The sequence below is a fragment of the Tenrec ecaudatus genome, chromosome 9, assembly GCF_050624435.1.
Source record: "Tenrec ecaudatus isolate mTenEca1 chromosome 9, mTenEca1.hap1, whole genome shotgun sequence".
Taxonomy (NCBI): Eukaryota; Metazoa; Chordata; class Mammalia; order Afrosoricida; family Tenrecidae; genus Tenrec; species Tenrec ecaudatus.
In genome coordinates, this window is record NC_134538.1 from 53,149,292 (window position 1) to 53,212,436 (window position 63,145).

Sequence of the window (63,145 nt, forward strand, 5' to 3'; positions counted from 1 at the left end):
CCTTTTTAATTTCCTCTTGTCCCACTGTCATGTTCAGCCTTCATTTGGGTTTCAGGAATTCCTCTTGGTTACATTGCCCTTGATCACTCCCTACCAGGCCTCCCACCCACTCCTTGCCACTAGTTTTGAATCACTCGTTGTTCCCTTGTCCCTGGGTTGGTTTTTACCACTTCCTTTGCCCTACTTCCCTTTCTCCTATGTCTCCCCAGAACCATCAGTCCTGTTGTTTTCTTCTCCACATTGTTTATCCAGCCTATCTTATCTAGATAGACCTGCAGAGATAACAATATGCACCTAAAAACAAGACAGTGCCAAACAAAGTGACAGAAAAACGAAACAACAGTGACAGAAAAGTGACAGAAAAACAAAACAACAAAAGCTAATGACATACAAAATCAAAAATAAAAAGCAAGCAAGCAAGAAAAACCTTTAAATAGTTCAAGGTCTGTTTGTTGACCTTTAGGAATGTTTTCCGGTCGAGTCTGATGGGGTGCCATGCCCTGGCTCCAAAGTCTATTTTTGGTACTCCCTCGGGACTTCTTGTTCTGCTCTCCTTGCTGTTCTGTTGCACGCCCTTAGTGTTTTGCCTCGGTGTGATGGGGTTAACGCGGTCACACATCCCACACCATGTCTCCAGTGTTGTCCCATGTAGGGCCATGGGTCAGGGTGGGTTGTCGTGTCTTATAGTGGGGCCGGTCATATGCTCTTCTCTGTTCCTTGGTTGCTCTGAACAGGGCTATTGTCCTCAGGGCTTGGTGGGCCAGGGTGTGCTCCACTCCCTTCCTCCCCTTTCATTTGCTTCAACTTCCATCTGGGTGTGGTAGGTCGGTTCCTTCCCCCTACCAGAAGCTCTATTGTTATTCTCTGTGGCACACACTTCCATGGTTGGGTCAGGTTGGTTCTGGTTGGGGCCAGCCTATAGTGCAGTCTTTTTATGGATTCCCCCATGTGTTATGTTGCCCTTCTGGTTTGCCGCATCATGGTGGGGTCTGTATGCTCATTCCAATTCTGTGAGGACACAACCAATACTCTCCCCCTGGTACACTACACATAATTTTACCAGTCAATGACTTGCATATCACATTTCTGGGAGACCTTTCCTCCGGAATGATTACTTGGTTGTTTCGCCACTTATTAAATAAATCATCCTCTCCCTGAGCTGAAATCTCTGCTTTGTATTCATCGTTACTATGGTTTTTGTAGTCATTCTGTCCATTCCTTCATGTCGTGATAAAGTGATGTCCTGTGCTTCCGGTGAAGTGGTCCTATAGAAAATTTAACCTCCAAGGATAGGAGACCTTTGTCTCGTTTTCTCACACCTGACAGCAGTTTTGGCTCCTCTGCTTGAGTACATATGGGACAAGAGCAATTCCGGGAACTGTTAAAACTCATTTCCAAAGCTTCTTGTTTGGCAGTCAATCTTTGTCAGTGGAAAATTTCCCCATATCAAGAAACTCTCTATTCTCCACGCTTAAACTCCCCCTTGATTCAGGATCACCAAGATTTGCTTCTAAACACACTGCAGCCCCCTACTTACACACATCAGCTAGCTCTTGCACCGTCTTCTGTTGAGTCCCCCCGCCTTTCCCATAACCAGCACTTCCCCGGGTGAAGTCTGTTGATAGTTGACATGTGCGGGCCACTCTCTAAGGACTCTGCACCAGGACTGATGGCAGGTGAGGGAAGAGGACACTCAGAGACAAAGTATGAACAATCCAGGGCCTAGAGTGAATGATGGTCCAAATCCCATAACTGCACACAAATTGTGAATGGACATAGTTCCAAGAAAAGTCCCCTCTCGGTACATTTGAAAACCTACAGGAAATGGACAAGTTTCTAGAAAAAGTCTAACTGCCTAAATGAACACCGACTAAGTAAAAGTAATCTGATAGTCTTGCAACAAAAGAAGATATTGACCAGGTCATTAAAAATCTCCAATATCAAGAAAAATACCCAGACAACTTCACTGGTGAACCAAACATTCAAAGAGGACTAACAGTGAGCCTACTGGAAGTGTTCAGTAGGGTAGAAAAGTATGGGATTTTTTCCTAATTTATTTTATGCTACTAGTCCTTAGTTTTAGCACAATAAAGTAAATTCAGTAATATGAATAGTATACATTTTTTGGCATAAGCTATATAGCACATTTTATAATTAATATTACATATACTATATGTAATACATCATATAATTAGTTTATATAATTAAAATGATATATAACACATTATACATGATGTATAATATAAAATTTATTATATACTGTATTGATTATACATTTATTATATAAATTTTATTACATATAATTTCGTACTCCAAAAGTATAGAAATGAGCAAGAACAATTCATCCTGACCAAGTGGGATCATACCACATACATACAGAGGGTTCATTAGAAACACAAACAATGTAATTCACAGCATAAACCAAACTATAAAAAAAGAACCACATGGTCGTACTACTAGACACAGGAAAAGTATTTGAAAAATTCCAACACACATTTATGATCAAGATGCTCAATATAGGCAGTCCCAGCCGCATCCCCGAGACATGATGGTGAAGATCGGAGTGAACGGATTCGGCCGCATTGGGCGCCTGGTCACCAGGGCTGCTTTCAATTCTGGCAAAGTGGACATTGTTGCCATCAATGACCCCTTCATTGATCTGAACTACATGGTCTACATGTTCCAGTATGATTCCACCCACGGCAAGTTCAAGGGCACCGTCAAGGCTGAGAATGGGAAGCTTGTTGTCAATGGGAAGGCCATCTCCATCTTCCAGGAGCGAGATCCCGCCAACATCAAGTGGGGCGAGGCCGGTGCCGAGTATGTCGTGGAGTCCACCGGTGTCTTCACCACCATGGAGAAGGCCGGGGCTCACCTGAAGGGCGGTGCCAAAAGGGTGATCATCTCTGCCCCTTCTGCCGATGCCCCCATGTTTGTGATGGGCGTGAACCACGAGAAGTATGACAACTCCCTCAAGATTGTCAGCAGTGCCTCCTGCACCACCAACTGCTTAGCCCCCCTGGCCAAGGTCATCCATGACAATTTTGGCATCGTGGAAGGACTCATGACCACAGTCCACGCCATCACTGCCACCGAAAAGACTGTGGATGGCCCCTCTGGGAAACTCTGGCGCGATGGCCGTGGGGCTGCCCAGAACATCATCCCTGCATCTACTGGCGCTGCCAAGGCTGTGGGCAAGGTTATCCCGGAGCTGAATGGGAAACTGACTGGCATGGCCTTCCATGTCCCCACCCCCAATGTGTCCGTCGTGGATCTCACCTGCCGTCTGGAGAAAGCTGCCAAGTACGATGACATCAAGAAGGTGGTGAAGCAGGCATCCGATGGTCCCCTAAAGGGCATCCTGGGCTACACCGAGGACCAGGTGGTCTCCTGTGACTTCAACAGTGACACCCACTCTTCCACCTTTGATGCTGGGGCTGGCATTGCCCTCAACGACCACTTTGTCAAGCTCATTTCCTGGTATGACAATGAATTTGGCTACAGCAACAGGGTGGTGGACCTCATGGTCCACATGGCCTCCAAGGAGTAAGAGCCCCCCTGGACCAGCAGCCCCAGCAACAGCACTAGAGGAAGAGAGGCTCTCAGTTGTTGGGGAGTCTTTGTCCCTAATTCAGTCCCTTAACATACTGAGAATATAACATCGGAACCCCCTGAAGGAAGGGGAGGGGCTTAGAGAGCACGACCTTGTTATGCACCATCAATACAGTACACTGTACCTAAAAAAAAAAAGGTGCTCAATATAATAATATTCTATAAACTACTAAACACACTTAAATATATATATATGTACATATATATGTATGTGTATATATATATATGTACATATATATGTATGTGTATATATATATATATATATATATATATATATATATATATATATATAAAATCTCCAATGGGCAACATTACCCTCAAGGGAGAGAAAGTAAAAGCATTCCTTGCAATGGGACCCAGAGAAGAATGTCCTTGAACATACTCCTATTCAGGCTGGTCTCAAGGGTGGCCAGTAAGCAGGAAGATGAAATCAGAGAGAACCAGAGAGAAATTGTCCTCCACCTCCAAGTGAGGCCATCGGCTGTGACCTGATTGACAAGCTAAACTCCACCCCTACAATCTCATATATCTTAAATTGACATGAATTATCTAGCTACCCCAGACTTGCCACCACACCCTGCCCCTTTGTCCACTCGATACCTTTATACAACTATTTAACCATACATAATTTTTATTTATTCTATTGTATTATTTTTAAAAATAATTTTATTAGGGGCTTATACAGCTCTTATCACAATCCATATATACATCCATAGTATCAAGCACATTTGTATGTATGTTGCCATCATTATTTTCAAACATTTCTTTGTACTTCAGCCCTTGATGTCAACTCCTCATTTTTCCCCTCCCTCCCCCACTCTCTCTCCCTCATAAACCATTGATAATTTATAAATTTTTTTCATATCTTCCACTGACTGATGTCTCCTTTCACCCACTTTTCTGTTGTCTGTCCCCCTTGGAAGGGGTTATATCTAGATCATTGTGGTTGGTTCCCTCTTTCTCTCCCCACCTTCCACTTACCCTCCTGGTATTGCTACTCTTATTATTGGTCCTGAGGGGCTTATCAGTCCTGGATTCTCTGTGTTTCCAGCTCTTATCTGTATCAGTGTACATGCTATTGTCTAGCCAGATTTGTAAGACAGAATTGGGGACATGATAGTGGTGGGGGTGGGGAGGAAGGAAGCATTAAAGAACTAGAGGAAAGTTGTATGTTTCATTGGTTCTATACTGCACCCTGTCTCATCTATTCCTTGTGAACCTTCTGTAAGGTGCTATCCAGTTGTTTCAGTAATTCCTCTGGGTTACATTGTCCTTGATCAAGCCCTACCAGGCCTCTTACACCCTCCTCGCCACCAAATTTGGATCACTTGTTGTTCCCTTGTCCCTGGGTTTGTTAACGCCCAATTCCTTTCCCCTGCTTCCCCCTCTCCCATATCCTCCTGGAACTGTGGGTCCCATTGTTTTCTCCTCCAGATTGTTTATCCAGCCTATCTCATCTAGATAGACCTGCAGAGGTAATAATATGCACAAAAAACAAGACAGCAAAACAAAACAAGAACAAACCCAATGACTCAAAGCAGAAAAGCCTGTAAATAGTTCAAGGTCTGTTTTTGACCTTTAGGGGTGTTTTCCGGTTGAGTCTGATGGGGTGTCATGCCTTAACCCCAAAATCTATTTTTGGTATTCCCTGGGGACTTCGTTGTTCTGCTCCCCTTGCTGTTCTGTTGCACACCCTTAGTGTTTTGCCTCGGTGTGGTGGGGTCAGATCAGGCGCAATTCCCACACTGTATCTCCAGTGTTGTCCCCTGCAGGGCTATGGGTCAGTGAGGCACATCATGTCTCATAGTGGGGCCGGCCTTATGGTCTTTTCTGTGGATTGGCTGCTCTGAGCAGGGATATCTTACTCAAGGCTTGGTGGGCCAGGATGTGTTCCACTCTCTCTTCCTCCCTCTTCATTTGCTCTCTGAGCTCAGATTATAAATGTCCCTCTCCCGGAGCTATAGCTTCAGTGCTATCCTCTGAAGTGAATTCTTCTGGGGGGTAGAGGCGGCTGACTACGTAGTTGGGGTTGGGGCCGGGCCCTCAGCCCTCCCAGAGACTGTTTTAGGCACAGAATTTGAAGAGGAGGAATTTCAAACTCTTCAGTCATTTCAACACACTCTTGAATGCAGAGGGCCAGGGCCCCAAACGGGGAGCCTGGAGCTCGGTGTAATCACCATGTCTGACTAACTAACCCCAGCCCACCCCAGCTCTTTGAGCTCTATGTCCACAGATATCCTGAGGACATAACCCTGAGCTGCGTGGCTCTCTTGCAGCAGCCTTCACAGCTGTTACCACCCCCCACCCCCACCCCTAGCCCAGCACCAGGGCTCTGTTGACGATCCGGTCCAGCAACGTGGAGGGGTGTCCAGGGCCCGTCCACGTGGCCCCGCCCCTTCTTAGTGACCCAGCCCCTCCAAGGACCCAGGAAGGAGTTTGCCCGGTGGCCTGCACCTCACCACTGCCCTCACTACGTGGACCATGCTGCAGGCCATCCCGCAGGTGCTGGTGTGGTCCAGGGACACCAGGCCGGCAGGTGTGGAGTCCTGTCCAGGCTGGGCACTGGCAGCTGCAGCAGAGTCAGCGCCAGGGAGGCACAGTTGAGTCTGGGCCAGCATCCAGGGGGGCTGTGGGCAGAGACACGGCCACCCTGACCTTTTAAAAGTGGAGCAGTTGAATACTATTCAAGCAGAAACGAAGGGAGAAACCTGAGTCCCTAGACTGGAGCGTGGGCTGAGTGAGAAGGGCACCCATAGGCCGTGTTAGGCACAAGAGCCAATCTGAGCTCTTGGGACACATTCTTCAAAAATATTCGCTTCCAAACCTCTCTTAGCCACGAGAAAACTTGCTGCTCCCAAAGCTTCCTTCCACCTGAATCCAGACATTAGATCCATTTTCCTTAAAGTTAGGGGAAAGACCAGCAGTCTGGCCACCACCACTGGTATTACACCTGAGTGGGAAACAGAACGATAAAGTCATTGTATGTCAAAACACGGGAGGTTTGTCTCTGTCAAGTAAAGAGGCAAACGCAGGAGAAGGCGGTGACTACTTGCAGTCAGTGCGACCCGTCTGTCTGGAAAACCCAGTGGATCATTTGAAATCCCCCTTCCACCCCCAAACACACACACTCTGCACATTGGCAGGTTACTAGGTGCTTTACGCTGGGTAGAGAAACAAATTCAGTGACATAAGTATAGAAAAGAGCTTTTTATTAAGAAGTATGAGTTAGTTAAAGTTTATTGTGCCAACCTGGCCTATAAACACATGTGGGGTTAATTGAAGGGTGGAAAGATAAATGGCTGAGTGAGCCTTTCCTTTCTGGTTCTCTGGTCTCTTGCAATGTAATCTGATGGTCAGATTAGTGTGCAGCTGCCTTAGCCAGTTCCCTGCTTCAGCTGACAAGGTTCACTTCCTGCAAGACATCCCTGAGGAGAAGCCATATGGACCTACCCCGATGCAAACCTGAGTGCTGGAGCAGCCGTGTGGTGACCCCTGCCAGTGCTGAGATGCTTACACATTCACTGACTCAGTTTTCCTCCTGCTGTCGGCATCATAGTGTGTGTGTAAGATGGAGGAGGACTTTCTGGATTGATGTTGGACAGATGGGCTTGTAGGAGGCGGGTCGGCTGGTCCAGGTGTTTCTTGGTGGGTGACCAATTAGTCCCCTGTGCCTCTGTGTCTTTGCAGACAAAAGCATTGCAAAATAACTCAGTTATTTATAACCTTTCAGCTAAAAACATTTCGAGATAACTCAGTTATTTATGACCTCTTTAAGATTCTTTTGAACCTTGCATATCCTTTTGCTTATCTTAGAATATAGTGCTTTTATTATTCAGATGTTAAGAAAGTGTGACTAGTTAAGTAACATTTGCATAGATAAGGTGTTAGGAATATTTTTTAAAAGCAAGTTCTTTGATGTTTGTTTTATAACCATTCCCTTGTAAGAAGAGTATAAAAACCAAGCTTTGAATATAGTCTGTACTTCAGTCCATCAGACTGTTGTCCTCCCAATCCCATGCTTTGTACATGTCTCTTTTTTTTCCTTTCATCCGCACGCCTCATTTTAGATGCAGCTCGATGTGGGATAGCTGGTCTCATCACCCGCATGGACTAATATTGGACTTATGGGCTTGGGCAGCACTAGGTTGGGATGTTTTCTTGATGTGCACTTACCCTTTATATAAAACTCTCTTATACAGATGAGTTTCTGTAGATTTGTTTCTCTAATGTACCCAGACTAACACAAAGTAATTTTATATTAAGAAAACACGCCAGCCCAGTCCAGATCGAGTCAATACAGCCGATATTACTTCATAAGTCTGATACCAGGAGTCCATCAAACCCTCTTCAGACTCACCCAGCCACACGCAATGCTACGGAATGCAGGCTGGTCAGAGATCACGGTTGCAAAGCCTTGGGGATCCAGTGGCCGTGGAAGCATCCCAGGGCTCTGACAGGTCTCTAGTGTAGCTCTGTGGTTCTCCAAGTGCCTCCATAGCAGGAAGGTGAAATCCAGAGAGGGAGGAAGTTCCTAGGATCCTCGTTATGAGAAGACCATGCCCACCAGGAGATACCATCAGGCTGTGACCTAATTGACAGGCTAGACTACTATGAGTGCCATGTTGTCACCCAACTACCACACCAGGTAAGCCTACCACTACAGAAGTGCTCTTGCTAACTGGTTAGAAAGCAGAATGAAAAACTCCACACTCACTGTGAACAGAATCAAAGATAGACCAGGCTGTGAAACCATAGACAGGATAGAAACTTATCAGGGAAATGTGTTCTACTATTTGGGGGATAAATTTCTTCCCTTTAATGGGAGATTGGAATCTCTTCAGTCACAAGCCTTACTCTTAGGCAAGGCGACGTCACCATCGTAACCCCCGCTCATCGGTCAGTTCAGTGTCATGTCCATCAAATCCGTGGCAGGACTTTCCCTTTAATTTGACCTCAGGATTCTAAGTCTCATTTAGAAGTATAAAGACCCATCAGCCGAGAAAATGTTGATAAAAAAGGTATATACGTACCTGCTGGATATAAAAATTAATATATATATATATACAGACATAAATATGTTGGCTGAGTGCTTACTATTGAAAAAAGTGCTTCACCTGTGTCCATGCCTTCAATGCATCTCACACAGGTGTCTGGTAACCAGGGTGGCTCAGTCCTCCCCTGGTTCCACACACCCTCCCAGTGATCAAACGTGTGGCCAGTCCTCACTCTCACTCACCTGGCAGCTGGCCACACCCCCTCTGCACAGGCACTGCTCTACCTGAGGTTGGAGGCATGCCCTCTTGAATTCGGACCGGTGTGCACACTGTCCCCACCTCTGGAGGCTTGGGCACGCTGCCCCTCTGACTAGCCAGATAGGGAGTTGTCCCTCTCTGTGCCAAGGCGCCCCGTAAAGGAGGTTGCTGCAGAGAATGAGGTGAGCCAAACCAGCCATAAGGTGGAAGGGCATGCACAAATGCAGGCCTTTGAGACAGGAAGCCAGTACACTTGGGAGGGCCCCCCTCTAGGCCAGGTGGGCTTAATTCAGCCAATGGGGTCAGTCAGTACCGTTGACCATGCCTCCCAGTGGAGGACCCTGAAGAGCCAGAGTTGGGAGCTCACCTCCCTTTTTTCCAGCTGTTCCTTGGCTGTGCTGCGGTTTCCCTGACCGCTGGTCTCCACGTGTGGGTGTGCAGTGCCCTGAGGGTGCCATGTTCTTAACTGTAAAACCTGAAACTTCTTCTAACCTTTATAGAAACTCACTTGGATCACAAACCAGGCTCCTGTGTGAATTCTTTCTCTTGCTAAGCCAGGGAATGCGGTATTTCTCACCGGAGGAATCTAACATGACCAGCAGAAAGCCCTGCCATTGGAATATGCCTCACGTTTCATTTCTCTCCAAGACACTTCCGTTCGCTGCAGTCTGTCCGCCACTGTGGCTATATCCAGGAAGGATGGCTTAGGTTTTGATATTTTAATTTAGAAGTTTCTATGATTTTAACCCAAACTCTGAAGGACACAGTTGACCCCGAAAGCGTGTGGCCATGCTCAGCACCCACTGCAGCCTCTGCTGTCAGCAGCTGCTGCTTCCACCCGGTGCTGGCCTGCCAGGGTGGTGTGCTCACACTACGGAACCTGGCAGAAGGCTTCCCTGTGGGGTCGTTGCTCTTCCTGAGGGCTTTCTCTGCCAGAGCATTCACTTCCGGCACTACGTCATGGTTAGTGAACAGCAGAACACGTACCTTAATGGGTCAGTGAAATCCCAAATGAAATGTTTGGTGCTGGGCACCAGGCTCCACATGGTGACACCCACGGGGACCCAAAGACCCGTTATTGATGTGCTTATTGAGAGAGCTTGAGGTGCCATGGAGACCTGCTTCACCACGCTTCCTGAGGATCCCTCGGACTCCTCATCCTCCTGCGGGTGCTGCCCACACTGCCTGTCTTGCCGGAGGGCAGACTCCATCGTTTGTTTCTTTGACCTTGGACCAGCTGCCATGTGAATCGAAGGAACTTCAGAATATTAGCTGCTCCATGAAAGTGGGTTGAACTGAGCCCTCTGTACTGCTGTGTGGACTAATTAGCTGTTAAATTCCTTCTCGCTGTATAAACCTCTCCATTTTGAGAAGCTGATGCCAGGGGCTTAAATGGAAAGCAAATGTTTTGAGAATGATGAGGGCAATGAATGTACAGATGTGCTTTACACAATTGATGTATGTATGGATTATGATAAGACTTGTATGAGCCCCTAATAAAATGATTAAAAAAAGAATTAGCAAATGGATTGAGAAAAGTGACAAGATACACATGCAATAAAACACTGAAGGATGTCTCTTATTTAACCTCCCCCCAAAACCTATCCATTTATATATGTGTATAAAAAAGAAAGAAACAATGATGAATAATAATCCTGGAACCTTGAACTTCAGAGAACAAGATAGAGAAGTGGATTGAATACCAAATAGCAGAAGAAGCTGAACGAAGGAAATGAGAGGAGATGGGTACAGTGTAGGCTCGTCTGATGCAGTATGGCCACCTTGAACTTTGCAAGCAGCATTCCGTCCAGAGAGCTGCCGACCACACTGTAGGACGACAATGAGAAAGGTTGGAGCCTCCCTTTTTCACACCCTCCTAATGACCACAGGTGCAGCCAATCCTGACCTTCACCCACCCAGCGGCTAGTGACGCACCTCACCTGTCCTCACCTGTCCCCTCTCTGCCTAAAGTTGGAGCTGCACCTTCTTGGATCAGGCACCGAGTGCATCACCAAGTCTGGAAGTAAGTGGACTGCCCCTCATCAGACCAGCAGAACACACAGTGCTGAGCCCCTGGTCACCCCTAGACAGGCGGAACTCCTATAACTCATGAGCCTGCCCCAGCTGTGCTCTAGACCTGAGAGAATTTATTTTGGGAATATTACCTTGACCCTGAGACTGCATGATCTACTTCCAGATCAGGTGCCCTGACCCCCAGAAACATGTGAGCCAACAGGAACTTTATCTAGGACCAATTTTCTGCTCTGTTTCATCTCAATTTATTGACTTTTTGTTTGTTAAGATAATTTTATTGTTATAATTCGTATATCCATTGTATCAGACATATTTGTACATATATTACCATAGTTTTTTTCTAGACATTTACTTTCTATTAAGCCCTTGGGATCAGCTCCTCTTTTTTCCTTCCCTCCCTTCCCACTACCCTTGTGGCCCCTTGATAGATTATAGATTGTTATTATTTTCATATCTTACACCAACTACTGTCTCCCTTCCCCTTTAGTTTCTATATTCTTCCTCCTAGAGGGGGATGTGTGGTTATGTGCCATTCATCACTATTGGTACCCCCTTCCTTCCTCTCCCCACCATTCCCCTTACCCTTTTAGTATCACTATTCCCATTCCTGTTCCTGGGTTCTGTGTGTTCTGAGCTTTATTTCTTGTCCATACCTATGTACATGTTCTGCTCCAGTCCAAACTGGGAAGCAGCACTGGGGTCATGATAGTAGGGGTGAGGAAACCTCAAAAAACCAAAGGTATATTGTGTGATCCATTAGTGCTCTACTGCACCCTGATTGACTCATCCCTTCTCTGTGACCCCTCTATGGGGGGATGTTTCATTGTCTACTAATGGGCTTGGGGTCTCCACTACGATCTCCCTCATCCTCACCAACGTGTTTATGTTTGTTTGTTTGTTGTTATGAATTTTCTGATGCCAGTTACATGGTCCTGATGACACCTCGTGATCGCACTGGCTGGTGTGCTTCTTCCATGTAGACTTGTTGCTTCACTGTTGGATAGCTACTTGTTTAACTTTAAACATTTAAGACCCCAGATGCTATATCTTTTAATAGCCAGGCACCATCCACTGTCTTCACCACATCTGCTTATGTACCCATTTTGTCTTCAGTTATCGTGTCAGGGTGGGGGTGGGGAGAGTATAAAAAATGCCATTTTGTTAGGACAAAGTGTTCTTGTATTGAGGGAGGGTATGAGCTGAGACCCAAGGCCCTCCGCAGCTTCAGTGTATTGCCTTATAAATATAGGTACATAGGGCAATACCACTATTTTTGTGGATTAATGTATTTACGTAAGTACACACCTCTGTTAATACCTCCATCTATAGCTTTGCTTCCTAGAGATTTCTTCTGTTTCCTTTTGCCTCCTCCTGTCCCACCACCATACTCCCCCTTCTTCCATCTTAGTACTTCCTCTCAGCTAGATTGGTGTTGCTGTAATAACCACAGGATCTCTACAACCTCCTAGATCAGTGGTTCTCAACCTTCCTAATGCTGTGACCCTTTAATACAGTTCCTCATGTTGTGGTGACCACCAACCATACAATTATTTCCATTGCTACTTCATCACTGTAATTTTACTACTGTTATGAATCAAGATGTAAATATCTGATATGTAGGATATGTATTCATTGTGATTAATCACAAAACATATATAATTATATATTGTCAAATATTTATATCTAATTACAAATAAATGAATTTTTGTCTTGAAGCATGGTGTAGCATGGGTAACAGTCTTAATTTAACAACAGTAAACTACATTGCTACATTTTGCGACAGTATGCGTAAAAAGTCAATGTCAGTGCAAAGGTTGAGATAGCTTCTTTCTAACCAGATCAGAAATTCTCTGGGCAGTCTTTGCAAGAGCACAATGAAGATCATTTTCCACAAGAAGTCTACTTCTGTATTTAGATTTGATAACCAACAAGCTGGAAAACCCTGTTTCACAAAGATGTGTTGTTGGAAATGTAAGAAGAAGGTTTAACACTGTCTCAGATAGAACAGGGTATGACTGCAAACACTTGATCCAGAATTTTGTAATTGACATTGTAGAGAAATCCGTTTTCACTGCATTGCTGTGAATAAGTTCAATGAACTCAAGGGCAGGGGGTGCATAAAAAATAAGTTCAGTGAACTCTCCTTGTGCTGTTTTAGGAAAATCTTCAACTTTGAGTGTGAACGGGCTTCTGGCAAGTGCAAATGGGGTGTCAGGTAGATTTGGAAAGTATGATAAAATTTCATCTGCAATCATGTGCAAGTGTTCTTTCACAGAAATTATAATCATAATCCTTTTGTCTGGTTCAATGTCATGTTCCTCAATGAAAGCAGAAAAGGTAGGCAACATGTAAATTTTATTTTCATCCTTTTTTTTTTTTTTGGTCAAAGTTGAAGTTCCATTTGGAATGATCAGATCTTTTCAGATAAAATCGAGGCATGTTGCATTTGGTCCTTGCTGTGACATATTTAACTCGTTCAAGACGGCAAAGATGTCAACCAAGTAAGCTATTTTCTGCAGTTCACTTTTATCACTGAAAAGTGCTTCGAACTGCGGTCTTGCTTTCTGATTAAAAAACATGTTGAGTTCACCACGAAGCTCAAAAACACGTTTTAAAACTTTCCTCTTGACGACCATCTCACTTCAGGCTTATCCCACTCGTTGCACAGTTGCGAAAACAGTCGACTGTTTAAAGTGCTCGTCTTCATAAAGTTTTCAGAATTTATGATGCTTTTTATTATCTCTTGTGGCAGCGTCTTCATTGCTAATATTTGCCGATGAATCATACAGTGAGTTCTGATGCCTTTTGGTGACTCATTCAATACCAAGCATTGAAATCCAGATCGACATCCTAGCATAACTGGAGCACCATCTGTGTACACACCATGAACCTTTTCCCCAGAGTTCTTATGCTCTCCAGAAATGAACCAACTGTGTCAAATATATCACGTGCAGTAATTGTCGTTTCAAGAGGTTTGCAAAAAAGAAACTCATCTTCAAAGTCGCCATCATTAACATACATCACGTAAACCAGTGACTGACCAGTTTGCAATGTCTGTAGATTCATCAAGCTGGATGCTGAATATTGGAAGTGGAGCAGATTTAATTTCCTGGATTGCCTGGTCAAGAATGTCAGCAGACATGTCATCTATTCCTCTGCAGACAGTTTCCTTAGATAAGGAAATTGCACTCAATTTCATAACAAATTCGTCTCTGATCCTAACTCAACAATGTCTTTGGCCACTGGCAAGAGTAAAATCCTCAGCAATGGTGTGAGGTTTCATAGCTCTGGCGATTTTGATTGTCACCAAATATGAAGCTTCAATGGCTGCAATGCTTTGCTTGTGGTACTTGCCACCAATGTAAAGTCTGGCTTTCTTGTGTCCATCAGCTTTGCTCTAAAACATCCTTGCCAGCAAAGCTCGGATGCTTGTTATCAAAAGGGAATTTTAGTTTGTTTGGCTTCATAGATTCGGCTGATAGAACTTCACAACAAATAACACATTGCGGTTTCTCATTCCTGCTGTAATTATTGAGGTAAACCCATCCTGTAAAAACTCCTCACTACATATTTTTTTCTTAACATTCTTTTCTATACGATCCATTGTCATGTGATGGTTTGCTAATGAAAATAATATATAACAATAGCTTTAATAATACAAAAGATGATACATGGCATAGTTCAGTCAATACAGTTCATTAAAGTTTCCTATGATTTACCATTCTCTGTGCTGCTTTTTTTTACATACCTGTTACTATCACATGGAGGTAGTATTCACATCAACTACAGCTGAATATAAAAAGACCAATCAGCATCCAGATTAAGTTCCCATGGTACAGAGATATATTTTTTGCAGTAGTTGATGATTTTACAGTACATGCTTTTACATTTACCCAGTAATTATAATAATTCATGAAGTGTCGTTTACCTCCAATACTGCTGCTTTCAACACAGTAGCTGCTTTTAACAGTAGCTGCTTTCAACACAGCAGCTGCTTTCTACATAGTAGTTGCTCTCTACACATGGGTGACTGGTCCACATAAGCACATTATGGTGCCAACCCTGTCACACACACCTGTATTTGTACAGGATGTATGTGATGGGGTTGGCGCGATGATGTCATCACAGTGGGTACTCATAGGTGGGTGTATCTACATGTGGGCTGATCCACCTGGAGACGGATAGAGGAGCAGTGTCTCAGTTCCTAAGACCATCAGAAATATGTGTAGTCTGTTGGTCTTAGGCGACCCCTGTGAAAGGATCATTCGACCCCCCCCCCAAGGGGGTCACGGCCCACAGGTTGAGAACATTGTCCTAGATGTTCGTTTTAATTCCCTGGTTGTTCCCCTGTCAATGGTGTTTGTTCACCACACCCTTCCCCCACCACATTCTCCCCCCCCACTAAGACCCTCTGGGGCCTTGGCCCTGTTGCTCTCTTTCTAAGCTTGCTACCCATATCAAGTCTTACATAAGTAGGCAAACCAGCAATGTCCTAGTCCAAACAATAAAAAAACAAAAGGTTGAAACAAAGAAAAAAACATACATAGTTCCAGGTCTGTCCACTGGCCTTTATGAATCTCTCCCTCCTGGTCCTGAGGAGTTCCAGGGACTGCTCCTCCTAGCCAGAAGTCTATTTTGGGGTCTCTTTAGGGCCTTTGTGGATAGGCTTTGTTCCAATTGTTGATCTGTTATGGTCCCTTCTTGGTTTGTTCTGCCCACCATGTGTTCCCATTATTGTCTTCTTTTGCAGTACGCTCCTGTTAGGGGACAACATGTCTTGATGTCTTGAGTCAATGGCGGCCCTACAGTCCTCTCTGTGTCTTAGCAGTTCTGTGGAGAGACATCATCCTCCAGGCTTGGTGTGTTAATATGGAGTATAGGCCAACTGTCCTCTTTTCTTTTTCCCTCTTGGTTTGTTTCCGTGTGGGAGTGGCAAGTTGGCTCCTTTCCCCCACCTGAAGGTTTAGTGTTGTTCTCTGTGGCACATACCTCTAGGGCAGGGCTCAGACGGGCTGGGGTTGGGGATGGCCCTGTAGCCCAATCTTTTCATATAATCCTCTACATGGTTACGTTGCCATCCTGGTTTGGTGCACCGTGCCAATTCTGTGGTCTGTATGCACCCTCCCAATTCTGTGGAGACATAACCAATACTCTCCCCCTGGGTGGGTTAGTGCCCTTTCCCCCCATGCAATAATCTCAGTTTCTCTCCTCCACTGTCTCCCTTCTCCCTCCTCCTTCTCCCTTTCCCCTTCTTTTTGTTGGATTAACATGTACCTCCATGGGTTTCATCTGACCTCCACCCAACTGCTTGTGCTTCCACCTGTGTATTGTGAGATAAGTGTCTTTTCTTCTATACCTACTGTGATGATTATACTTACCTCATGGGATTCATGTTATACTTGTCCTTTTGTGATTGGCTGAGCTTGCTTAGCATAATTTATTCTGATTCTTCCCATGAAAAGATGTGTTTCAAATGATTGTCCATGCTTTTTAGTGCTGCATAGTACTTACTCCACTGTGTGTATGTGCAAGAGTTTATTAATTCACTCATTTTTCTATGGAAATTTAGGTTGTTTCAAACTCTTTGTAATTGTGAATTGCAGCAGAGTAAACACTGGGGTGTAGACAACAAGGTCGTGTTTTATTTCTTATCTTTTCTAGGTATATGCCCAGTAGAGGGATGGCTGGGTCATAAGGAGGCAGATCAATTGCCATTTTCTTTAAATATCACCAGATCGCTTTCCACACAGGCTGTACAGATCCCTTCAACCACCAGCAGTGGATGAGAGTTCCTATTTTGCCACATCCTCTCCAGTATTTGTTGCTCTTGGATTTTCTGATTTGGGCTATCCTCAATGGTGTTAGACGGTATCTCATGGTTGTTTTAATTTACATCTCTCGGATAGCTAATGATCCGGATCATTTTCTCCTCCTCACCATTGATTTTAGTCATTTGTGGTTCACTTGTCCCTGGGTTTGTTGACACTCATTTCCTTCCCCCTCTCCCACTCCGTGTCTCTGCCCCTCCCCCACCTCCCATCGGTCCCATTGTTTTCTCCTCTGGATTGTTTTTCTGCTTATCTTACCTAGACAGACATGCAGAGACAATAATAAACACAAAAACAAGACAGAGAAAAACAACAATAAATCAACAACAATAAAAGAGAAAAGCCTATAAATAGTTCCAGGTCTGTTTGTTGACCTTTAGGAGTGTTCTCTGGTTGAGTCTGATGGGGTGTCATGCCCTCATCCCACAGTTTATTTTTGGTATTCCCCAAGGACTTGATTGCTTTGCTCCTCTTGCTGCTCTGTTACACACCCTTAGTGTTTTACCCAGGTGTGGTGGTGACAGATCACGCACAATTCTCCCACAGTGCCTTCATTGTTGTCCCTTGTAGCACTATGGCTTAGTGGGGGATGTTGTGTCTTGTGGTGGGGCCAGCCCTATGGTCCTCTTTGTGTGCTTGGCTGCTTAGAGCAGGAATATCGTCCTCAGGACTTGGTGGGCCAGGCTGTGCTCCACTCTCTCTTCCTCCCCCTTCATTTTCTCCTGTGTGCTCTGATCAGACATGCCCCTCTGGCTGAGCTGTAGCTTCAGTGTTGTCCTCTGAAGTGAATTCTTCTGGAGGGATGGGGGCGGGGGGGTTGTCTTTTTTTTTTTAAGGAGGACTGTAACTATTAATTTTTTGGTTAAATATATAGTTAAGGTTTAATGGAATATATATATGTGTGTGTATATATGTATACATACATATATGTATAAAACCAGTTAAAATTTTTCTGGCTAGCATTCTGGTTCACCTCACATTTTTTTTCACTCTAGTCATTGCCTCTTCTCTTTTATTTTATTTCAGATGTAGTTCCCTAAGAATTAGTGTTTCATGGATATATGTATGGATTGTGATAAGAATTGTATGAACCCCCAATAAAATGATTTAAAAAAATTAGTGTTTCTCAAGTACTCCTTCAACACAAGAACACTCTGTTCTATTAACTTCGCATTCCATGATGCTCACGTTCCCAACACGATCGCTGAAGACAAATGTGTACATAAGCAAATGTGGTGAAGAAAGCTGATGGTGCCCTGCCAACAAAAGATGTAGTGTCTGGCATCTTAAACAAGTGGCCATCTAGCTGAGAAGCAACAAAGCCCATATGGAAGAAGCACATCAGCCTATGTGATCCTGAGGTGTTGAATGGATCAGGTATCAGGCATCAAAGAACAAAAAAAAAATCAAATCATTGGGAATAAGGGGGAGTGCTGAGTGGGGACCCAAAGCCCATCAGTAGGCAACTGGACATTCACTTACAGAAGGGTTGCGGAGAGGAGATGAGCCAATCAGGGTTCAGTGTAACAATGATGAAACATACAACTTTCCTCTAGTTCTTAAATGCCGCCCTCCTCCCCCCTCCCCCCACTATCATGATCCCAATTCTACCTTAAAAATCCACTTAGACCAGATGGGAACTGGAAATACAGGGAATCCAGGACAGATGAACCCCTCAGGACCAGTGGTAAGAGTGGTGATACCAGGAGCGTGGAGGGAAGGTGGGGTAGAAAGGTGGAACTGATTACAAGGATTACAAGGATCTTCATAAACCTCCTCCCTGGGGGATGGACAACAGAAAAGTAGGGGAAGGGAGACTTTGGACAGTGTAAGATATGACAAAATAATAATAATTTATAAATTATCAAGGATTCATGAGGGAGAGGAGAGTGAGGAGGGAGGGATAAAATAAGGAGATGATACCAAGGGCTCTAGTAGAAAGCAACTGTTTTGAGAATGATGAGGACAACAGATGTACAAATGTGCTTGACACAATGAATGCATGTATGGATTGTGTACAAGCCCCCAATAAAATGATTAAAAATAAAACACTTCTGTGACCTAAAAAAAAAAAATAGTGTTCCCAGAATTTTGATTTTTAAAAGCACCTGACCCAGGGCATGTGAATCCTGGTCCCACAGCTAGGCCCCACTGGGCTTGGGACCCAACTAAGGGCCGGCAAGCCTGGTGCTCCAAGCAGACTCTGTAGGCTCTACCCTGTTAGACCATGGGAAGAACCCACCTAAACAGAGCCCTTTCGCTTCCCCTGTCTTAGTCCTTTTCTACTTTTTCTCCTAAACAATAGCCCCGTCCCCCTTTTTCTTCAAACTGCCATTTTTCTTTCTAATTTAATTTTTCTCTCAAACTGCTTCTCTCTCTCTCTCTCTCATCCACATTTGCTTTTTTCTCTCTTTTCTTCAGTCTCCTGTCTTCCTCCATCAGTGTTGTGGTTTCTTTTCCGCGCACGCATGTGTGTGTGTCTGTGATTTCTATTATTCCTTTTTGGCATCATTCAACAGAGACAATTGCCTCCACATGATCCAGAAGTCCTCCAAACCCTAATTGCTGCACCACACTGCTGTGGATACAGCAGTCAATCTCAGTCCACAAAACACCAAGAAAAAAATTGGTACAAATAAATGAATAACATCCAAAATCACAGGAATTTTCTGAAGAGGAAAAGGCTCAGGAACTACCAGAAAAATAATTCATAAACCCTTCAATGGATGAAGAGAGAGTTTGAGAGAACAGTGAAAAACAATAGAAAAACCTAGAAATCTTATAAGAGAAACAGCACATAGAAACTCAGAAGATAAATACTAAGATCACAGAATGACACAACACTTTTAAAATGTATGTATATGTATGGATTGTGATAAGAATTGTATGAGTCCCTAATAAAATGTAAAAGAAGAAAAGGGGGAAAAAAAAGAAAAGAAAATGATTAGGGCAAAGAATGTACAGATGTGCTTTATACAATTGATGTATGTATATGTATGGACTGTGATAAGAGTTGTATGAGCCCCTAATAAAACGTTTAAAACAAAACAAAACAAAAAAACCCACAGTAATAGAATTAAAGAGATGAAAAAATCGAATTAGTGAGCTTGAAGACAAATCTCTCAGCTCCAATCTATGAGGAAAAATCAACAAAAAGAGCAAAATAGTCTGAATAAAGCCTAAAAATTATGTGGGCTACTTCCAAGAGGAACAGTTTATGTCTCCGTAGGAAACCATAAAAGGGAAAAAAAATTCAGGAAGAAAACACTACAAGAAATCCGGAGGAGGGTGGGGTGTGGTGGGGGGAGGAAGAGTCTCTAACTACAGGAAAGAGGAGACAGTAACTACTGAAGAAACTTAGAGAACCCCAAACAGTATAGACCCCAAAGCAAAACAGCACAACATTTTCCAGTAAAAGTTTCCAATATGAAGAGCAAAGAGAATCCTGAAAGCAGCGAAGGTTAAAAGAGCTGTCACCTGTAATGGGAAACCAGTCAGAATAAGCTTGGATTTCCTGCTGTGATCTGTGCAGGAGAGAAGACAATGGGGGGTGGGAGAATCATTCTCCCCCCACCTCACCCCCCACCAAAAAAACCCCAAAAAGAAACAACAACGGAAAAAAGCTCCGCCGCCGGGAGGAGCTGGAGCATCCAGCAACCCCCTCTGAGTTCGGGCAATGGGAAAGTTCCCTCTGGTCACAGTGAATTGTTTGGTAAAAGCAGTTTTACTCAAACCTACTTTTCAGTGATGGCTGATTCAGGAGAACAGCGTGGGCTGTGATATTTTGTCTCCTGCTCGGGGAAAATGCCGCAGAAGCTGCTGTGATGTTGAACACAGCTGACAAGGACAGCGCTCTGGGAAAACGCCAGTGTACTGTGGTTTTCTCGTTTCAAAAAAAAGATCAAATGTCGATTGATGACAGACCTCATTCTGGACGTCTGTCAGCTTCCCGAACGGACAAAAATGTGGACAGAATTCGTGCACTTGTGCTTGAAGACTGATGAGGGACCACGGCAGAGATGGGGAAGGTATGGGGACTATCTTGGAGGGCGGTTCAGCGAATTTTAACAGAACATTTGGCGATGAGAAGGGTCACTGTGAAATTCGTGCCTTGGGTTCTGACTGACCTGGTAAAAGAGTGTCTAGTGGAAACGTGCCCCGCTTTGGAAGAACAGCTCCAAAGCGACCCAGGCTTTTCCCCCAAGGTCATTACTGATGATGAGACAGGGTGCTATTCTTGCGACCCCCAAAGTACACATCAATCAAGCCAGTGAAAGAGGCCATCGGCACCTTACCCAAAAGAAGCTCATCAAGTGAAATCAAAGATCAAGACGATGCTCATTTGTTTGTTTTTTGATGTGAGGGGGACAGTGCATTTGGCATTGGTTCCACCAAGTCAGACTGTTAATCAAGCTTTCTATTTAGAGTTCTGAAAAGTTTGCATAACAGTGTGCACCCAAAAAGGCCCGATTTTCAGCAGACGGCCGACTGGTTTTGCCACCACGACTATGCACCTGCTCATGCAGCCACCCAGCTGTGCCAGTTTTTAGCAAAACCGTCTCCAGCTTTAGAGGGGACTGTCCTGAAACCCAGCCGAGAAATTGACTTCTTTTCTTCTGACTTGCATTTAATATTAGATGAACCAATGCTTGACAGCCCAGCCACAATGGAACGAGTGTTGTGCCATCGTCAATGATCAGTTCCAGACCAGAAGATTGTGTCCCGTGCGCTTGCTATGGGTTGATTTTTGGGAAGAAGATCACCAGGCCTTGCTTCCTCGTTAATCTTGGGCTGGCGGGTCAGCATCAGAGTCACTTGTAAGCTCCCACAGGCTTTAGGAATAGAAGACCAAAAGGTCCTTGCCTGGAAGGCAAGAATTCTACACGCACACACCGTTGCTCCCAGATGTTGCTTATCTGGTCCCTTTTCGTTCCAGCTGCTGTCTCTGGCTCTACTGCAGGGAAATGAAGGGGCGGTGGCCTGGAGCTGTCAGAAGTCCTCTGCTCAGAAAAAGTACAATGCTGTAGTTTCCCTTCCTCTCCCGCGGGGATGACTTCAGCCCAGAAAACAATCTGTGAGGTTTCCGTGAGAATGTACTCTGAGGACCTGGATTTGGGGTGACAGGGGTGTCTCTGGGCTTTGGAAGACTGAGGGCCCTGCCGTTGTTGGCCTGGGGAACATCTGACAGCACCTTGCTTGGCTCTGGGCTCTCCCACAATGGTGCAAAATCAAGGCTGCTGTCCTGTACTCTTATGACCTCTGGTGGCCATTCCTGACAGGTTTGCCAAAGGACCCCCATTCTTACGAACTAGGAATTTGAGGCATTAAGTCACTCATTTATTCCTGGGATGTTTGCTGGGCTCCTTCCATGTGCAGACTCTGAGCTAGGTTCTAGTTCAGATGGTACATAGCCCCTGCGTGACTTACTTCCTTAGTATATTTTTATGCGCGTGTTTGTATGTGTGAGACTAGTTTTGCTCCTCTAGAGCACCCAGTTTAACACAGATGGATATATAGAGTGAAGGATAGATGAATATATATGCGATAAAGCAAGTATGAAGTTCATTGTACAATTATTTCCAACTATTTTATGCTTGACAATTTTTATAATTAAAATGGAGAAAGCTTATCTTTTACCTGGAGGTTTGAGATGCCACTGTTAATATCTCCCCAAATTTCCTCATGTACTTGGTCTGTCTCCTGATTTTCTTAACTATGTTAACTGTAGCATGAAATAAAACCCAATTAACCAAATTTATATTAATTCCTTACACAACCATTGACTGCTGCCCTCCATTTATGTAAACCTAGTTCTAACACTAACGCTACAACTTAGATAAACTATAGTCCTAATGCTAAGTTTAATTACCAGCGCCACACTGAATTGACCCTTAAACCTAACACCAGTTTCAACAGGAAACCTCAGTCTAACGTTAGCCCTGAAATTTAAATATATTATTTAATAAACCAACTCAAATTTCCTGTCACTAGTTTTGTATTTTCAAGTCTAATAAGGTGACGAGAAGGATATTTGGCAGGCAAAAAATAGCCTGCTACACATGTGGCCAGTCTAAAACGAAGCCGTGATGGTGGCTTCCGTAGAGATTGATTGCCCATCTCAGGAAGGGCTCCTTCTTTGGCTTCTTGGCCTCATGATCAGCGTTCTCCCTCAAGCCTGGGGCAGAGGGGAGGCTGATTAGTATAAGCCGATCATGGACCTGCCATGTTTTCTGCCAGTGATTGAGTTAGGCACAGGTGTAAACTGTGACACGGGCTGAGTGTTCTGAGACAGATTTATCCACCCCCCCCCCCTCCGCCCCGGATAAAGGCTACAGTTTGAAGAAACGGCTCCTTCCTTCAGACAAAATTGTATAAAGCAACCGAAGGTAATCATCTTGCAGCCATCAGTGACAGGCACCTTGGAAAGCAGTTGGCCCTGTGGCATTGTCATTCACAACCAACTTGAACATGGCTCACCTGGCATGTGAGGTGAGGAGGGAATTCAGATGTTTGAGAATAATTTTGTGACGTGCGGCCTGAAAGCCCAAACACTCCAATGGCCTGCATTGTGCGTAGGTGTCAGAGTCAGCAAGTCAGCTGAGCTGGGCATGAAGTAAAATCTGGGCATGAAGCAAACAGTTGGGCACGAAGCAAACATCTCTATCAGGTGATGCCATCCAAAAACATATTGTCTGCCTGACCGAGGTCAGTTCTGCCAACCCTTATCTTTTCAATTCCTCTTTTCTAGGCTCCATGAACATAGAGTTTTCCAGCCAAGCACTTGGCAGTTGTTTGGCTGTGGTCTATCTTTGAGATTAGGCATGTCACAAATTCCTCATGCTCCTTTGGTACTCACGTGCCCACTCACCTGTTTGCCCTACCTTTGCATCTTGTGCTGCTTTCTCCAGTCTCACAGCCAGAGGAAGGAGCCTGCAGGTCCAGAGGCTGCCCCAGGCCCACTGTCTCCTCTCTGAGCCCTAGGTAAGAGCGGTCCTGCTGGACGCTTCCCACCTCTGCTCTGCTGGGCCATGGTGGTGGGACTCAGCCTGCTGTGGAGCCACCAGCGTGGGTGACAACAGGAAGGGTTCCCTTTTATTTTGATCATGTGGAAAACGCCTTGTCTCTCAGGGCACCTTTCCCAGCCTGAGAAGCAGAGTAATGAGCAGTGTGTGGAGGAGGTGGTGAGAAATCCCACAGACAATGACATGGGCTCTGTGATATATGTCATCTATTGGTCGTCAATGTGCAGTTAGGTACTAGGTCAGATTTGGTTTCTAGAACAGTCTGATTTTTAAAACTTAGTGTCAATTAGTTTTATTTTTTTCCCCATGTTAGACGCTCCTTTATTTTGGTCCGCCATGCAACAACCCTACCCCCACCCCCACCCCATCCCTTTCCTCTCCCTGTTCCCACCCCTGGTCCCTGGCCTCTTCGTAGTCGTCACAGTCTAGTCCTTTGGTGTATAAAACACATGTCTTCTTCTTTGCTGTTCCTTGTAACAATGGTGATATTGAATGTTTATCTTTGTAAGATTGAAGGAGTTTGCTAAGCATAAGGCACTCTGGTTTTGTCTCTGTGTCTTATTTCTCTGGGATACATACAATGGAAAGAGATTTCTGGGTCATTTGGGATTTCTATCCCCAACTCTGAGGCAGTGTCACAGGGATTTCCACAGTGATATCGCCATTTTAAAGTCACCAGCAGTGTGTAAGGGTTCTAATCTCTCCTCACCCTTGCCAGCATTTGTTCTCTATTTTTTTAACAGTTGCATTGACACTTCATTTGTTAAAATTGTGGCTAAAATATACACATGACCAGTATGTTTAGCTGTGTGTGACCATTATTGATAACCTTTTCCAAATTACTCCACCACCATTAACAAACGTAACGCCCCTAAGCAAACATTCTTCCTGCTTCACCCACGTTTGGTTCACCCAAGTTTGGTTCCTTTTTCAGTAGTTTTCTTGCTATAATATTCATGTAGCATATGCTCCCACAGTCAAACCCCTTCTGTTCGAGTCAGTCTGCTGTAGGCTGCCCCATAGGAGGCTGGAGGGGAGGGACACATGCATGCTGCTGCAGGGCTGTGCCGACTAGAACATCTGCGGTTTCACTCACCTCAATTTTGTCAAGGGCAAGAGAAGGAGGCTCCATGAAGAGACCAGACCCAGCCACTGCATTCTTTCCCTGAAAACAGTCTGTGGGCTATCACGTGGTTTTAGATAGAGGATGCTCACCAAGTCAGCCTCCCTCCTAGAGGACTCAGTTCACAAAATGCAGCACACCTATAGAATGAAACATTCTTCAGCCTGCAATGTAGTGAACGATTTCATATGGCTTTTCTAGGCACAGCCTTTGTTATTCCACCAAACCAACCCAGGTTTTACTGAGTAGAGAAGGCAGGGGAGTAAGTGAACAAAGGAAGGAAGGAAGGCGGGTCTGAGTGAGAAGATGGGGAAATGTACTGATTGAATTATGTTTCAAGCAAGAGTGCTTGTAGCAGGGTTAATTGTGATTGCCATTCTGCTGGGTATGAACGAGCCATCTCTGAAGCAGGGGGTGAAGATGTTGCTGTGAGCAAGAGAGAAGAGCCAGGAGTGGAGCATGCCTTCTGGACTTTGAGATCCATTTGCTTTGAACGTCCTTGATCCAAAATACAACTTTGACAAGAGACAAGCGGTGGAAGCAGCAATATCAGAGTCAGCACGAGAGAGGGCAGTGCATGTCCCAGTCCACCGAGCAAATAAGCTCAGTGCTTTTTGGAGAGGAGATTGGTTTGTGGAGTGGGGTTCCTCCAGGCACTTAATTGGAGGAGCTGGGTTTTGCTGGCAGCTGGGACTGAGTGCCATTGAGTTGAGGCTTATAGTGGAGTGGCATGGCCTTTAGTCATTTATTGGTACCTTTGTCACATTGTCTGACTAGGGCAGAGACTAGGTGAAGAGATTGAGGGCCAGAGAGAGGCCTGCTTTGGGGCACTGCAGAGAAGAGATTATCCCAACTAAAAAAATGTATCCTGAGCAATTCTCACTTCAAATATAAACTGTTAACTTCCCTAAAAACCCCAGAATCATGAGTATTGTCAATGAGTTCTGTTTGGCCATTGCAATGAATGATTGAACTTAGTAGCAAAGTAGAGTGCTGTGGGAGGCAGAGCAATACAAGATGAGAGTACTGTGGGGATTTAGCACAGCCATGGAGAGGAATTAAATTGTCATATAAGCTGTGACATGATGAATTTTGAAATGTTATGTAAAATGAATCTGTCATTAAAGGTTACACATGGTCTGATTCCACTTATAGGAAATATCCAGAAGACGCAACATTAGTGCATTGCTTATGACTGGAGGACATGGACAATGAGGAGTTCTGTTTAATGAATATGGGGTTTGTTTAGGGAGGGGGTCGGTGAAAGTGTTCTGGAATTACCATGATGTTGGTTGCACAACTTAGTGAATACACTACACCCTATCATACTACATACTTTAAAATAGTGAATTTTGGTGCTGGGGAAGATGCAGCAGTCTCTGCCCTGAACCACACTTTTGACTCCAGACTTCTCCGGGGTTAGCAGTTGCTCCATCAATCTCAGCAGACAAACATGGGCTTCTTGTGAAGCCTGCAGTTTGCAGGTGGCTGAGCCAAGGCAGCAGAGGCATTGCAGGAAGATGTGCCTATGGAACCGCATGGTACCAGAATCTTTCAGTGGTTCAACTTGAGCATGGGGTTGAGCTTTCTGTCCATGACTGCCTGCACCAGACCACACAAAAGCCCCTGCTCGGTGTCTTTGTGCTACATGTGCAGGCTCCTGGAGCCTGAAGAGCGGAGAAGCACTTGCATTCACCTTTAAGAAGTCAGCTAAGGCCATGGAGTCATCAGTGTGACAGTATGGTAGAGTGTTCTGAACTGGGAGTGAGCGAAGACTAAGGAAACAAACGTGCTGAAGAACAGGTCAAGCCAAGGAGACAGGGGCTACAACTGGAGAGGTCTGGACCAGGGGTCGGTAAAGAGGCTTGTGAGCCATACATAGGCAGGTCTTTTGGACCAGATGTGACTTTGAAGTAAAATGGAAAACAATTTAAAGGATATTAGTCAGATAATGGTGATTTCATTGTTTGTAAGAAAATGCATTTATGGCTCTCAAGTTAGTTTTAAATTGTGAGCGACAGGATTGGCCCTTCCATCTCAAAAGTTCGCCAACCTCTGGTATAGAACATCATGCCAAGGAAAGCAAGCTGCCACCCAGCCTAAAAAGTATTGCTCCCGTAAAAGCATTAGTCATATAGATGGTAGCCTCATGTCCGCTTACAGGGAAAGCTAGCCTACTTTCAGGAGGAAAAATAGATCCACGGCTTGGCCTGCTCCCAGAGGCCCAAAAAGTGAACCACAGTGAGCGGAAACTATCATTTTGCTATCAGGAAATTTCAAGGAGCAGACATCCATCAGTAGAATGGAGAAAGTGGGATAGGGTGGTGTGTTAGACAGGGTTCTCTAGAGAAACAAAACCAGGACACTTATAAATATATATCTATATCTATCATATCTATCTATCTAGAGGAATATAACAGCTAATTAGTCCACATAGCAGTGCAGAGGGCTCAATTCAACTCACTTCCATGGAACAGTTAATATACTGGAAGTCCTTCAACTCATGAGGATCACTGGGTTCAAGGTCAAGGAAGCAGATAGCTGAGTCTTCTGTAGGGCAATGCAGGCAGTCCAGCCACAGGCAGCAGGGCGGGTCACCAAAAGTCAGCAAGACAACAGGATTTGACAGTCTCAAGCTCAAGTGATGTATGCACCAGCAGCATGGAGAAGCAGGTCTTGAAGGAACCTCAAGCTCTAGCGATAAGATCCATGGTTGGCAGTCCCACAGGTAGTGTAGCTCACAAGTTGAAGCAGAGTACTAGCAGCTGCATGTTGGTCTGATCATCAGAGAGCAAGAGAGAGGGAGAGAGATGGGGCTTGCTGAGCCATTTATCTCTTTGCCCACCAGTCAAATTGCGAGCTTATTAATCCCACATGTTCCTATTGGCCACATTGACACAATAAACCTACCAATCACAGGTAGGTAAGGGGAAGTTGGCACTGCCATATATTTCAAGCTGGGGTCCCCAGCATCACTCTCTTCCCTTTTGGTGGGGAGAAAACACTCCAACTAGACTTTATCCAATTGGAAGTGAGGACTTTTGGAGAAATCCCCCAAGTCTGCTAGCTTTATCTGAGGCTCCACCTCCACAATTTCTGGTTATCGAAAGTGGCCTGATTAGAGGAGTTTACATTTTAAAGATTATCCAAACTCAAACCCACTACATTCTATGGGAGGGAATCTCTTAGGGGTAGGGCAGACTTTTGTCTCGCGATTTCAGACTTTGTCATGTCTTCTTGTCTCTTCACAATCCATTCTTGGGCCAGGGTACTTGAAAGTGCCCCAGCAGTGGTTCTAATGATCAGCAAAAGGCATGGCTGGTGAAGAACTGCAGACCTGCTGCTCCAGAGCACATTTCCACTGCATCCTGAGCCAATTCAGTTTTATTTACTTGCTCCATTGGATAGTTGCCATTGGGTTCCACTTTCTCTAGAACGACAACTACACTTGTGTGTGAATGATACATCTTGTGCATTTTAACTTTTTAGAAGTATAAATATTCTGCATTTGTATTTTAAAAATTATTTTCACCTTCAAGCCCTCATTCTTGCACTTTCTCAGGCACATAAGCAATCTCAGGGGTAAATTGAAGCAGCTCCAGGTATGCACAGCAGGAATACTTCTTGTTGTTATTTTATCTTCCAAAAGAACTCTTGGGCTATATGCAAAACAGTCTATTGAACGACCTCATTTTTGTCAATTGGAACTGAAGGTTTTTCCCCAAAGTCTCCTCTTAAAACCCACCTCCCCACCTTGAAAATGTGCTTTGGGAGACCAGACTTGGGTATTGGGTTACCCATGCCTTGATTTCCATCTACTGAAAGATTGGGTATTCATGCCAACAGGGAGTTAGTGCAGAGAGATTAAAAGAGGCTAGGTCAGGTGAAAGGCTCAGACAGAAAGCCAAGGTTGGTGAGAATTGTCTATTAATTTAATAAATGATTCTGTTCCAAGCTTTTAATGTTAAGACATGGGACTCACTTCACACACGAGATCCATCTTTTCCTGGATTAGGCGAGGTCTACCATGCACAATGGGTGAGGATGGGGAGTGTGTGTGTGCATGTGTGTGTGTGTGTGTGTGTGTGTGTGAAAATCTGAGTTGGTAGTCCTGGTGGCATCATGGGCTACACACACACTGAGCTGTTAGCCACAAGGTTAGTGATTTCAACCCACTCACCACCCACAGGAAAGGATGAGGCTGTTTATTTCCATAAAGATGTAAAGAAACCCAAAGGGTCAATTCTATGGCAGCGAGTTCGGGTTTGGCTTTCGAATGTAGGATGTGTCATGAGTAAATCCCTTACAAGAGCTAAAAGAAACAAGCAGAGATGGGGGAGGAGAGATGCCACGGCACGTGATGGTTGCCCAGGAGCAGAAAGTCCAGAGGAGACAGAGACCTTCCTCCAGGGGTTCAGAGAGATAAACAAAGCCTTCCCTAAGAGTGTAATCAAGGAGTTCACTGAATTTAGGCTTCTAGTCTTCTAAAGTGTGCAGAGCAAGGATCTCTAAGAACTAAGGCTCACCTGACCCAAGGCATGGTGTTTTCAGTTGTCTCATGTGCATGTGAAAGTTGGACAATTTATAAGACTGAGGAAGAATTGAGGCATTTGAATTATAGTGCTGACACAGTATGGTATTGAAAGTACCATAGACTGGATGAACAAACAAACCTGTCTTGGAAGAAGTACAACCGGGATGCACTGTGGATGCTAGGATGGCCAGATTCCATCTCATGTGCTTTGGACGTGCTGTCCGGAGAGATTTGGGAAAGGACATCATGCTTGGTGAAGTGGAAGGGCAGCAAGAGAAGGTGAAGACTCTAAACCAGATGGGTTGACACCGTGCCACAACAACGGACTCAAGCGTGAGAAGGTGAGAATGGCGAGGGATGGGCCGTGATTCCTTCTGCTGTCACTACGGGTCAGAACCAGCTCGGGACCTAACAACAATAGCCAGCCTCCTAAACAGCGAGAAAGCAAATGATGGTTGTGCAACCGCCCATGTGTGGCGTATGCATTCCAACAGCACTAGATGACTAAGACGCCATTCATCGGCTGCTGAGCACTTTGGTTGTTTCCATCTTTTTGCAATTGTGCATAGCGCTGGAGTAAAAATATGTGTGTTCTTTGCCCTCATCATTTTCAAAGCATTTGCTCTCTGCTTAAGCCCTAGTGCAGTTGGTGGCACAGACTTGCTTTGAATTTATAGATTGTTTTGAGTAGTATTGACATATCAACTTCATTAAGCCTTCAAGTTCATAAACATGGAGCATGGAGAAGGTGGAGCTTTCTATTTCTGTAGAGAGTTACAGTCGCAGAAGCCAACAGGGGTCGCTCTCCTCTTTCCCGTGGGGTTGCTACGAGTCAGTATCAACTCAGCAGGGAATGAGTGAGCGATCTGCCTGGTTAAGAAGCCTGAATAGAGGGATAGGAAGAAACTGGTTACCAAACAGAGTGCATTGGAGAGATGACTATAGGAGATCAAAATGATAAACGTGATTTGATGGGTTAAAATCTTATCAGTTTGTTCCCCCTCTGATGCACATTGGGCCTGACCTGGTTTTCAACATTTTCTGTGACTTTTTTTTCATATTGGGGTTTATCTCAGATATATATTGTCTTTGGGGGTAAACCTATTGGGGGGAGGTAAAGGGAGCTGATGTCAAGGAGTTCAAGAAGGAAGAGAATGTTTTGAAACTGATTGTGGTAGTAATTGTACAAGCCTGCTTGATGTGATTAAACCACGGAACTATATGATATCTGTATTAACTCCCAATAAAATTGTTTTAGAAAAAAAAAAAAGAAGACGCCTGATTGTTCTTTTTTTTTTTTTTTAAATTTTAACAATTTATTGGGGCTCATACAATTCTTTTCACAGTTCATATATATACATACATCAATTGTATAAAGCACATCTGTACAGTCTTTGCCCTAATCATTTTTTTCTCTTTTCTTCTTTTACATTTTATTAGGGACTCATACAACTCTTACCACAATCCATACATATACATACATCAATTGTATAAAGCACATCCATACATTCCCTGCCCCAATCATTCTCAAGGCATTTGCTCTCCACTTAAGCCCCTTGCATCAGGTCCTCTTTTTTTTCCCCTCCTCCCTCCCCCTTCCCCCCTCCCTCATATGCCCTTGGTAATTTATACATCGTTGTTTTGTCATATCTTGCCCTATCCGGAGTCTCCCTTCCCCCCTTCTCTGCTCTCCCTCTCCCAGGGAAGAGGTCACATGTGGATCCTTGTAATCAGTTCCCCCTTTCCAACCCTCTCACCCTCCACTCTCCCAGCATCTTCCCTCACACCCTTGGTCCTGAAGGTATCATCCACCCTGGATTCCCTGTACCTCCAACCCTCATATGCACCAGTGTACAGCCTCTGTCCTATCCAGCCCTGCAAGGTAGAATTCGGATCATGGTAGTTGGGGGGAGGAAGCATCCAGGATCCGGGGGAAAGCTGTGTTCTTCATCGATACTACCTCACACCCTAATTAACCCATCTCCTCTCCTAAACCCCTCTATGAGGGGATCTCCATTGGTCGACACTTGGGCCTTGGGTCTCCACTCTGCACTTCCCCCTTCATTTAATATGATATATATATACATATATATACATACATATATACATATACACATATATACACATACATACACACACTTATATCTTTTTTTTTTTTGCATGATGCCTTATACCTGGTCCCTTGGGCACCTCGTGATCGCACTGGCCGGTGTGCTTCTTCCATGTGGGCTTATTTGCTTCTGAGCTAGATGGCTGCTTGTTCACCTTCAAGCCTTTAAGACCCCAGACACTATCTCTTTTGATAGCCGGGCACCATCAGCTTTCTTCACCACATTTGCTTATGCACCCATTTGTCTTCAGCGATCCTATCATGGAGGTGTGCAGTCAATGATATGATTTTTTGTTCTTTGATGCCTGGTAACTGATCCCTTTGGGACCACTCGCTCACTCAGGCTGGTGTGTTCTTCCATGTGGACTTTGTTGCTTCTGAGCTAGATGGCCGCTTGTTTAGACGCCTGATTGTTCTTGAAGAAAGTAGCCGACTCTGGAAAGTCAAATTCAGTGGTGCTCCTCCCACCACATTAGGTCCCTACACCAGGTGCTCCTTGGAGGCAAGGATGGCGAGACTTCATCCTACGTACTTTGGACATGATGTTAGGAGAGACCAGTCCCTGGAGATGGACATCATATTCTGTAGACTAGAAGGGCAGCAAAGGAGAGGCAGGCTCTCCAGGAGATGGATTGACACAGTGACTGAAACAATGGGCTCAAGCATGGACACAACTGTGAGGGTGACATTAAACTGCGCAGTGTTTCATTCTCTTGTGCAGGTCACTATGGGTTGGTGTGGGAAAGTAAAACTGAGGGAAATAGGACAAGGACTATATACCCTAACTTAGAGCTGAGGGAATCTGGAAAGCTAATATTACACGGTAGGAAAGCCTCCACTTTGGTAAGTTAGAGGTAAAGTCCAAGTACATGATCCTGCTTTAAATATCCCCACAGATCCTCCCCTTAAAAGATATGCTGCCTTAAAGTGAGCACATGGTTGATTATATCTCCCTGGGGTAGTTAGTTTATTATGCCATCCTGGCCAATAAACACATGTGGAATTAATTGAAGGGTGGAGCGAGAAATGGCTTGGTGAACCTTGCCTTTCTTGTGTCTTGTTCTTTGATCATCTGACCAGTGTGTGTCTGCCTTGCTTGTTCTGTGCCTCAGTTTGCAAGGCACACTACCTGTGGGGTACCTAATCCGTGGACTGTGTCACTGTAATTTGAGGTTCCTTCAAGACCTGCTTCGCCACACCATTGGAATTTACATCTCTTGAGCTGGGGACTGTCAGACTCTGTCATCTGGCTGACTGTTGGTGACCTACCTGCCTTGCAGTTTGCTGCCTGTGCCTGGATAGCCTGAATTGCTCTACAGAGGACTACCTGGAGGCCCTCAAAACTTGAAGGACTGCCAGTGTCTCACAACTGTCTCATGGGAGTGAGTTGCACTGGGCCATTTGTACTGTTTTATAATTTAATTAACTGTTTATTTCTTATGTTATATTTATGTTATATTTCTATCTGTATAAATAAATATAAATAATATAATTAGCATTCTGGTTTTGTTTCTCTAGAGAACCCTGTCTAACACACTCCCTATCGAAGCGGACATCCTTTTCTCTCTTCCCGCCTTGTCACCCAACCCCCCTCATACTTTCCCCCAATGCAGATTTTATGTTTCCTCACCTATGAGCTCAGGGACTTTAACATAGGTTACCACCCACCTGTGACACATGTAACTATTGAATATGCATGTCTTAAGGCTACCTAAAAATGTCCCAAGATAGTAAAATTTTGATCTCTCTTTTCTCCCAGTTCCATGTGGATCATCAAGAGGGGCTGACAATGTGTCTATTTTATCCTCTCTCCTATCTTTCCCCTCCTCTATGACTTTACAATAATCTTTATATATTATCACCGTATAATTGCGCTTACTGGCCTTTCGCTTGGTGGAGGCTGGTTTCCTCTGACAGGTTGGATGGCTCCTAGCAACAACAATATACCCAAAATAGTCACCATATTGAACATTACTTGATATTACTTGGGTAGTCAATATCACCATATTGACTACCCAAGTAAGTACTTTCCATACTGTGCTTGACTTAGCAAATGTCTTCTTTAGCATTCCTTGGGCTCAGGAATCCCATGAACAATTTGCCTGAGAAGGACAGTAGTGGACCTTTAAAGCTTCTCTTCAAGGATATCTACATAGCCCTGTCATTTCCCACCAATTCCTAGGACTTGGTTCTGTTCCCCTTCCTACTGGAGTTCCAGTGAGTGCATTACATGGATGACATTATGCGAACTAGAGATTTGGTTATGTTATGGGTTACTCTGGATCATTTCCTGATACAATTTAGGGGTTAATGATGGGCACTGAATCTCAACAAAATTCAGGATTCTAGCACTGCATTGAAGTTCCTTGGAATGATGTGGTTGAATAAGATCCAAATTTCCCCAGAAGCAATCATTGATGGAGTGCAGGATTACCCGGTCCTACCAATGTGAAAGAAGTATGGACATTTGTGACGATTCTAGTGTACTGGAGACCGTTATATCACACTTAGTTCAATACCTATGGGGTAGGGAGTAGACACAGGTATTTGAAGAGATAGGAAAACGATTTGAACTTCATATCTCAGTAATGGAAGAAGGCACACGTTGTGGCAGAAGAGAGCGTAGGTGACTATTAGGGTTCTATTTGCAGCTGTTCAAAGGAGCCATGGTCCAGCGTACTCTCATAGGAAGACAACGTCTGACTGTACATATGGTCTATACATCTGCTCAAGTCTGGTCCCTACCTAGGTGTGATAGGTTTTGTATCAACTTGGCTAGGTCAGAATTCTAAGTGGTATGGCAGTTAAGCAATCCCTTGGGATGTTAATTAATTCCATAATGGGATCTGCTGTAAGCAGCCAATTACTTTAAGAAGATAGGATAGAATGCAACCCCCTTACTCAGGTTACAACTCTGGTGAAGTTTCAGTGCACACACACCACCACCCCGCTCCCACCGGCGGGGTTATAGCTTATTTCTGAAATGAGTAGATTCTGTAGGAGCTTGCTTGTTTCGGGGTATGGTTCCTGCATCTGCTTTGTTAATGTCTGGTTCTTGGACTTGAACCAATGGCCTCTGATAATGCCTGCCAGTCCTGGAAGCCATCAGTGGCCTGCCCTCTGCCCTGCTGACTTTTGATTAATCCACCTGCCTATGGTCTTCCTGATTCCTCATTCATCTTCTTACGTTCTTGTCTGTCAGCCCCTGCAGCTACACAAGTCAGGAGAAGCCTCCAGCTTCACATCTGACCCATAGTCTTGAATTGTACTGGACTTACCTGCTTATATAGCAGTGTGAGCCGTTTTCTTAATGTAAACTTCTCTCTTTATGTGTGTGCGTTTGTGTGCCACTAGTTTTCCTTTTTAGAGAACCCAGCCTAGCACACTAGGGAAAGAATGAGTAGATCTACTATTCAAGAGGCCCAACTAAGCTACCGTCCAAAGCATGACTTTGGCAAAGTGGCATGCGCATTTGTAACAGCAGGTTATCCTTTTTCCTAACCCTCTGTTGATGGAGGTATGGCAGCTATTTGGCTAGCAGAACCCTGTAGAAACTCCTGTCTCACTACCCACAGCCCTACCTTCTACAGGAGAGAGTGAGCCTTATAACTGGTGCTGCCTAGTGTACTATTGACTCTAGTCAAGGCAATCCCTCTACATGGACTGCAGTGGGCCACCTGGATGTGCACCCTTTGAATGACACCATATGGATAGAGAAACTCACAAAAACAGCCAGGGGTCAGAATACAGAGCTGTGTGGGTGGTCCTAACTCATGAGCTTTGTTGTCCATATGTGTAATTGGGCAGTAATGAACGGCCTGATGTTATGATTGGGAAAGTGTCAAAAAATTGGACTATTCTAGGCAAGCTCCTATTAGACAAAAAAAATGTGGCAGATTATACCTGGACTAGATGGCAAGAGCCAGACACTTAATGTACTGTTTACTCTGTACCAGCCCACTGTCAGGCCTCACCCCTGGTAAATCAAGAAGCAGATGCTTGGGCTAATGTAAGAAACATCATTACCTCTGATTCCACTGACTTGGCAATTTAAGTACATCGGAAGTGTGGCCACAGAGGAGCGGATTGGATGGAGAATAGCTAAAGAAGCTTGGTGGCTTCTAAAATACAGTGATGTTCTGAGAATCATTGCAGCATGTTCTGGCTAATCACTACAAGGACTTTGCCTCTCGCCAGTGGAATTAGGTATAGCGATCACTGCCCATTGCCTGTATGTGATTGGCAAATTGATTACCCAAGCTTTGTTCCTCAGTGGAGGTTCTAAATATGCTTTCTCTACATGGATACCACCGTGAGCCCTGCACAGGCATCCTCAAGTTGGTGAGCCAATCAAGCTACCATAAAAGAACCAGAGAAGTTCAGTTTCATGTATGGACGCCCCCACTGAATTGATAGTAACAGAAGGACACATTTTAAAAGGGCAGAAGGTACAGGAGTGAGCAGGGATAGGGACATATGGTGACATGTCAACTTACCCTACAATCCACAGGCTGTGAGTTTAGTATAAAAGAGGAACAGGGCCTCAAAGGCATTCAAATAGGTAGAGACACATTGACCATTGGATGTTGGTGCTTCTCCGGGCAATATGATTAACAAGGTCCCTACTGAGACATTTGCCCCCTGTGCCAGGTTAGAAACAATGTCACTGGTGCCAGGTATTGGTCAAGTAATCAAGAGTTCCTATGCTCAGAACCCAGTGAACAAAGAATGACAAACTGACACCATGAGATATTGACTGAGCGAGGAAAACTCACTAGAATTGGCCTTGGGATACCCCACTGGAACGGGTGGGACACAGCTCCAAAAGGAGAATAAGATTGTCCAATCTAATGGGAGACCCTATCGTCCTATGTAACAGAAGCTCAGAAGTGTCAACATGCACTTTGACCAAAGTAGTGCGGTCACCTGGCGTGGCACCTCTCCGATGCCTATGCACGGGAGAGCTATCTGAGACTTCCGTCTCCATGTCTGGTTTGTGTATCTGGGGCAGCTCCTAAGGTGGCTTCACTAAAGAGGAAGCCTTTACGATAACTCCCATTTACTTGTTCAGGCTGCTACCAAATAAATATCTTTCTTCCTGGCCCTAGGGTTTTGTTTGTTTTTAAACTCTGCTGTACTCTCTGGTCCTGCCAGCAGAAGACCGTGTCACAAAATCACATGGCCTTGGATATACTTGTTTCAGCAGCCCAAGGGGAAACTGGTGGGTTCATAAAGACTGAATGCTGTGTCTATGTATCCCAAAGGAAGACGTGACCCTAGCTCGCATGAAAAATCAGATAAATAATACGGTTACCCTTCCCCATCTTTAAAGCAGTTACTGGGAGAATTGTTTAAAGGATGGGAATCTTGATGGAAGAAACTCCTGCTTATTACATTTCTCTGAAGTTGCGTTCCTCTTCACCTGTGTTTACATAGCTGCTGTGGGTTGTAGCCAATGTAGCTGAGTAGCCCAGCACACCTCCCGCATGCTAATCAAGCTCCTCACCCAAGAGGCAAACAGGCCTCTGGCAGTGGTGAGTCCCTGAGGAGAACTGGGATGGAGTGTTGGGAAGACAAAGGAAGCTATAGCTGATCTGGGACTTTCAAGCTGTCTCCAGATCTTAAGCTGACCACCTTTCTGGCAAACATCACCATCCACCTCAGAACAGAACATCAAAGCACACAACACTCTGGATGCAAGACATGTAACATCCTTGAAGGGGCTGGGATGCAAGCATTTGGACTTGAGGGAAGTGGGGGTCCTATGTTAGTTCCTCTGTATAATCTCTGGAATTTGGGGCAGTAGCCTGGAAATCCAACCCATGCTACAGTACTGCCCAAGACCTTACCTTGCCTGGAAGCTTTCCACATAAACCATAGAGGGCTTAACCAACCTTTCTCTTTGGTTTGCCCCTGCCTCCTGCACAAAGCAGCTGCGTTTGGACTCCCTTCCCTCCCCTACCCCCTCCCCCCCCCCCCAATTTCCCCACCCAGGGCTGCCACCTGACTGACCTAGAACGCCAACATTTGCCAGGGTGACAGGGGCAAGCCAGGAGCCCTCCCTGTGCGACGGCATGGAAAGGAAAGGGCTGCCTGCTGTCAGTCAGCATGGGACAGTCTTATAGGACCCCTTTCATGGAAATGGGCGGTTCTCCGAAACTATACTCCCAATGCGGACCCCAGGGACAGGGTCCGCTGTGCCTACTCTTGGGGACGCCATCATAAGTCAGCATAAGTCACCCAGGCCTCTCCCAACAGAGCAGGCAAACAGAACCCCAGTTCCATCCGGGTGGAGGCGGAGGGACGGTTGCTTCACAGACTGAGCCCCCAGACCTGCACCGGAAGTGGGTAAGAGACTTTATTTTTGCAGGGAGCCAAGTTTGGCGGCGAAGAAGTCCTCAGCCGGCCGTCGGAGAGGCCCGGTCAGCGGCTGGGCCAGAGCAAGGTGAAGCCGGCGCGGCTGCAGCGGAAATCAGGCACCAGCTGCTCGGGCTTGGGCGCCACCGAGACAAGGCGCCGGGCTCCTCGCTGGCTCAGGGTGATGCAGTCAGAGACGCGGACCTCCAGGGCCCGGCCCTCCCTGCAGGGGGTCCCGGCAAGAGGAGAGAGGGCAGGTCAAGAGCGGGGTCCACAGGGCTTCCCGGAGGCCCCTCCCGGTGCTGGACTCACCCCCGGCAGTGGGCAGCCAGCACTCCCACCAGCTCCCCAACGCGGTTGTCCAGCTCCGGCTGGGTGCGATGCAGGCAGACCACCAGGTCGTCTTGGCCCTGGGCATGCAGCACCACCAGCTGATCCTGGCCGCTCGTCACGCTCACCCCGGTCACCTGGGCAGAGGCGCAAGTCAAGCTCTCCCAGGAAGCCTGCTCTCCACCCAGCCAGGCCCACTACCCGGGCCCACCAGTTCCCGGTAAGCACTGCTCTCAGGAAGCATGTCCTGAGCCCCAAGCCCGCTTCATGGTCATCTTCAACCTTCAGCGTCTCTCTTGGGGGTCAGGTTCGCGACTACAACATGGAGGTGGAGGCTGGGGCGTTGGCAAGGCACCCACTAGTGTAACACTGCGCACAGAACTCTGGGATGGTAAGAGGCTCTCTTTCCCAAGGTTTAATATGGCAGCTACAGGTTGCCGGGGTGAAAGGAACATTCAGAATGGGATAGGACAACGGGGGAAATAGGAGTTTTTTGGTTTTAATGAACTTGAATTAAAATAACCATATGTGGCTAGTGGCGCCCATACGGAACAGAAGTTTTGAAGGCCCTCTGGACTGACACAGAAAGAATAGAGACACTCTTCCCCCCACCCCCAGTCCCCAGCAACAACTGTGTGGGTCTCAAGGTAAATCCTTGCCCTCAGACCCTGACCCCTACCCTCAGATGGCTCCTGTGCTGTGGTGAGAAGAAATGGACACATAAGGAACTGTAATTGGTCATGGTCAATTAGTCTATGAGAGGCAGGCTTCTGCATGCATGGCAGAAGGAAAGATGCCCCCAAAAGGCAGCTGGGCCTGCAAATGGGGGAGAACCCCCAAACAGAGGGGAGAGGCTGTCGTGGCATAACTAATGAGGCTGGCCTCATAGACAGGACTATGTACAGAGTGCCCACTTCAGGGTGTCCAGAAGAGAAATGATATGGTCCAAGCTGAGTTTTCAAAACCCATGTCTGTCTCCCCTCCCCGCCATTGAGTCCAGAGTGTCCAAGGCCCAGTGGGATCTCACAGCTGTTCTGGCCTTGTCCCAGACCCTGTCCCTGCTCCCTTTCCCTGCCGCTGTAGCTTACCTCCCGGAGCGGCAAGGCCCGCATCACCCGGTACTGTCTGCCTGGCTCCAGCTTGTATAAGTGCTGATCTGTGAGCAAGAGTGCCCGATTCCGGCACTTGTGAAAGCGGTTCACCTGAGGAGAGATGGCAGCGGTCACTGTCAGGCCTGGCCAGGGCCCAAGTGCATTCCTTCAGTATGGCTAGAGGGGCCCCAGTCTTAAGGAAGTACTCAGGTCTGGGCCTGGCTGCCTCCCCTGTGTTGCTGGCTTCCAGCATGACTGGGTGGGAGCTGATGGTTTCTAAGGTTTCTGGAACAGTGATGGATTTGCTGAGCTGGATTCTGAGCTGAAGGATCCTCCTGGTCTCCCCCAGGCCCTCCATTATTCCCACACCAGCTTTTACCTTTCGAACATGGCTAGAAAATAGTACAGTCCCAAAGCCATCCTTCTCCCGGAGGGTCTGCAACCGCTGAGTGAAGAGGCCAGAGGCTGTGGGATTGTCAGTGGTCTGCAGGCAGAGAAGTAGGAGACAACTCCAGTTAGGGCTCAGTTTAGGACCAGGATACAAAGAGAGTCAGCCTGTCATCCATGTGTATAGAAGGTAGCTCATCACTTCCTGGCTACCTGCCCTTCACCTGAGAAAACCAAGGTCACTGTGAATCCTACTCAGTCAGACCCTGCAATACGGGCCCATCCTCAGTGAGGCAGGGAACACAAATCCTATCAAGTTCTGAGCGCCAAAGGTCTGGGCCCTTCACTCTTTCCCCTGGTCCTCCATGTCCCTATCCCCACCCCTAAACTGCACCTTAGCCAAAAACTGGGGGCAATGCCAGGTGTGAAGGTAGAGACCCAAGAACCATCCACATATCTCCTGCATGCATCGGCCCACCTGCAGAACGGGGTCAGTTGCCCCTTTCCCAGCTGGAAGACTACAGAGAGCGATAGGTGTAAGGCTTGGCCTGGATAGCAGGCAATTGAGCTCGAGAAGGAGGTTCAGTAAAGTCCTCTTCCTTGTGTGTGCAGGGAAAGGAAGGGCTTGGCAGCAGGACCAAGAGCGCTCAGTGGTCCAAGGAGAAGATGGCTGAAGTTCAGGGAGACAGGCGCTCTTGATTAGCCTTCACTCCAGCAGCTCCACTCTCTCAGCACCCTGGTCCCGTCCAAGACTCACAGAGGACAGGTAGTCACGCATCCAGGCTCGCTGACAGCCCCAGTCTTGGCGCAGTCCCTGTAGTAACTCCATGGCAGCCACTTTGGCCTTGATCTGGGCCATGTCTGAAGGGGGAATGTTCTTCACCAGCTGCCGGGCCCTCCACCTGGGAGAGGCAGTCAGATGGATGGGTGGAAGCAGAAGACCCTGTGATGTCTGTCCCCTCCTCATTCCATCTTTGCCCAGTAGTCCTGTCCCCAGATCACACCCCTTTCTAGTGCCTAAGGCCTAATGCCCCCTTCACACACAAGGGGAATCTCTTTTGGCCTCTCGGGTCTCAGTCCCATACGCCCTAAGACCCATGTGTCCAGCCCCACCACCTTAGAACACGGTTCTCTCTGCACCGGTCGACCTAAAGAAATACTCAGCCCTTAAGGTCCTGCTCAAGTATGGTCGCCACACTGGCTACCCTTCCTTATGAATCAGCAGCCTTCAAGCCCCTACAAAGAAGAGGGAGGGCCCACATCCAAACGCTCAAAATGAGCCCACACAGCCATGCTCTCACTTATAAGGTGGGCTAGCAGGTCATTGTGAGGGTGTGATGACAGGTAAGGGTGTTCAGGAATGGGGAAAGGGCGCGTGGGGGCAGGGAACAAGCATGGCCCAGGTGAACGTACCTGCAGAAAAGCATTTGGCAGATGTCCTGGAAAGGCTGCAGCACTGTGGGCACCAGGGGCCAAGTGAGGTCTCGGCCATAGAGCGGGGGCTGTCTGGCAGCCTGGAAAAACCGTTGCATCTCCGCCAGGTGAGTGTGCACCTTGTGCCGCCGGAAGCAGCGCATGATGGTGTAGATAGCCCGCAGGCGCCGGCAGCGTTGTCGGGCCAAGGTGCCCCGCCATGCCTGTGAGGGCAGAGCTCAGGTTAGGCCATGCAGGCCCAAAGCTCCCCAGTTGCTTCCCAGTGGTTGCTCTTTTCCCAGAACACCCTGAATCATCTCCACTTGCTGCCGCTGGCACAGTGAAGCAGGCTCACCCCGTGGCTTCTTGAAGCCACATTCACTGCCACCCAAATTGGCTAGTGGATGGACACAGCCCAGCAGACTCCCCGCCCTTCTTAAGCTGGAGTCATATGGACCTGAGACTACTAGGAAGCCCAGGGAGAATCTGCCATGAGAGCAGAGTAAGGCAGATGGATGAGCCTTGCCCACTAGAGGCCATTGGCAACAAGTCAAACTTGAATCCACTTAGATCTAATGAACCACCCTGAGGAGACCCAAGACAGAGGATCATGGCACAGTTGCAACTCTCAGAAACCAGAATGTGAAATGGACCAGACAGACAGGACAGGGGAACGAACCTAAAGAAGTAAGACAAGCAATGTTGCAGTCTAATTAGAATCCAGATCTGAGTGAACTGAAAAATAATTACAAGACAACTGGAAGATTTGAATTTTGAGTGGCTATTAGGTAATAATAGTCCATCAATGTTAACTTTTTGAACAGTGATAATGGTATGTTAAAATATTCTCTGTATGTTCCAGGAGATAAAAGAAGTAATTAAATATAATATGTGATCATTGACGGTCTCCTCGGTTTTAAAGGTTGTAATGGATAACCTTGAGACAATTTGAATATGCACTATATATTATACAAGGAGCTTCAAAAAGTTCACATAAAATATCATCTTCAGGACTGACGGCTCCCGGGGGACATGGGAGAGGGGGAGGCAGGGGAAAGGAAGTGGTGTTAACAAACCCAGGGACAAGAGAACAAGTGATCCAAAATCGATGGCGAGAAGGGTGTAGGAGGACTGGTAGGGCTTAGCCAAGGGCAATGTAACTGCAAGGAATTGCTGAAACCCAAATGAAGGCTGTTCATGATAGCGGGACAAGAGGAACGTAAAAGAAACAGAGGAAAGAACTAGAAGGCAAAGGGCATTTATAGAGGTCTAAATACAGGCATGTACATCTGTAAATATATATGATGATGGGGAAATAGATCTATGTGCATATATCTATAGGTTTAGTACTAAGGTAGCAGATGGACATTGGACTTCTAGTCAAGTACTCCCTCAATGCAAGAACACTTTGTTCTATTAACCTGGCATTCCATGATGCTCACCTTCTCGACACTACTGCTGAAGACAAAATGGGTGCATAAGCAAAAGTAGTGAAGGAAGTTGATGGTGTCTGACTATCAGAAGATATAGCATTTGAGGTCTGAAAGGCTTGAAGATAAACAAGCAGCCATCTAGCTTAGAAGCAACAAAGCCCACATGGAATCAGATATCAGGCATCAAGAGACAAAAAAATCATATCATTGTGAATGAGGGGGAGTGTGGAGTGAAGACCCAAAGTCCATCTGTAGGCAACTGAACATCCTTTTACAGAAGGGTCCTGGGGAGGAGACGAGCCAGTCAGGGTGCAGTATAGCACGGAAGAAACATACAACTTTTCTTTGGTTCTTTAATGCTTCCTCTCCCCCCACTATCATGATCCAAATTCTACCTTACAAATATGGCTAGACCAGAGCATGTACATGGGTACAGATAAGAGCTGAAACACAGGGAATCCAGGACAGATGAATCCCTCAGGAACAATAATGAGAGTAGTGATACCAGGAGGGGAAGGGGAAGGTTGGGGAAGAAAGGGGGAACCGATCACAATGATCTACATTTAACCTCCTCCCTGGGAGATGGACAACAGAAAAGTGGGTGAAGGGAGACATAGGACAGTGTAAGACATGAAAAAAAAATTATCAAGGGTTCGGGAGAGAGGGTGGGGAAGGGAGGAGGAAAAATGAGGAGCTGATACCAAGGGCTCAAGTAGAAAGAAAATGTTTTGAGAATGATGGTGGCAACACATGTACAATTGTGCTTGACACAATGGACATATGTATGGTTTGCAATAAGAATTGTACAAGCCCCCAATAAAATGATTTTTGAAAAAAAGAAGAGAAATATAAATATTTTTTCCAAACTCCTAAAAAAATCATCTTTCCAAAACCAATTTTCCATGAACTTTTTAAGGCCCTTGAATATTTAGATATACAAAGTACTGTTTTATTAGTGTTAAATTTCTTGAATATGCCTTAAAATGACGGTGGCTTTGTTCCTAGGGTGTATCCGTTGAAGTACTTAGGAATATCTTAGTTTCTGCAACTTCATGGTTCAGAAAAAAATATCAATCTATACAAATGAGTGCACTGTAAAATGTTTATGGAAAAAGGGAACTAAAAGGTACCGGAGATGACTTCTGGCAAGGTGGTAGACTAGGCATCCACCTGACCCAGACTCTTTCTAAGAAACCGCAGATACAGAAAAGAAACAGATACAGATGATAATCCACTAACCCAGAACTGCTGAGAAAAGGATAGAGAAGTAGATTCAATATTGACTAGGAGAAGCTGAACAAAAGTGACAAGAGAGAAGACAGCGGCATACCTGATTTGTCAACTGGCCTCATACAGTGTGGCCATATTGGACTTTTGCAAGCAGCGTTCGATTGGGACAGCAACTTGCTAACCAGCTTCATTTTCCCTAGGACAGCACATGTGTGCTTACCCAGAGGCAAGCCACCCGAAGAGTATAAGCCTTCTCTTTTGCCCCATGCCCTCCTGGTGATCAGAAGCATGGCCTACCTCTATCCTCACCCAACCAGTGGCCAGTGACACCCTTTACCCCCATTTCTATCTCTCCCCACAGTCTCTGATCCACCACAATCACAGACTTTTTAGACAGGCTATCAGGTACATACTACATCAATGTCTAGAGCAGTCAGTCTCAACCTGTGGGCCACGACCCCTTTGGGGGTTGGATGAGCCTTTCACAGGTGTCGCCCGGTTCATAACAGTAGCAAAATTACAGTTATGAAGTAGCAATGAAAATAATTGTATGGTTGGCGGTCACCACAACATGAGGAACTATATGAAAGGGTCACGGCATTAGGAAGATGGAGCACCACTGAGAGGCATGCTTCACTAAAACACAGTGCCAGGCAGTGGCATGCCTTCTGCAATAAGAGAGAGAGGATGAGAACTCCTTTCCTACCCAGCTGTCCTGCTCTGAGCTCCCTCCAAGCCAGAAAGAACACCTTCCACAAAGAGACACCTTAACCCAAGATATGCTCTGAATCAGCATACATTTATGAATTAGTTGCACTAATCCCAAACATCTTTTAGGCTAGCAAGAATTTCATCTAGGTTAGGGTGACCTTTACCCTCACTCCCTTCCAGGACTCCATTGGCTGGCAGAGGGCACCTTGTACTGGATCCTTATCCCTCACACTTTTCTCCTTTCTGGACCCTGCCCAACTTTCTCCTTTTTCTATTTTGCATAAATTTTATTTTCTTTCCTCTCTCTTATTTTTTCTCTGATTTTCTTTTGTCTTCTTTCTTTTTCTGATATTTATCTCATTTCTCCTTCCCTCTTTTCTTTTAAATTTATCTTTCTCCTTTCTCCTACCCACCTCTCATTCACTTAATCACTGCCCTCAAGCGAGGGATTCATAGTGAACCTATAGGACAGACTAGGACTGCCCCTGTGAGTTTTTGAGACTTTACATTAAGTTGTAATCCCTACTCTAGTCTCGTCTTACCCTCAATGAGTGGCTGGTGGTTTCAAACTGCGGGCCTTGCAGATTGCAGTGCAATGCATAACCACCAGGACTCCTTTATTGCCATCTTTCTTTCTTTTTTTCCCCTCCTTTTTCTTCCCTTGTTTTTATTTTCCTTTCTTTTTCTCCTTTTTAGTTATTAAATTATTCTCTTTCTGCTAGACCTACATAGAATACTCCATCCAACAACAACACAATATCTATTCTTCTCCAGTACACGTAGTACTCACTCTCGACCAGATCATATGTTAGGCCATAGGACAAGCCTCAGCAATTTTTTAACTGAAATTTTACAACCTATTTTCTGAGATTACAATGCTGTAAAACTGGAAATCAACAATAAAAATAATAAAAACATAGTACAAACACCTGGAGATGGACCAACATACTGCTTAAAATATAATTGGGTAATAAATTAAATAAAAGATAAAATTAAGAAATTTGAAACAAATGATAATAATAACAAAGAATACCAGAACCCTTGGAACACAGAAAAAGCAGTTATCAGAAAGCAATTTATAGCAACCAATGCACACATGAAAAAAGAGGAGAGATCCAAAATCAACACCTAACACAACACTTCCAAAAATTAGACCAAAGTCAATAACATAAACCCTCTAACAACAGAAGAAAAGAAAAACTAAAAATCAGACCAGAAATAAATGAACCAGTAACACAATGGAAAAATCAACAAGAAGATGGTTTTTAAAACGGTTGAACAAAATTGACAAATCACTGGCACACATATAGGAAAAGAATAAGAAGCTACAAATACCTAGAACGAGAGATGAAAAGGGTGGCATTACAACAGATTCCAATGAAACAGAAGAAGAATAAGTATTATAAAAGACTGTACTCCAACACGTTGGATAATCTAGAAGAAATGGGCAAATATCAAGAACTACATTGTCTACCCAAACTAATGCAGACAGATGTGGAAAACCTGAACAGACCTACAACAAAAGAAGAAATGGAGACGTCATCAAGAGACTTCCAACCAGGTGCATAAGCAAATGTGGTGAAGAAGCTGATGGTGCCCAGTTATCAAAAGATATAGTGTCTTGGGTCTTAAAGGCTTGAAGATAATCTACAATATAATATGATACCTTGTCAGTTTATCTCCTTCTTCCTACATCCTGAATTTGAATATTTCTGCTTGTTCCATGACAAAATTTCTCTCTGGCTTATTTTAATATTGCTGGTGGTCTTTTCTTTCTTCCTTCCCCCACCTTTTTTTTCTGTTTTCGTTTTTATTGTTTCTGTTATGAAGCACAGACGGAGTGGATACATACAGATGATTACCGATGTAATAGCTTATCGGGGAGACAATGGGGGGCGGAGGTTGAGAAGAATTGGTGAGCAAAGAATATGGGGGGGGTGCACTAGAACCTATTGTAATGATACACATACAAATATTTGTAAAAGCGATTAAGTATGGAAAGTTATGTGAATTTTTATCAGTAAAACTATTTTTTTAAAGACGTTATCAACTGTAAAATGAGAGCCCAATGGTTGGGAAAAAATCTTTAGCAATGACATAATAGACAAAAATCTACAGAATTCTGCAACTCCTCAATAGGAGAAAAAAAACAAAAAAAACCACAACAACCCCAAAACAACAGTTAAAAGATGAGCAAAGGACATGAATAGACAATTCACAAGGAATGACACAAGTGGCTAACCAACACATGTGGACATCTTCATGATCACTAGTCCCCTGGGAGATGCAAATTAAAACAATGATGAGATGTCATTTTATACCCACAATAGCCCAATCAGAATAGAGAGAACAACGACTGGAGAGGGTATACCATAATTTAAATGCATTGATTCTTACTGTCTTTCTTATTCCATGTCCAACTTTCACATGCATATGCAGCAATGGAAAATAGCATGGCTTGGGTTAGATGCATCTTTTTCATCAAAGTCACACCCTTACTTTGTAGCACTTTAAAGAGGTCTTGTGCAGAATATTTACTCAATGCAATGCCTTTGATCTCTTGACTGCCGCTTCCATGAGCATTAATTGTGAGTCCAATGCCTTTGATCTCTTCACTGCTGCTTCTATGAGCATTAATTTTTGATCCAAGAAAGATCAAATCCTTGACAACATCAACTTTTGCTCCATTTATCATGATGTTACCTATTGGCCCAGCTGTGAGGATTTTTGTCTTCTTGACATTAACTTGTTACCCCTACTGAAGGTTGTAATCTTTGATATTCACCAGTGTGTTAGTCTGGGTAGACTAGGGAAACAAATTCATAGAGACACTCATATGTGTATAAGAAAGAGCTTTATATACTAAAGCAATAGAATATTGAGAAAACAGTCCAGTCCAGATCAAGTCCATAAACCATTATTGGCCCATATGCATATGCCCGATACCAATCTGAAAAGTCCTCTTCAGACTCACAAAACACATGCAATGACAGCAAATGCAGGAAGATCACAGGCCAGTGGGTGGGAAGTCTTGTGGATCCAGTAGTGTTGTAAGCATCTCAGCGTTGGCAGGGGTCTCTATGTGACTCCTCCAGCTCAGGGCACTAGGGTGCCTCCATATGTCTTCTCAGCTGGAATGTCTCTCAGGGAATCTGCCTGTGTCCCAGCTCCAGAGAGCTATTTATCTCCTTAGCGCCTCCAAATGAGGTCATAAAGTTGTGACCTGATAATAAGGCTAACCTCCATTCCTTCACTTTTAGTCCTCTCAAATTGACAACAGATTATGTAATTGACAAGTGCTTCAAGTCCTCCTCACTTTGAGCAAGCAAGGTTGGTGTCATCTGCATATCCCAGGTTGTTAATAAAACTTTCTCCAATCCTGATGCTGAGTTCTTCTTCATATAACCCAGCTTCTCTGGTTATTTCTCAGCACACAGATTGAACAGGTATGGCGAGAAGGCACAACACTGGTGCTCTCAAGTCGATCCAAGTTTGTTATGATCACAGCAGATGATATAGTCCTATATCTAGAAACCCCCAAGATTCACTTAAAAATTGCTGGAACTAAATGCAAAATTTGGAATGTGGCAGGCTATAAGATAAACATATAAGATGATGGGGGCTCTGATCAAGTGCAATGTAGCAGAGAGAAAGTACTGAAAGTCAAATGAAGGTCGAACATGATAGTGGAACAAGAGGAAGGTGTCAGGCATCAAAGAACAAAAAATCAAATCATGGTGAATGAGGGGGAGTGCAGATTGGGGACCCAAGGCCCATCTGTAGGCAACTGGACATCCCTTACAGAAGGGTTGCTGGGAGGAGATAATCCAGTAAGGGTGCAGTGTAGCAATGATGAAACATACAACTTTCCTCTAGGCTCTAAATGCTTCCTCCCCCCACCCCACTATCATGATCCTAACTCTACCTTGCAAGTCTGGCTAGATCAGAGGATGTACACTGGTACAGATAGGAACTGGAAACACAGGGAATCCAGGGCAGATGAACCCTTCAAGACCAGTGCTGAGAGTGGTGATACTGGGAGGGTAGAGGGAAGGTGGGGTAGAAAGGGGGAACCAATTACAAGGATCTACATATAACCTCCTCCCTGGGCGATGGACAACAGAAAAGTGGGTGAAGGGAGACGTTGGATGGTGTAAGATATGACAAAATAATAATAATTTATAAATTATCAAGGGTTTATGAGGGAGAGGATTGCGGGGAGGGAGGTGAAAAACGAGGAGCTGATACCAAGGACTCAAGTAGAAAGCAAATGTTTCGAGAATGGTGCTGGCAACAAATGTACAAATATGCTTGACACAATGGATATATGTATGGATTGTGATAAGAGTTGTACAAGCCTCCAATAAAATGATTTTTAAAAGAAATAAAAACAAACAAAAAAATAATAAATACTTTTTTGTCACACACAAAAAAAGAAATAGAGGAAAGAACTTGGAGGCAAAAACAGTTATAGAGGTATAAATATAGGCATGCATATATGTAAATATATTAATACATAATGATAGACATATAGATCTATTTGCATGTATTTAAATGTTAAATATTAAGGTAGCAGATGCGCATTGGTCTCTCTATTCAAGTACTCCCTCAGTGCAAGAACACTTTGTTCTAATAACCTGGCTTTCTGTGATGCTCTCCTTCCTGACATGATCGCTGATGTAAAAATGGATACATAAGCAAATATGGTGAAGAAAGCTGATGGTGCCCAACTATTAAAATATATAGTGTCTAGGGTCTTAAGGACTTTCAGTTAAATAAGTGGCCATCTAACATGGAAACAACAAAGTCTACACGAAAGAAGCACGCACCAGCCTGTGTGATCAGGAGGTATTGATGGGATCAGGTATCGGGTATAAGATGACCCTAAACAAACAAATATATAATGCAAATGATGGGGGTCAGAGTGGAGCCCCAAAGCCCATCTGTAAACAATGGAAACTCCTCACAGAAGGGTCACAAGGATGGGATGAGCCAGCCAGGGTGCAGCGTAGCATCGACGAAACATACAACATTCCTATAGTTCTTTAATGCTTCCTTCCCACCTACTATCATGACCCCAGTTCTACCTTACAAATCTGGCTAGACCAGAGCATGTTCATTGGTACAGATAAGAGCTCTTGACACATGGAATCCAGGACAGAAAGCCCCCCAGGAACAGTAATAGGAGTAGCAATACCATGAGGGTAAGGGGAAGGTGGGAGGAAAAGGGGGGAATCTATCACAATGATTGACCACCCCCATCACCACCCCCCAGTGACAATCAACAAAAACATGGTGAAGGGAGACAGTAGATGATGTAAGATATGAAAATAAGAATAATTTATAATTTATCAAGGCTTCATGAGAGTGGAGGGGGGGAGGGAGGGGAAAAAAAGAGGAGCTGATACCAAGGGCTCAAGTAGAAAAAAAATGTTTTGAAAAGGCAACATATGTATAAATGTCCTTGATACAATGGGTGTATGGATTGTTATAAGAGCTGTAAGAGTCCCCAATAAAATGATTTATTAAATTTTTTTAAAATTACAGGTGCTGACAGGAGTCGTGCTGGCCAGAGCTGATGCTGTCACTGTTGGAGGTGTGAGCCTATTATACTATTTTATGATACTGTTCTCCATGTCTTTTCCTGGATCTGAAACTCTCCACAATAAACAGAAGAAAAGAAGGGGAGAAAAGCAAAGGGAGAAGTAGGGAAAGGGAAAGCAAACTAGGTCCCTGAAAACCCGGTTTGGAGCAATCGAATCCATCTACACCTCAGTTTGGTGGCCAACAGGACTTTGTAGTCTATTGAACGGTGCTCGTGACTTAACCTACGTCATGTGGAGCTGGGGGATGGTCTGTCTCTTGCCCCTGTAGGAATGACTGCCGGATCTCCCCACCACGGTTGAGCCACAACCTGCCACCCTTACCTTCTGTAGCAGGAGCACAATGATGGGGATGAGGCGGGCCCGGCTCTGCTCTAGCGTGACCAAGGTGTGCGGGGAGCGGATGAACAGCTTGTTGTGGCCAAAGGCCACATCCGCCTGCAGTCCATGTTGCTCTAAGAGGGCACTTACAGCTGCCCTGTCTGAGCCCAGCAGGTGGTTGGGCCAGGTGTATTCACAGGTCATCTTGTACCTGTCACGGCAGGAATAAAGGGCAGTGAGGAGGATGGCTTGGAAACTTCTTTTGGCAAACGTCATGAACGTCTGCATCAGCAGCCATGCGATACTGGCTTTGCTGAAGTCTGAGAAGTGGTCTGCGAGGGACCGGGGCCTACTCCGCAGAGTCCATGCGGAACATGCCCTTGGAGCTAAGAGGAGGACCTGGGTGGCCAGACACTCAGTGAATTGAGTAGGTGTGCGTGGCGGGAGGAGCAGGGAGGGGGATAGTACCTGAGCAGGAATCGGGGGTAGGGCTGGCGGAATGCAAAGCCCGCCCTGCGGACCCTCACGTTCTCCAGGAGCCCAAGGTATACCACTTGATGCTGGCAGTGGTCTTCATCCAGCTTCCCAGGCACCTTGTCCTCATTGGGCTTGATGCAACGCACATAGAAAGGCTCCTGGCAGGACAGAGTCAGGGGCCCAGGGAACTTGACACAGACCCAGGGAAGAGCGCCCAGGTCCCAGATTGTACCCGGTTCTGACCCTGCCACAGCCCCAGTGGGGTAGAATGAGAGTTAATTTCCCAGCTGGAGACTGCAAGGCTGGGAACTCAGGCAACCCCCTGCTGTCCAATGCCATACTGCCACCTATAAAGTCTAGAGGAAGCTCATCATGGGGAGGAGGGGAGTCAAGTTCAAGTATAGAAAGGCATAGGTGGGAGCCAGTAATTAGTTGGCAGTAGGACTGAGTTTAAGAAGGGACCTGGGGGGAAAGAGATATCGTGAATAGAAGAAGGCTGCTGGAGGAGTGGTCAGTAAGCAAGAGGGGCCATCAACAGGGTGAATGGGTAGCATCTCCTGCCTTACCCTTTGCCTCACAGAGAGGTCCAAGGGACCAGGACAATTGTCTGTCTGTTGTCTTCCTCAGGTCTACCATAAGGCACCACCACCAATGCCACCCAGCTCTGGCTTTGGGTATGAAACTCCCAAAGAAGTTCAAGCCAGTTTCCTGCCCCTGGTGGTTCTGAGCAGGTGGTGGGCTGAGACAAAGCAACTTAGAGCAGGATTTCCTTTAGCCTTTCCCCACCCAAAAGCAAGGGGGCCCTGAGAAGACCAGGGTTCCACATTCCAGCTCTGCTTTCTCCTCTTTACAAGGTGAATGATGTGCAGCCCAGTTCAGCTCTGCACGTGAGCATCGGAATCTCCCCCAGAATACAGATGTACATGACAAACCAGTGAATTGCTCAGACTACCCCGAGGCCCTGGGAGCTGCAGGGAAAAGGAGCTGGGTCGAGGCTGGATGTCCATACCTTGGAGGCCAGGTTTTCCACCAGGGCTACCATGGAGTTCTTGAAGAGTGTGCCAGCTGTCAAGGGGCGCTTGGTCACCTCTGTGATGTCCTGCTGTCCATCTGGCCACATGGCCCGCAGGGTGGGGTCTGTGCTACAGACACAGGCTGTTTGCCGGCTCCTCCAGAGGAGTGGCCGTTTCCCCCACCCCCACTGTTCGTGTGCTGCACAGCCCCGAGCCCTGGGCTCATCTCTCCACCCCAAAAGGGTGCAGCCAGATCCCGTAGTCCTGGGAGGGCCCTGTGAATCCGTGACGGCTCTCCGTCGACGCACCCACACTCACCTACTGTACAGCAGCCGTTTGAAGTCCTGGAGGAGAAAATCCCGATTCTTGTCGATGAAGCCCTCCACGGAATACCTGAAGGAGCCACGGTCAGTGAGGAAAGGGGAGAAGAGGTGAGCAGCCTGGCACAGGCACCGGGGGCAGGGGCGAGAAGGGCTGGGCTAGGATCGACTAAGGGCACTGACCCATCTTCCTCCAACCCTGCCTCTCCTGCTCCTAGGGCAATCTCTCTTCCTCTCTGATGCCAACCATTCTCTCTCTTGACACCACTACCCCTGCCCCTCGGGTCCTGCTCTCCTTCTTCCCTCTCAGGCTTGCCTTCTCTGTGAAAACGGACAACTCCTCTCTCTTGGGAGGTGAGTAAGCACGTAAGTGTAAGCCTCCGGAGTCAGATGTCCTGGCGTTGAATTCTAGTTCTGCCTTTTACATCTTACCTCTGACAAGTTACTTGATCTCTCTGGGCTCCAATACAATACATCACATGCTCAAACTAGCACCTATGGAGTCTCAATACATATCATCGCCTGCACCGATTTCTAGGAACTCCTGGGCCACTGCCTGTTAATGGAAAGTCCATTCGTTCTGTACACTTTGATCTAAATCATCATAAAATGTTGTATGCTTTTTAGTCCATAATCTTCAGGAACCTGAGGAAAATATGCTAGATATCATTTCTAAAAGCCACTCGGGGGGGACGGGGGAAGGGGGAGGTGAGAGACGGAGGAAACAATTTGCCTTTTATCCCCCAGCCCTTGAAGGAGCTCTGCCCTCACAGAGTTGGGGGCTCAAGGGCTGAGCTGGGGTCGGGAGGCCTTACGTGACGTTCCCCGCATAGTGCTTGATTCGAAAGTCTCGGCCGAACTCCATGCTCTTCTCCGTAGGGCAGAGCTGTGGGGGCAGGCCTGGAGTTAAGCACAGAAGGTGTGTACGGAGGGTGGGGACAGTCACGGGGGGCTGCCGTCGTTGGGGGTAGGCACCTGGCGACTGGCATAGTGTGGGTGGTGCCGATGGTGATTGTCCAGGGTCTGCAGGAAGATCTGGTCAGTGATGGTGCCCGCAGAACTGCACGCTTCGTCCAGCACGGCCAGGATGCCCCGGCGGGGCTGTTCCACCAGCTCCACAATGGCCAGGTTGTTGAAGTAGGTGATCTGGGGGGCCGCGAGGCAAGCAGGGCAGGGCCTCAGGGAAGGCGGCCTCTCTCCAGCCATCCTCCCCGACACTCTCTACACCAGCACTGCCCGAGGCCATCGTGTGCCCCGGCATAGTGCTCGCGTTCTGCCCGGCCAGCATGGCTTCCTACTGTCCTGCTGGGAACACATGGCCTTCCTTCCTCAGCACAGCTTGGCCCTGGATCTGTCCCTTCTTTACTGTGATGCGACCTAGAGCTAGCAGGCCACCCTGTCTGTGTCCCCGTGTGTGGTGGGTAGCCGGTGCCCCAGCGTACTCACGCTCTGCCAAGTGATGCCTTCGCGCTGGTACTCCTCCTGCTCCTGCTTCAGGACGAGCTGGATGAACAGCTGCTGGAGTTTCTCGTTGCAGTAGTTGATGCAGAACTGCTCAAAGCTGGGGCGAGGAAGGACGTTCAGAGCTCCTCCATTTGGGGCAGCAGTGGGCTTTTACTGCTCCAAGACTGCTCCCCCAGGCATTTCCCACAACTTTCCAAGGGATCTGGTGCAGAGACACTCCCCCGCCCCCTCCCACTCCCACTGGGTCTTCTCCCGCCTCCAGGTCCTGCTCAGGAGTGGATTTGGATGGCTATGGCGGCAGGGGGCCCTGAAATGCAGCCCTTTTAAGCATTATGCAGCCCCAGCTACCACAGAAAGCAGAAACGGGGTGGCATTAATGGGTGGCACTGCAGGCTTAGAAGAAGTGACAGCTCTAGGCCCAAGCACCCACCGGGAAAAAAGCCAGACCCCTCTTTGACCAGTTTCCAGCCAACTCCCCTGGACCGGAGCAGAGGGGGGAGGTTTGGAAGCCAGGAGGATTCAGGGTTAGAGGTGGGATGTGATTGACTGGGCCACCTGTTGACAGGAAACACCTCGAAGCCATAGATGTCTAGTACGCCAATCACTGTGTCCTTGCCGTCACGGCGAGGGTCCCGACCTTGGGCTTCCATGACACTGTTAATCTTGTTCACGATCCACTCAAACAGCCGCTGGTAAATTGCCTAGGGGAGGAGAAAGATGCAGGGGAGGCTGCTGTTTGCTTCTCTGGCCGTGCCCTTCTGGGAAGGCCTACGGAGTGTCCCGCCTACCTTCTTCCCCCAGGTACCTTGGCACAGGCGTCCCGGGCATAGCAAGCCTCAGCTGTGGAGTGGCCCTTCTCGATGAGATCTCTGCCTCCTGAGGCCACTGTGCGAGCCAGCAGGGAGCGGAGCACCAGGTCCCGGGGTGTGGCTGTCAGTTTAGCCACATGGTCCACCAGCACCTCCTCTGTTACTGTTAGGGTCCCCTTCTCTGGCCCCTCCTTTTCCATCTCCACAAACTCAATGTTTCCCTGGAAATGGGGGTGGGGAAGCATAAACAGAATAGAGGTCAGTGAAACCTGCATCCCTTTGTGTGGAAGAGGAAAAGAAAGCAGGGGTGGAGGGTGGGGTAAAAGGGGTGGGGTCCTGGCTTCTATTCAGACTATAGTGATCAGTTTGTCCCGACCAACCACAGGTGCAGTGAGCCCACAAGGCCAAAAATGTTACATCGATATCCCCCAGTTGCTATAGGAAGTCTGCCTCAGGGAGAACGGGACCTCGGAAAAGCCAAATCCCACTTTAAGAAGTCATAGCATCTAAAGGACAGAACTCTGACCATCTCCTGGCTGCACCTGCATCCTAAAGTTAGATATGAACAAACATGTGTAGGCCCCACCTAGTCAAGTTCAAGGGTGGGGGTGGTGGGTGGGCAGAGGCCACGCTCAGGAACTGGCCTCAAGGGAGCTTCCAGCAGAAGCAACTGAGCGCACGAGGGACAGAGAGCTGGCAACACCTCTGGGGATCCCAGGCCAGTCCCTTCCCCCCCTCTTGGTGGCACTTAGCCAGGACCCCGAGGTAGGAAGTGGCCATTCCTTGGTTTTCTGATGCTCACCAAGTGCAGTATGGCAGCTAGGATCCGGTAAACAGATGCCACCTCCTTGGGACTGAAGCCAATCACCTTCATAGCTTGGATCACTTCCTGGTGACTCCTCTCATCACTATCCAAGTCCTGGGGGAAAAAAGATTGCCCCCTCTGAGACCATGCTGAGCCATGTCTGCAGCAACCAGTGCTGCAGTACCCCCAGCGTGCCCAGTGCACCCCGTGTCCTCCACCCAGGATCACAGCGTGCGCTATTCCCTCCACCACAGTGCTGGTCTGGGCCCAGGGCACCAGCACACATACACTGAGCCTGCGTCCATGTCAGGGCCCGAGGCTTGGGCATGTGCCTTCGTCCCCACTCACGTTGAGTCCCGCTCCCTGGCGGGTGAAGTTGTACAGAGCGGGGTTTCTCTGCAAGGCCAGCTCTTGGAGAAGCACCTCTTCACTCCCCCGCAACAGCTAAAGGAGAAGGAAGACCCTGAGTTAGCCCCCCGTCCCTAGCAGCCCTCACACGTACAACTCACTCACACTTCCCTTAGGACCACACGTTCTCAGTGCCGGCTGCACAAGGAGGGCGCTCCTGGAGGGCGGCCAGGAGTGTGGGGAGTTTGAATAAGGGGTGTGGGGTGATGTGACATTTGGGTGTTTCCTCTTTGTGGGGAGATGTCACTGGAGGCGGAATCCAAGCAGTTGTCTAGGGATGAGGTCACCTGGACTGGTAGCTAACAAGTACACCCCTCGCCTAGTGTATCCGAAAATTCTGTGTATATATATAGATATACACAGGATTTATATATATACAGAATTCATATATATACACAGACAGAATATATATATACATATATTTAGAATTTATATACACACACATATATATCCAAAGGTGCAGTAAAGGCATTTTTGGAACACCTGGGGACATTGAAACATGCACTGGATATTAGATATTGGAGAAAATTATGATATTTTTTGGTTAATTTTCTTCAATGTGATCCTGATATGCTGTTTATGAAGGAGAAAGATCTTCTCCTCAGAGCTCAGTACTGAAGGGTTTAGCGTTGTGCCTAGAATGTTGGTCCCGGCCCAGAGGTTCAACAGTGACAACGACGAAGGAAATATGCAGAAACCACTAAATCAACGATGGTCAACGTCACAGAGGGATGGATGGGGAGGAGATGTGGGTGCACATTGTCCTGAGTCTTTCCACGTTTCTTTATATGTACAATTTGTCATAGTCAAGTCTGTATATACATTATTGGTCGAGTCTTTTAATGTAGCAGCCTTCCACTCCAGAACCCGGGACTCTCGAGATTTCTGCCCCTCTCACCTGGTCCTCCTGCCCTACCTTTATCTGCCTACCGACCAGAATGGCCCTTTTAAGCCTAACTCAGACTGAATCTTCCTCTGCTCACCTTAAAGGGCTCAGAGTGTCCTGCACAGCACTGGCCTTTGGAGGCTCCTCTGTGACTCCTACATTTGGCTCCAAAGCGGTGTGCGTAGGGACCTCCCATCCCGCCACACCTGCCCCCCCTGCAACTGCTCCAACCCACTGCTGCTGTCCTCGATTGGCTGATTTCTGCAGTGCATTTAAAACCGTTTTTGTAAGCCTTATTTGCAGTTTGCTCACTTATCCGCTGCTTGAACTCTGCCAGGGCCAGGGACGGTTGTCGGTGATGGGTTCTCACTGTGTTACATAACCCCAGGGCCAGGAATGAACTAATGTTGGTGGGACAGCACTGCAGGGCAAAGTTGGCAGGCAGACGGTACCCACACACGCTCTGCATGCACACACCTCCCCCACCTTCTGGGACCCGGCAGCATCTCCTCCTCCCTTACTGCCCCTCACCTGATAGAAAGAGTGGAAATTCCTCTCGCCCACATGCTGCTTGAGGACCCGGGACTGCAGAAAGAAGAAGAGTTGGAATCTGTGTCTTGAGAGGCCATCCAGTGGAACCCCTTTCACTGAGTGGCCCTTAGTTGCCACATAACAAAGGGGGTCAGATCCCCGACTCCAGACCTCGCTGTTTGCAGATACCTTGAGGCCCAGAGAAGGAAGTAGGCCCAGAGAAGGAAGGTGGTAGAGATGGGCTGGCCCTCCAATCTCCAATGGAGACTGACACTACCTAGTACCTCCCCAGCCCCTAATTGGCTCTCTCAGTGCCAGTGAATGGCATACACATGAGGGCCCCTTTCTCCAGGTGGGGGGACTTGGGGCACAGGTCTTCCTCAGGCCACCTGCCCAGGGTCTCCAATAGCTGGCCCCACCTTCTCCAACAGGTAGCTGTGGATGTGACCCCCAATGGGGTCTCCCTTAAAGTTGAAATTGATGTCCATGTATTTGCCGAAGCGACTGGAGTTGTGGTTTCGACTGGTGCGAGCGTTGCCGAAGGCCTCCAGCACACAGGTGGAATTGAGCAGGATATCCTTGACCCTTTGTGGGGACAGAATGTTGCCAGTACAGTGGATACAGGGGCTATACTCTTAAAGTCCTTGTTTCAGGAGAACAATGATATCCCTGGACCATTGTCCCTCCCTTGGAAATCTTCCCACGAAAATCATAAAGTCTTAGGGTTAATTGAGAGTCACAGGGCTTGCGTTTGTACCCTAACACGGTTCCTTTGCCCACCTTGCGTTTAGATGCTCAACAATTGAGCTTCATGGACAGGCACTGGGCAGTTTGGGCTGAGAGACTGCAGTGAGCTTTGTCCATTAGTGGTGCTCAAAAGATGCTGGCTCTTTGTGTACCCTCCTTATCCCGATCTCCTCCCCCCTTTCCAAACCTTGGCTGCACCTGCCTGTCAGCAGCTGGACCACACTCGCCACTGACTCCCATTTGCAGAGGCTTAGCAGTCCTGACGACATGGATGCAACTTACCTCACCTCATCTCCCCCCCCCCCCCGCCCCCGCCAAACAGGAAGAGACTGAGGCTCCTGCCCAACACAGGAAACTGCTTTTGCAAGGTCTCTCAGCTGGGTGCGGCAGGGAAACCCTGCCCCAGTCCAAGTGATTTTTTACCCAGCATCCTCCAGCTCTCATTACCAGGCAGCTTGTGACGGAACACCCTCTCCAGTGCTTTTGGCCTGTAGGGTCACTCCCACCGCCCTGCGAAGCCTCCTTCCTGCTGTTTCTCCACTCTTCTCCTCCATCCTTCTCAGCTACACCCTTTGTCTCCTGCTGTCCCTCACTTGCAGTCCGGGGCAGACTCTGGTAGCTTTCATCCCCCCCTCAGTTGCCATCCAGCCGTGTCTTGTCTCTGGCATTGTCTTAAGGACCATCTCCACTGGCCTGATGTTAAGGAGGGATCATTGGTAAGTGGGGCCCAAGTCCTGGCTTACTGCTCCCGTCTTAGGTTACAGGTCTACCTACTCACACGGCACAAGTCACCCACAGCTTGTTCACGCCCTCCTCTTCCTTACCTCTCCACTTCAGCCCTCTGGCTTGGATTGGTGACAGCTGCGATGTACTGCATGATGTGCTTGCTAGCTTCGGTCTTCCCTGCCCCACTCTCCCCTGCCAGCACATGGATGGGAATAGATAGAGGAGTGAGGCTGCTCCCACCAGACTGGGCCTATTAGCCGATGCGCCTAAGATTAGCTTCCTGCCCCACCCTTTAGCTCTCCAGGACTGGCATTACACATCCTCCCACTCCCACCCCTGCCCCAACATTTACAGATAAGGACGCTGCACTGGAGAAAGCTGTGGACTGGGATCATGTCTGTCTGACCTGAGATGACGATGCAGGTGTCCCTAGATCGGCGCTTCATGGCTTTGTAGGCGGCATTGGCCACAGCGTAGAGGTGGGGTGGACGTTCATAGAGCTCACGGCCCTGGTACAGGGCGATGGCCTCAGGCCCATACAGTGGCAGCTTCTTGTAGGGGTTGACGGACACTAGTACCTCACCAATGTAGGTATAGATTCGGCCCTTCTCAAACCTAGGGGCATAACAGGGTCAGGTTTCAGCACTCACAGGGCTGCTGCTTGCCCACAGCCCTATCCCAAGTCTAGGTCCCAGAGCATTTTGCCTGTGTGCCATGCCCCACGGCATCAGGACCATGGTCATCTGTGGGGTGAGTAGGGAGACGGACATGCAGGAGAACAGGGCTTTAGGCGAGAAGGGTCATAAGGGGAACCCAGGAAAGCCTTCTTGATGAACTGAATCGAGGCCCCAGAGCAGACAAGAATCTTGAGCACCTATCTTATAAAAGGAGGAACTACTCCGACACAGGAACTGGCTTAAGTGACAGACAGAACTGGAGCCGGTGGTTAGTTTTAGTTTGACTCTGCCAAGGTAGACACAGGAAGACTGAGGGGTGATGGGTGGTGGTCAGCCTAGTGTCCCAAGGAGAAAGGATAGGGGAAGTACGTGTGTGTGGAGAGAGAGAGGATACCTCAGGCTGTGTCTTGTCATGAAGGTCGAAAGGCTGAAGGAAGCCTAGGCTACTCCTCCGTGGACAACAACAACAACAACGGGGGTTAGGGCCGAGAGAGAGAGGACCAGACAAAGGCCCTCAGTCCTCTTGCACGTTCTCAGCCTCCCATGCCAACACAAACCCTTCTCAAACTTCCCACTTCTCTTCGTAAGCCAGGACCTTGTCAAGTGCCTGTGTCAGGTGTGTCTGCAGCTCTCTCTCAGACCCCTTCCTGCGCTAATAGAGATAAATGAGCTCTCTCTGGAACTGAGCCCACCACCTTAGCCCTCGCCCTCCACAGGCCTTCCTATAAGCCTCACCTCAACATCAAGAGACACCCCCCCCACCCCCGTGGCCTAGCCTAGCCTTGCTCAGGCCTTTGTGGACACACTGCCTCACCTCCCCCTACTCTTCCCCCGCATGGCATCCTAGTCATCCTTCCAAACCCACCCAAGATGTCACTTCTAGGAAATGCTCGCTGGCTCCCTCCTCTACCCCGACATTAGGTACCCTTCCTGGGAGCAGAAACCTCAACCCATTGCCCCACTCTGAAAATGAAGCTCTCAGGACAGGGATGGGAAGGGCAGAGGGAAGCTGAAGAAGATCAGTGATCTTTGGGGCAGTGGGAGAAGAAGAAGTTAGCGATACTGGAACCGGGGGCCTGTGGCGGAACCCAGTCTAGCCCCAACTAACTGGTAAGGGCAGTAGCTCTCTGTGATTTGTACATACTGTCCCCTCTGCCTGCCTCACAGGTCCCTTAGGAAATCCCTCTGCGTGAGCTAGAGCTATCTGGTCCAGTCTGAGTGCACTGGAGGGGTGTGGCCACTGCTTCCCCCTTTCTCCTACAGAGGATACCCATGCAGCCTCCCTCCACCGCTGGACCCTGGGCCCAGGACAGAGGAGTGAGGAACCCAGCCCACGCTGGGTCTACCTGAGCTTCAGGTTTGCCATGAAGTCTTCCATGGTGACTTGGTCCAAAAGCACGAAGTCAGGCTTGCCATACTCAGGGCCGTCTTCGTCTTCCATCCTGCCACGGGGAGCAGCCAAGACAGGCTGTCCTCCTCTTTCTGGATCCAAGTGGCGGCAAGGGCTCACTCTGGTGATGATCCCTTACCCTCACTCAGTGCCTCCCAGCAGGGTGTGAAACAGGAAGTGGGTGCTGGCCCTCTGCAGAGGGGATGCCCGCCCACTTCTCACTCCTTCCCCCACAAGAGGTGCTCTGACCCCTGCTTCCTGGTTCCTGCCTGAGAGAGAGGGTGTGCCTAACGGTTTAAGCCCGAGTACATGCCAAAACTGAGGAGCCGGATGCCGGGGTGCTCCCCACCTGGTCTTCTGCCTTCTCTGTAAGTTCTTGCCTGAGAGCTTTCTCTAATTCCACCCTGCCCCGCCCAGAGCAGCCGATGGGACTCAAACCCTGGCAGCCCACGAGAATCAGCCGCAGGAGCGTTGTGCCATGTCTTGTGGTAGTGGCGGCTACAACGCTGTGTGCCAGCACACACGGACTAGACGGCACACCAGGGGAATGATAGCGTCTGTAAATCACACCTTCGATTTTAAAATAGAAAACAGTAAAAAGTAAGCGGAAATTTTAAAAATGCTTTCCTCCGCTTTGATTGATCTGGGGTGATGCTGTAGGCAGGCCATCCCCGGGATGCAAACGTTAACATCGTTACATGTCCAACCTGGTGAAGGGTGTCCGTGCTGTAAGTCCACCATACTGCATTTCCCCACTTGAGTGACCTGAGTGTCCCTCTGACATCAGGCCATCCAGACTGCCGCCAGTGGGGTGGGGGGTGGGGTGGAGGCTTATTGGGATCGTGTTTCCTCAAAGCCTCCTAAGTCAGGGATCAAGTCAAAGTTCTCCGGGTGCCTGTCACCACCCCCTTATTGATTCACCTGTCCCTTAGACCTGCTCCATCACCAGGCACCAGGCAGAGTGTGAGGTACTCTCACCTGCCTGGCTCATTTTAAGCCTCACGGTTCGCAGGAGGCATGTCCTGTTACTCTCTTTTGCGAATGAAATTCCGAGGCCCGCGGGCCGTGGAAAGCGTCCGAGCAATTCGCTCCAGGCTGCCCACCTAGAAAGAGGCAGGACTGCCCACTGTCCTGAGCACCGAGGACACCGCTCCTCTCCACCCCTCTCACCGCGGGGCAGGCTCTCCCCTCCCTCCCTCAGTGGAGATTTTGGCCACTCTTATCATGGCAATTATCGGACCGTGGCCTTTAAATCAACTCAGTCTTAAAACTTATCTTTGAAACATCGTTGAGCTCGTTTCCAGGGCGTCGCGGGAGGCGATTGGCTGCTTCACCCTGAAGCTGAGCATCACCTTCCCAGCCACGGACGTGGACTATGGACGCAGACGCTGCACCTTTTGTGAGAAGCGAATGGCCACAGAATTTGCCTCGGAGGCGCGGGGCGATGAATGGAAGGTTATGCTGCTCGCCATCCGTGGTGGCAACGCCAAGCATGGTTTCCCTGGGAAGCAAGATGTCTTGACCCATGACCACTGCTGAATAAGGGGCCCTCCTGTTACAGACGAAAAAGAACTGAGGAGAGGAAGTGCAAATCCCTTGGCATCGTGGATGCCAATCTGAGTGGTCACAACTTGATTATTGTAAAAAAGGTGGGGGGAGAAAGATAACCCAGGACTGACACAACTGTGCCTTGTCTCCTGGACCCCAAAGAGTGAGCAGAATCCACAAACTCTCCAGTCTCCCTGGAGATGATGATGATGTCCACTACTATGTTGTCAGAAAGTCCCAGAACAAAGACGGCAAGAAACCTAGGACCAAAGCACCTGAGTGAGCATCTCATGACCCCGCGTGTCCTGCGCACAAGTACCAGGTGGCGAAACTCCCTGAAGAAACAACACAGCAGCTGCCAAATGTGCCAAGCTTTTGGCCAAGAGAACAAGGAGACCCAAAAAAAATGCCAGGGACAGATTGCCAAGACACTGAGGCTGTTCTGTCAGAGAGCTTCTACCTGAGTCTGAGCCCAGTCAAAAATAGAACAGATTTCTAAAAGCCTCGAATAAATAAGCTCATATATTTAAAAAATAATAATTAATAAGCAAGTTAAGGTTCTTTTTCCCTTAAATACTTTAAAACACATACCTGCTAACATTGTAAAATGCATATCGAAGTACCCACTGACATCTCACTGAGCATAATGAAAAAAGAAAATGATCAATGGTAAAAGAAACACAAGCACCAGCATCCCTCAGATTAGGCACGGGGGAACAACACTCTAGCTCTCCCTTAGGTCAGGGGGTCTTCTAGGGAAGATTCAGGTCAAGTTCCATCCTTCAAAGGGAACCAGGCACACAACCCCACCCTGCCTCACTCCCACCTCTGGAAGGGGCTTTTGGAGGGTTTTCCAAACCAAGACTCAACGACTGGAGACCCTTAGCCTGGACCTTGTCCCAGGTCTTTATCCTTTGTGCATGCTTTCACTTCGCCAAGGGAAGAAAGTAGGA

The 63,145-nt window shown here is 47.0% G+C and overlaps 2 protein-coding genes across 3 annotated transcripts; one reads left to right on the top strand and one right to left on the bottom strand.

Annotated features, from left to right (window-relative positions):
* The first annotated feature begins 2,526 nt into the window (after positions 1–2,526).
* LOC142456832 (glyceraldehyde-3-phosphate dehydrogenase-like) lies at positions 2,527–3,600 on the top strand. Its single transcript, XM_075558119.1, has one exon. The coding sequence runs from the start codon at positions 2,546–2,548 to the stop codon at positions 3,548–3,550; it is 1,005 nt and encodes a 334-aa protein (XP_075414234.1). The 5' UTR covers positions 2,527–2,545; the 3' UTR covers positions 3,551–3,600.
* A 34,338-nt stretch (positions 3,601–37,938) lies between these two features.
* On the bottom strand, positions 37,939–60,713 carry MYO1G (myosin IG). Of its 2 annotated transcripts, none has more exons than XM_075557499.1 (22): positions 60,601–60,713; positions 58,984–59,192; positions 58,676–58,769; positions 57,524–57,689; positions 57,105–57,158; positions 55,628–55,723; positions 55,277–55,417; positions 54,471–54,695; positions 54,221–54,366; positions 53,648–53,762; positions 53,177–53,347; positions 53,017–53,087; positions 52,200–52,274; positions 51,878–52,010; positions 50,860–51,026; positions 50,395–50,602; positions 41,094–41,317; positions 40,438–40,582; positions 39,673–39,777; positions 39,291–39,404; positions 38,185–38,339; positions 37,939–38,095 (listed from the first exon to the last, which is right to left on the bottom strand). In XM_075557499.1, the coding sequence occupies exons 1-22, from the start codon at positions 60,693–60,695 to the stop codon at positions 37,939–37,941; spliced, it is 3,066 nt and encodes a 1,021-aa protein (XP_075413614.1). In that variant the 5' UTR covers positions 60,696–60,713. The 2 variants fall into 2 exon arrangements, with proteins under 2 accessions (XP_075413614.1, XP_075413615.1); XM_075557500.1 differs by having other exon boundaries at positions 55,277–55,393; positions 60,601–60,704.
* Between the last annotated feature and the right edge of the window lie 2,432 nt (positions 60,714–63,145).

What these genes read in the sequence shown, in the direction of transcription:
- LOC142456832 (XM_075558119.1), top strand. Translation starts at nt 2,546, where the DNA reads ATGATGGTGAAGATCGGAGTGAACGGATTCGGCCGCATTGGGCGCCTG.
- MYO1G (XM_075557499.1), bottom strand. Translation starts at nt 60,695, where the DNA reads ATGGAAGACGAAGACGGCCCTGAGTATGGCAAGCCTGACTTCGTGCTT. An exon ending in CACTATGCGGGGAACGTCAC is followed by an intron (nt 52,275 to 53,016) that starts GTAAGGCCTCCC and finishes TGGCTCCTTCAG; the next exon opens with GTATTCCGTGGAGGGCTTCA. An exon ending in GGGCCTTGCCGCTCCGGGAG is followed by an intron (nt 38,340 to 39,290) that starts GTAAGCTACAGC and finishes GCCTCTGCCCAG; the next exon opens with GTGACCGGGGTGAGCGTGAC.